The sequence below is a fragment of the Sorex fumeus genome, unplaced genomic scaffold (genome assembly GCF_029834395.1).
Source record: "Sorex fumeus unplaced genomic scaffold, SorFum_2.1 ptg000098l, whole genome shotgun sequence".
NCBI lineage: Eukaryota > Metazoa > Chordata > Mammalia > Eulipotyphla > Soricidae > Sorex > Sorex fumeus.
In genome coordinates this window covers 31807537-31868484 of record NW_026606155.1, presented here as the reverse complement: position 1 = coordinate 31868484, position 60948 = coordinate 31807537, and the positions used below count along the sequence as shown (strand labels likewise).

The following is a 60948-nucleotide window of genomic DNA, read 5'->3' as shown; positions in this document are numbered from 1 at the left end:
TTATATTAAAAAATATTATTTTAAAATACTGAGGCACTAGAGAAATAGAACAGTATATAGGGCACTTGCCTTGCACATTGCCAACCCAGGTGTTATCCCAGCATTCTATACGTTCCCCTGAGCACCACCAAGAGTGATTCCTGAGTGCAGAGGTTGGAGTAACCCCTGAGCATTGCCGGTGTGGCCATAAAATAACAATAAAAACAAAGAGAGAAAGTAATAGTCTGAAGAAGTCATTCTGTATTTATTTTTATATTCAGAGTCAAAATAAATTTTGCAAGGTAACTTCCTTTACAGTGAAACTGTTTAACCAACAAAAAGAATAAAAACATTTTCCTTGAACAGATGCAAATCACTAATTTTATTTTATTAACTCATTAGAATATTTATGCTTAAATAGTCTAATGTAATGTATGTGTACTAAAACAAGGAACTTACCAATGAAGTTATTTTATGATGATTTAAAATAAACTATTTAAATTTAAAAAATTTATCTAAATCATGCTTTTTAGTCACACCAGCCATCTCCTTCATCAAAACTATTTCTTCATATGCAACATCTACTAACTCAACAGATGGGTTTTAAAAATTAGAAATGTAATTTTACTTTCAATTCGCTGACTGTATATTCAATCAGAGATTTTAAAAAACAATTTTAGGTCCAAAGCAATAATTTTAGGATGGTTACCTTGCATGTGGCCGACTCAGATTCAATCCCCAGCACTCCATATGGTCCCCAAAGTCCACCAGGAGTGACCTCTCAGCACAGAGTCAGGAGTAAGCCCTAAGCACCACTGCATGTGGCCACAAAACCAAAAGAATTAAAAACTAAAAATAATTTTTAAAATAAAAATTAACTTTAGAATATATCAAGACCACTGGCTTGTTTTTATGTAAGACCCTGACTGTAGCTACCATAGGTAGTACTCAAAAATCAATTAATTGTAGCTCTAAATCCTATCACATAAACTCCCAGGGTAACATCACTGCTTTTTTTTTCTCTTGTATGTATCATTACTGTGGACTCGAACCCGGTGGTACACAGAGGATGCTACTTTCATACTGTCTTTCTTTGTGAATGTCTTCTCTCTTGCTTCAGGTTTCCAGAGTAACAACTGTGCGTCTTCTCCTCCAGTTAGCAAAGAATCATCTTGCATATTCCAACAGAAAGAACGAATGGTAGCAGCATGCCCTCCTTTAAGACTGGCCACATGGACCAATCCCGACATAGTGCAGTTCATTAAGTGAATCCTTCCTGTGTTTGTTCCTCCAACAATAAACAATTTGTCCATTTTTTCATGATACAGCCCACCAATCAAATAGTCCAAAGAACCTTCTTTCACGTTAATGACTTCCCTAACATCTTGGATATTCAAACATGTAAGAGGCTGATCAGTATCCAGATGATTAAGATCCCACCAATAAAATCCTTCATCATGTGTCATGCAGTAAATCTGTTTATAATCTTTCCCAGACCAACCAATACTACTTACTGATGACACCGAGTTACACGTTGTCACCAGGGCATCTTCTTCATTATCAAGACTAATATCATATATGTTCACCAGGCCATCAGTTGAACCTGAGACTACCATACTGGGGTTTCTGGGATGGAAACACACTTTAGTGATATCATCACTATGTGTCTCTGAGTAGGCACCAAGTGGTTCTTTAGTACTAGATGAATCCTGAGAATTCATTCTGGCATCCCAAAATACCAACAATGCATCATCATCAACTTTTTCCGTGCCAGCACAAACGACATGATCATTACAACTGATATCAAAACTGATAAAAATATTAGAAGGGTAGCCCTTGAACAACTGGACAGGTTTTTCACTGGCTAATCGAGCATCCCAACATTTTACAGTGCCATCAGTACATGATGAATACACACGGTCACAAGAATTTGCAAATTTGACACCATTAAGAAACCCAGGATGTCCACTAAATTCTCGCAGTATATTTAACCTTTCTTTATCATATAGTCTGACTGATCCATTAGAACATAAAACAGCAACCAAGCTTCCTTTCTCTGCCTGCACAGTCTTCGACGTGTCTATGTCAAGCAGATAAGTAGGCTCTTCAGTTCCCGAGGAACGTTTAACTATGTTCAGATTAGCAAACTGTTCCTCAATCATCTCCATACCAGGAATGTCATCCAAGGGTAGTTAAAAATCTGTAATAAAAGTACAGAAATTAAAATTAAAGCCAAAGTTTGTCTATAGTTGTAGTTAAACTAATACTTTCCTGTGATGCTGTCAAAAATAAATTAAAAAAAGAAATCTAGGGCCATGGAGATGGCTCAAAGGACGGAAGTACATGTCTGACATGCAGAGAACTCAGATGATTCCTGGCATCACATGATTCCAAATACCCAGACAACTGTTGTGAGAAACCCCTAAATTACGAGCCAAAAGTACTCCCACCCATCCCCAGTACCACCAGGTGTAACTCCAAAACCAAACTAAATAAAAACACAAAACACAAAACAAAAACAAAAACAGGCAGACTCTTTTGGATCAGCTAGGTAGGCCCAATGCAATCACCAGTGTCCTTAAAAGTGGAAGGGGTTGGAGAGATAACTCAACAGGCTAGAGGATATGCTTTGTACACAGGAAGCCCAAGTTCAATTTTAGGCACCATATGCCCTAAAGCACCACCAGGAGTAATCAACAAACACTGAGCCAGGAAGAAGAAAGAAGTAGCAATTCAAAGCATTAGAGAGGATTTCTGTTGTTGTTATTGTTGTTTTTTAGTTTTGGGGGGTAAGCCATACTTAGTGGTGCTCAAGGTTTACTCCTCCTGGGACTCTGGGACTATACATGGTACTGGAGATTGAACTTGGGCCACATACAAGGCAAGTGGCTTCCCCACTGTAGTATCTCTCCAGTCCATTTTTGATTTTGAGCCATGCCTGAGGTACTTGGGACTTACTCCTGACTCTGTACTCAGAGATCACTCCTGGCAGCACTTGGGGATCACAAGCAGTTCCAGGGATCAAACTGGGATCTGCTCAGGTGCCTGGACTATCTCTGGTTCTCAAGTTGTTAGAGAGTTAACTGATAAATGTGTTCAGCACATTTGGCCCAACAGAGTCATAGTTAACAGATGTTGTGTAAAAAAAATTTAAGAATTACTATTACTACTAAAACCACAGGGGAAGAAGCTGGATCTTATCAGAGCAGCTCCAAATAGCACAATTAAAACAATGGGCAAATACATTTAAAAACCTAGGTTTGGGTTCAAAAAGGAATAAGCATACTTTTCAACTTTTAATTTTGATTTTTAATAAGTTGAAAGACTTGAATGAACATACATACAGCTTTTTCTTTCATAAGTGCACTAATTTGGGGGCTGGAGAGAGACTATAGAATATAAGGTACTTACCTTGCACACACCCAACCTGGGTTCAATTCCCAACACCTCATATGGTGCTCCAAACACCTTCCAGGACTAAGCTCAGACTTAGGAGTAAGCCGGGAGACTTCAAAACAAGACAAACACAAAAAAATACTATTTGTTAACTTGCTTTTCTTTCTCTACACTGAGTTTCTTGGGGGATGGGGGTCACATCTGGAGGTGCTCAGGGGTTACTCCTGGCCCTGCACTCAGGAATTACTCCTGGTGGATTGGTAGTATCAGATATCAAACCCATGTCAGCCGCATGCAAGACAAATGTGTTACCCACTGTTCTACCACTCTAGCCCCTCTGCACTGATTTGTGATGAATCATTTCAAAGTTAATTACAGTCAAAATATTACTTCATTCCTAACTACTTCAACATGGAGCACCTCCTCAATCTTTTGCTCTTGTGGCACTGATTACTTTTTGAAAATCTAGGTTAACTGTCTCTGAAACTATCCCATGCTCTGGATTTTTCACTGCTTCCCCATGATTCTAGTTTACTATTTTTTCTCAGATATTTAGATGCTAGTCATTTCATACTATATCACTACATATAAAAAGGTATGTAACGTCAAGCTGATCACTTGATTAAAGATAGGAGTTGCCAGACTTACTCCTGGCTCCGGGCTTAGAACTCACTCCAGGCAGGGCTTGGGGGACCATACAGGGTGTCAGGGAGGGAACCCAGGTCAACAGCATGCAAAGTAAACACCCTACACGCTGTACCATGGCTCAAGTTCCTTAGTATTCATTCTTGCCTAAACCAATGGCCACACTAAGACTTGTGAACTAAGTCATTTTCAAATCCTATTACTCTTTCTACCTTATCTGCCATTCTTCTATAAAATTTTCCCTTCTCTGAGTATCACTGAAACATTACGATTAAAAAAATTTTGCCACAATCAATCCACAACCTTGTCATAGACTGAGAAACCCTTCCAGGCAGATTTGTACCCTTTTGAAAGTACCCCGATGCCCTAAGTACTATGTGGAAGTTCTGTGCAAGGATAAAGTTAAGTCTAAAAATAGTAAGTTTCCTTGAAATGATTATTTTCCGGATTATTCTGTGGTAGTTACTACCACAATTTAAGTGTTGATTTTCCAACAAGACTAAAACAGTCCTTCCTTAGACTTAACATGCCAGCTGCTCACTCAAGACTGCAGCAATAGCTGTTTTCTGCTGTAATCCTTTCCCTACACTTTTTGCATAACTTCTTCCTGATACTCAGGTCTTGTCACTCTCAGTGGTGCTTAGGGATCAAACCCTAGACTCCAGCCTGCATGGCATGTGCTCTCTCAGCTACATTTTCAGGCCCAACAAATGGTTGCTATCTAATGGATAAATAATTAATTAAACTCTTATGCATTAATAGCTGGAGAATTATAGCGAAAACAAAATACCAAACAGTATATTGTGTATTTCCATGTATTTGAAGGGGGATGCAACTTACGGAAAATTATAAAACAATGGTTGTCCACCCAAAAGGAGAGAGAGAACAAAAGGGAATGCCCTGCCACAAGGCAGGATGGGATGGGGGAGATGGGGGTGGGAGGGATACTGGGATCCATGGTGATGGAAAATGGGCACTGGTGGAAGGATGGGTATTTGATCATTGTATAATCGAAACCCAAGCACAAAAATTTGTAAGTCTACAACTGTACCTCATGGTGTTTCACTAATAAAAATTAAAAAAAAAAAACCAACAATGGTTGTCTATAACGGTACATTAAACAGGAACAGGAATGCAGAGGTTTTATGTTCATTAAGAAAAACACAATTTAACAGTAGATGTTACCAGTTACTCAAATATACTTACAGGGGATACGCTGGGACTAGAGCTATAGTACAGCAGGCAGGACATTTGCCTTGCATGTGGTCGAACCAGGTTCGATTCCCAGCATCCCATATGGTTCCCTGAGTACCACCAGGAGTAATTCCTGAGTGTAAAAACAGGAGTAACCCCAGAGCATAACCAGATGTGACCAAGAAAGAAAGGGGGGTATGGTGTCGCCAGCAGGTCAATCTGTACCTGTGAGGCGGGTGCATCAGCAGCCTGATGGCACCATCAGACTTGCAGATACCCCAAAATTGCTGCTGTGCCTTTGGCCAGACCCCAAAAACATGGGGCAAAGTTTACCAAGAAAGTAAACGGCCAAAAGTTAGGTATGTGGAGACACACCCACAAACCACCTCCTGCTCAGCTATATAATTAGAGGCAAGGCCTCTCTGGTTCCTGATCGAACTGCTTAACAGCCATAATCCCAGAGACTCAGAGACAAATCTTGGAACCCAGCAGCTTTTGGCAGAGATGCGTCTGGTCCCTGCAGTAGGTCACCTGGCCACCCCAGGTGGGAATAGGTTTTGTGCCTTGGCCTGTTCCCCTGGCAGCTCAGTGGCCGCCATCCTCCAGAGGCCACTGGGCAATCAGGTTTGGGCCCACAGTGACGAGACACGCAGGGCCTCACGGAATGGGGGTGGAGCCGGCCCTTTCCTCCCCACCCCAACGAGAACCCGAGTTGCTGTCCACAAATGGCCTCTCTGGCTCCTAATCAAGCTGCTTAACCACCATGATCCCAGAGACTGAGGAACATATCTCGGAACCCAGTAGATTTTGGCAGAAATCCCTCCAGATTTAATTAAAATTTTGGAATTCCAAAATTGCGCTGCCACTACTACAGCCATGCAACATCATATGTTATTCATAACCAGCAATAGAAAACAAACTGTCTACTATTGCCTTTTCGGCAGATCTGAGCGTTGGGGTAAAACCCCAAATAATAATGGTGGGTCTGGTGTCGAAATATTGAATGTAATCAAAGTAGAGAGAGAGTAATGTGGAAATCATCTGCCCCACAGGTAGGGGGAGGGTGTGGGATGGGGTTTATACTGGGGTTTTTGGTGGTGGAAAATGGGCACTGGTGAAGGGACGGGTCTTTAATTGTATAACCGAGATTTAAACCCGAAAGCTCTCACAGTGATTCAATAAATAAAATTATAAAAAGGAAAAATAAAGTAAGGTGGAGTTCATGCCCAATTCAATCAGCCTAATCAATAGCTGAATAAATAGCAATAGTCCTACATAAAAAAAAAGAAAGAAAAGAAAAGAAAAAAGGGGGATACTCCAAGGAATAAGCCCCTCTTTTTCTTCCCATGCTGGAGGATCCCAGATGGAGGGGTAGTCAGGATCATTTCGGAGCATACAGGTGGTACAAGGTTAAAAATTCGTGATCAGTGTGTGTGGGCCAGAGAAATAGTACAGAGGATAGGGTGTTTGCCTTGTACATGGCTTATCTGGGTTCAATTCCCAGCATGTCATATACAAAGAATATTTCTTGAGCAGAGTGGGGAATATGCCCTAAGCACCAGCAGGTATGGCCCCAAAACAAACAAAAAAAAATTTATGACCAGGGCCTGAGAGAGAATACAGTGGTTAAGACACTTGCTTTGCATGCATTCAATTCTCAGCACATCATGGTCTGCAGAGGACCAACAGGAGGAACCGCAGAGCATTTTTGGGTATGGAAAAAAAAAAAAAACCTACCAAAATAAATAAATACATGGACTCATGGTTATCCTGGGTGCTTTTAAGTCACTGAGCCATCTTTTGGACCCCAAGCACTTTTTATTTAATTAAGTTTGTTTTATCTATCTGTACTGGGGAGTAAACCCAGCGCTTTACATGTGCAAGGTAAATGCGCTACCACTGAGCTATAGCCTGGTCCTAATCACCTTTTATTTCATAAACAAACAACTGCCCATTCCTAAAATCCTATTTTAATCTGAGATTATGAAATCATTTTTTGCTGTTTCTCTGACATCTATTGATCTCTGCATATGAAATGTCCAACTGACGAGGTTCCGAATGGTAAGCGCTGAGGCAAGAGAGTACAGTGCTCCTTCTCCATCGTTCTGGGGCGTCTGTTTAACATTAGAACAGTCCTCAAGGTTTGTTTTTTTTTTTCCCCCCCTCAAGGTTTTAAATGAAAGGATTTGGGAATGGATGAGGCAGTGAGCCCCAGATGGAATGCTATAGCCATCTTCTAGCTCAAAACTGTGCTGGGAACAATCACAACACGACATCCACGTGACACACTGTTTAAACGGAGTCCAGGACTGAGGAAGGAGCAGGGCAGGCTGGGGGGAGGGAGAGAGATGCGAAAGATTAGGCACTCTCAAGCTAGAGGTTGTATTCTTCTGGAGATCCAACAGTAAAATAGTTCAATTTCTTGTGGAAAACACCCTGAGAGCCTTCAGCTTATATTTTAACCATTCATATGCATTGAATCATATTTGAAATAGGACTTTTCAACACTAGTGAACTCTCAATTTGATGCACTAACAGACGATTTCAAAATCAACATCTTTTTCCTTTTCTATACATGCTTCATCTGAGTTTCTTCTCTGATCCATTCCCCAGTTCTGAAAAGCAGCTCTTTCCTTCTCAAAGGGCAACCTGCTTTCACAGTCAGAACTTCAAGTGGCAAAATAAGCCAATGATCTCATCTATTTACAGAGCCATATTTCTGACTACCTGTTGATCATTTCTACTTGAATGAGTCCCACTTTACACCAAGATAAAACGAACTATGCTTCCTTCCTGTCCCAACAAGCCTTCCACTTAAAAGAAAAAACAAAACATCACAGGGCTGGATAGTCCCATGGGTTAGGCGCTTGCCTTGCATGCACCCAATCTAGGTTCAATCCACAGCATCCCATATGGTCCCCCCAAGCACCGCCAGGAGTATTTCTGAGTGCGGAGCCAGGAGTGACCCCTGAGCATCACCAGGTCTTTTCAGTTTTGGTCTATGCTATTAGCACTGTAACAACAATTTGATGAACCTGGTTATCTAAGCCAGGACCTCTGGATATCATGAATTCTCCTTTCCAGGCTCTAACCCAACCAGTCTACAAACCCACTTTGGGGTTGCAGCTTCTGGGGGAAGTATCAGACTGAAAACATTTCTTTTTTCTTCCTGACGATGCTTAGGAGTTATTTCTGGCACTGCACTCAGGAATTACTCCTGGCTGTGCTTGGGGTACCATATGGGAAGCCAGGGATTGAACCTGGGTCGGCTGTGTGCAAGACAAACGTCTTTCCTGCTGCACTATTGCTCCAGCCCCTAGACTGAAGATATTTCTGCAGATCAAAACAACATTTACAACTTCATGGTTCACTTTTACAAAAACTAATGAAGAAAGGATAACCACATTTGGGGTGGGGTGGGGTCACACCCAGCAGTATTCAGAGCCAGTATTCTGCATCAGGGATCGTTCTTGGCCAGACTTGAAGGACCATATTATGATATGGGGGTGTTGAATCTAGCCATCTGCATGCAAAGCAAGCGCCTTACCGCCCTATGTGCTGTTCTCTCTGGCCCATAACCATAATTTTATTCTTTGTTTCTATGTTCCTGTACACACACACACACACACACACACACACACACACACACAAAGGCACTTATTGTAAACAAGAGACTTAGTATTCTAAATCTCAACTACTAAGAGCTGAGAACACGAACCTTTCTGCCTTTCTTATATTCCTCATTCCTCCACCCCACCCCCAATACACATACAAGTGAAAAAAGGCACAACAAAGAAAGGAACAGGGAACAGAGGGGTGGTTACATCAGGTATTTGTCTTACAAGCAATAAACAGGTTCAATCCCCCACACCACATCTAGTTCCCCAAGCCTCAGCAGGATTGATCTCTGAGCAGACCCAGGAGAAAGCCCTGAAGTACAGCCAGGCATAGGGAGGAGAAAAGGAACACATAAAGGAATCAAAACAGACCAAGAAAGGGTTGGGTAGAAAGCTCAACGGACAGGAGAGCACATCTGGCATGTGGAGGCTCCTGGTTCTATTCCTGGCACTGGATGGTCTCAGATACTGTGCTAAGGTAGCCCTGGGGCCCCCAGCATTGCTGTACCAGAGTAGTTTCTGGCCCAGTTTTACTGGGAGTGATCCCTGGTCCCTCTAAGCACTGCCTGGAAGTTGACTCTCCCCCTTCAAATAACAGCACAGAAGAAAAAGAAGCATTATTACCAGGACCTTGGTAAAACTTCTTACTTTCCCAACACTAAGAACACAGAAGAAGGAAGAGATTCAGATAAAAGAAGTAAGGCTCTACTGACTCTTTAGTTAAATAAAGTTAAAACGTATTCTTTTTATTTAAAAAAAATATCTTTTTTCTTGAATCAGAGGATATAGGAAGCAATCATAACCATTTTAACTGAGGGCCTGCTCGGAAGAGGAGGCAGAATACTAACCAAGGAAATTACTTGTAGCACCAGAGAGCACAGAGAAGAAAACTACTAGGCACACACAGCAGAGCAGCCAGGACTGCACTTGGCAGCTATGGGGCACCACAGAATAGCCCCTGAGCATTGCCCTTTGTGACCCAAAAAGAAAAAAAAAAAACCTACTAGGGTTTAGGGACTTGTCTGCAATTCAGCCAATTATGCCCAGTACCATACATATATGGTCCCCCAGCATTGCCTGTGGTCACTCCTCAGCAAAGAATCAGAACTAGCCCTCACACACTCACACACCAACAGGTGTAGCCAAGAAAGACCAAGTTGCAATTTAAATTCTGTGAATAAAATCTATTATCAATAGCTTTTGGTCTGTGAACCCATTATGTTGCTATTTTTCCTCTATGTAGCTACTATAGTATTACTGTTGGTATTGGCTTGAATTAAGGAATATGCCTCTTATGTTCTTACTTGAGGAATGCATGTTAATTTTACCCATCAGAGGAGGAAAAAAAGGAAGTTGGATTAAAACATACACACATAGAGACCTAGAATGAGGTTACTAGTAAGTAACAAATACTTATACTTTTTTTGCATGGTGTTTTGGGTCCATGCCAGCTGTGTTCAGGGGTTACTCTTATCTCTGCACTCAGGAATTACTCCTGGTGGTGCTTGGGAACACATATGGGATGCTGGGCATAGAATCTGGGTCTGCCATGTGCAAGGCAAACACGTTGAACCCGTTGCACTATCACTCCGGCCCCTATACTTATTTTTTGTGCATGTGTCCTACTTTTCTTTAAATGTTTTTTAAGGCAAAAGTAGTAGAACAGGGAGGATAACAGACCTTTGCCTTACAAGTGGCTGACCCTGGTTTGATTCCCTTTCTGTTTCACCTAATTCAATCACAGTAATTCTTCCAATTTATAGGCAATTGCCAGTTCACAACTTTATAACTTTCCCAACTATAATTTGGCCAGTTGTGGTACTGACTCTTTTGTTATGTTGGGGCTTTGAGGCCACATCCGGCTGTGCTCAGGGCTTACTCCTGGCTCTGTGCTCAGGGATCACTCGAGGCAGTGTTCAGAGAGTCTATTGAACCGGAATCAGTGACATGCAAGACAAGGGCTATAGCCTCTGGTACCATCTCTCTTGCCCCCAAACTTGGATTATTATATGGATGCAACCTAAAGGATAAAAAGAACTTCTATTTATAGTTTGTGTTTCAGTTTTAGAATCACACTTGGTGGTGCTGAGCTACTCCTGGTTCAATGTTTTGGGGTTTCTTCTAGCAGTATCGGGGGATTATGTAGTGCTATGGATTGGAATCCAGGCCTCCAGGTACTTGCAGGAGCTCAGCCATCTGAGGTTCCTCTGTGGCCCTAGAAAGAATTTTAATTTTAAGCATATGTGATTCAACATTACCTAATTTAACTAAATTTTCTGCAAGTTATTATTAGAGCAGTCAGACCACCCTTATTATTTAGAAACAATCAAGACGTTGGGTCCATATCACCAAGTACTAACTTAAGAGACTCCTATAAAGAAAGATTTCTAGGCGGCATCTTTTAACATCAAAACTAATTCCTATCAGAGAAGAACTCTTGTATTAGTTATATATATATATATATATATATATATGTATGTATGTATGTATATAAGTATACACATGCACGCATGCACACACACACACACACATACACACACACACACACACACCTATATACCAAAGTTAGCATAAAATTTCCTGGACAAAAATGGGTTGCAAGTGGAAAAAAATACAATAATCTCTCATCTTGGAATACAGAAATAGCTAAAAAGGCTGAGCTTTATATGCAGGGACACAGGTTCAATATCTAAGCACCACATGGTCCCCTAAGCAATGCTGGGAGTGACACAGCCCTTTCCTGAGAATACACTGCTCTAGAATACACTGCCTCTTCCTCACTACTTGGGACCTTTTCCTTTTAAATATATATATCACATGCTTATTTATAGCATATTATCATTACAGAAGCAGGGTAAAGGGTAAATATAAACTGTTCTCTTTGTATTCTCCTATAAGCCTAACATGATTCCAAAATAAAAACATTTTTTAATTATTGGGGGAGGGGAAGGGAGCTGGCCTGCATCACTCCAGGTGGTACTCAGGGCTACTCCAGCTCTGTGCTCAGAGATGCTTGGGGGATCTGAGGCAGGGCTGGGGATCAAAAATGCAGGTTAAAGTACAACGTTAAGGTACTTAACCCAAGTACTATTTCTCTAGCCTAAAAATGTCTTTTTAAAAAGATGTACCTCTGGGTCTGGAGAGACTGTACGGGGTGTAAGGTGCTTGTATTCATTCCCTAGCTCCAGATGGTCCCTCAGGAATGATCTCTGAGTGCAGAGCCAGAGCAAGCCCTGAGACCTGTGGGGTGTAGCCACTAAACATACCCCAAAATGTACCCCTTGTTGCATATAATAAATATTCGAACATTCTAGAGGAAAAGGATTCTAGTTATTTACACACTAGGAATGCATATGCCAAAAAGCCCTAAACTTATCTTTTAATTTCAATCTTTCAGACTTAAAACAGAGATGCTTGGACAGGCAACCACTACAACCTTTCCCAAGTTCTGCTCTTGTCCTTGCCTTATTCTAGTTTCATTATAGGCTGGAAGTTACACAGCAGTATTCTACTAGATCTCTCCCCATGTCAACTCATGAAGTAAAATTATTATCTTGAAGATTCTTTAGTGTATGTTGCGGAGTGGTGGAGGCAGGGCATACTCTAGACATACTTAAGGGCTATTCCTGACTTTTGCTCAGGAGTAATTCCTGGCAGTATTCAAGGAACCATATGTGGTGCTGGGGATTTGAACCATGACCGAAGCCACCAGAGCTGTATGCAAAGCCAAGTGCCTTACCTCCTGCACTATCTCTCAAACCTCTGGAGAATTCTTTGTTTTGTTCTATGGCCACACCCAGCAGTGTTCAGGGCTAACTCCAGGCTCTAGGATCACTCTTAGTGGTACTCAGACCATATGAGATTTCAGGTATCAAATTCAAGTCAGCAACATGCAAGACTAGTGCCTTACCCTTGGTACTATTCCCGGCCTGAGTGCAGATTCCATCACTTATTAAATCCAAGTTAAATTAAATGGAATACTGTTTAAAAATATATGTTATCCAAGTTCTATAATTGTGTTTATACATTATTGCCTCTGCCTATACTGTCTGTACATATACAAAGAAAGGTTTCTGGAATATGTTCATAAAAAGCATTTCAAGTATCTGGAAGAGGGTGTGTGTGAATGTTTGCAGGTGTGTCTCCTTTCTAATACTTTCTCTAAACTGCCAAAATCTTCAGAATGATGATAATCTCATAATAACCTTCTAAGTACTATTATTTATGTTCATTAAACAGAGAAAAGCACAGCTAATATGCAGTTAAGCTGGTTTCTGAACTATAGTATTCTTGTTCCAGAGCCCATACTATTAACTCCTACACTGTTACTAACTCTATAGTAAATACATATTTTAAAAATAAAAGCAGTTGTTAACTCTATAATAAGTATATATCATGATTTTTGTTGTTCCTTTGGGCAATACTGGCAGTGCCTGGGGGACGATGTGGTACCAGGGATCGAATCTGGGCCTCCCACATATAAAGTATATGCTAAGTCCTTGAGCACATACTCAGCCTGTTGAACAATCTCTCTGATCCCATACTTTGGGAGTTTAATTGTTTCATGGTGGTACTCAGGGGTCATTCCTGCCAGGGCTCAGGGGACCAAATATAGTGCAGGGGACTGAACTCAGGCCACCTGCATGCAAGCCAAGCTGCCTTACCCTTGGTTCCATGTTTTCAGCCCACAACCCAGCCCACAACCCCCTTTTTTTTTAAAGGGGGATGGTATTAGCAGAATATCTAGAAGTTGTAGCTGCTAATGGCTCATATAATGTGCTAGTGGCAAATCTTAAAAAAAGAATGAATACACAAAAGCTCTATACTGGACATTAAAGAGGTTTGGTATTAATCAATAATACCTAATGTTGGGGCTGGAGCAATAGACGCAGTAGGTAGGGCGTTTGCCTTGCATGTGGCTGACCTGGGTTCGATCCTCAGCATCCCATATGGTCCCCCGAGCACTGCCAGGAGTAATTCCTAAGTGCTTGAGCCAGGATTAATCCCTATGCATCTCCGGGTATGACCCAAAAAAGGATAATAAATAATAATAATACCGTGACGTATTCGATATGCCAAACACAGTAACAAGTGTCACAATGAAGACGTTACTGGGCCCGCTCGAGCAAATTGATGAACAGTGGGAGGACAGGGACAGTGAAAATGACAGTGAATACCTAATGTTGGCTTATCAGAAGCAAAACTTCGTATGTAATGGGGACAGGAGACAGAGTAAGGAGAGGAGACAGGTTAAGGCGCTTGCTTTGTTTGCAGCAGACCCTGGTTCAATCCCTGGCACAACAAATGGTCCCCCAGCAAAGAGCCAGGAATGATCCCTGGCTTGTGTGTGTGACCTCAAAACAAAACAGAAAAACAACTGCACAGGTGAAACTTAGACATCTAGTTATTAATATTCAAAAAAATTGTTACCAGTAAAATAGAAACAGTAGGTCATATGAACATATGAACATACCAGCATTTTCTAGAAGAAACCCCTTGGAATAAAAAGCTTATATTGTTTAACTTCACTGGAAACTCTTTCAGAAAACTTTTCTTTGCAGTGTAGAGGGTTGAATCTAGGGCTTGACACATGATAGGCAACTGCTAATACCACTGAGGTACCTCAGAAAACTTTTATATCAAAAGTTAAAACAATTTTATGTGTATATTTTAAGCACAGAATTTGCTTAAAACAATTAACCAAAGGATCATTTGTTTTAAATTGGGAAGAACTGCACATTTAACGGAAAGTATGCTGAACTGACATCTGTTACAACTTCAATGTATTTTTGAATCTCATATTCATTAATGACTGAGACTTAATTCTGTGTAAATTAATCTTGCTTAGTGAGTTTGAATATGCTTTTCTTATTCACATGAATGTTCACGATACTGGCTACAGTAACATATGGCATCTCATGCATTAAATACAGTAAAATTCTTAGGGAAAGCATCATTTTTAAAGTGCAGGAATCTGTTACCAAGGAAAAAGGGGAGGAGGGTAACGGAATGACACACACATTTTTTCATGCAGTACGAAATTAGCATCAGGTTCTAGATATGATATTCCAACTATCTTTCTTAAAACAAAGACATTTTCCTCAGTATCCTGAAACGCCCAGTCTTTTAAGTAAAGCTTCCACCCGAAAGTGGAAGTGGGAATTAGACCTTTAAGCTAATTCCCGCTTCTTTCAACAAGAACAGCTAACTGCCTTTTCCTTTCCATAACAACCAGCTGGTTAACCAAATACAGAAAGAAACCAAACTTCCCCAGTCACCAGATGTCTTAATTTGGAACAGTCAGTAGCAATGTGGGATAATCCAAATTTTGAACTGGTACTATATATTTACTACTACTTTCTTTTTTTCTGATCTTAGAGCCACACCCAGCGGTGCCAGGGGAACTACGGCTCACTGAATAGGGAGCCCAGACCTCCCAAATGCAAGGCTTACACTCAGTGAGCTATCATTCTGGTCTGGTCCTAATGCCTAAAAAAAAATATTTTTTTTTCTGAGACTGATGGTAAGCAAACTAAGCAATGTTGGGCCAGAGTGATAGTACAGTGGTAGGGCATTTGCCCTGCATACGGCTGACCCAGGTTCCATTCCCACCAACCCCATATAGTCCCATGATCACTGCTAGGAGTGATCTTTGAACACAGAGCCAGAAGTAAGCCCTAAAACAAATTAAAAAAAAAAAAAACTAAGCAAGTGCTCTATTTAAATTCTGCATGGGGCAGGGGTGGAAAGGAGAGATATAGAGATATACAGAGAGAGAGAGAGAGAGAGAGAGAAAGAGAGAGAGAGAGAGAGAGAGAGAGAGAGAACTTATGTGGGAGGCCCAGATTTAATCTCCCAGAAACCACAGTGTCCCTCATGACCTCTTGGGATGACCAAAAGTACTGATCTGGGAGTAGTGCCCAAATTATTTCTAAGTATGGCCTCAACAACCAAAAATAACTACAGGACCTAGAGATAATGGGGGGTGGGGGGGAGTGCTGGAGTCACAGCACAGCAGGTAGGGCATTTGCCTTGCATGCGGCCAACCTGGGTTCGATTCCCAGCATCCCAAATGGTCCCCCAGCACCGCCCAGGAGTAATTCCTGAGTGCAGAGCCAGGAGTAACCCCTGTGCATCGCAGGTGTGACCCAAAAAGAAGAAAAAAAGAGATAGTAGGGGGCTTGCCTTGCACATGGCCAACTTGGATTCAATCCTCAGCATCGTATATGGTCCACATGTTCGACAAGGAGTGATCCCCCAGCCAGAGCCAGGATTAAGTAAAACCCTGAGCACAACCATTGTGGGAGGGAGGCAGGGGGAGGAGTGGAGGGAGCGAGGAAGGGAGGGAGGGAGGGAGGGAGGGAGGAAGGAAGGAAGGTAGGAAGGAAGGAAGGATGCACAGACAGAAAATTAAACATGGCCTAAACTAGAATGATGATAACACTATGAAAGAATCAGTTACCTGAATATTGTATATATATATTTTAGAAACTGGCCATTTGTACTAACATTAACTCTACTTAAGTTATTCAGGGGTCAGAGGTACAGTACAGCAGGTAGGGCATTTGCCTTGCAAGCAGCTGACCCAGGTTTAATCCCTGGCACCCCGTATGGTCCTCTGAGCACCAACAGGAGTAATTCCTGAATGCAAAACCTGGAGTAACCTCTGAGCATTTCTGTGTGTGACCCAAAATATTAAACACACAACACACATACTCAAACAACCTTGTATTCAGTAACTCGCAACAAGGGGCAAAAGAGTTAACGCCAGGCTGGGTACTTGCCTTGCATGTAGCCAACCCTAGATGGATCCCAGGTACCACAGGAGTATGACTGAGCCAGAGCAGGAATAAGCCCCAAGCGCCACCCAAAAAAAAAAAAAAAAAAAAAAAAAAAATTTTTTTTTTTTTTTGCAAAACCAATTCTCAAAGGCTGACAACATGACTCACCAAAATTAAAGTCCACTGGTTAGGTCCCTGCCCTTTTGGAAAGCTGTGCAGAGAGAGGTATATTGATTGGCAAATAACTAGAAAGATACAAATAGGGGCTGGAAGAGCGGTGTCCCCCCCGCCCAAACACACACACATCCACCACTGTGCTAGCAGAGAAACTGCCCAGCATCACATCTCCAAAAGAACACAATACCTTCTAACTACCAAATCTCCCCAGGTACACTAGCCTGGGCTGAGAACTCTGGGGCCTTCTCAGAATGGGGGCTGGCATATTCCCTTTCCTGCCAGAAGGCACAGCGGCAGCCATACCCAACACCCACCATCACAGAAATGACCAGCTCCACAGCTGAACCTCATCAAAGGGCCAAGCCACCAAACTGTTCCTGGACCAAGCAGCCACATAAATTTCAAAGGACCGTCATCCCATAAGGATCACAGCAAATGTGACGGGAAAGTTGCACAGAAGACCACCGAGCTCGAGGAGCCTAAACAATAACCCGGAGGCTTTGCTAGCACCAACCAGCCCAGTAACGACAATGATTTCAGTAACATCATTGTGAGATATAACAATGATCACAAATGGGCATACTGATCTAAGTTCTAATCATTTCATTTGCCTTTGTGTTATAACAAGCAAAATGAAGTAAATTTATTTATGCCTCAAGGGGGTAGGCTAGGGTCATGGTTGAGAAACTGGGCACCCGGGTAAAGGGTAGGGCAGCCTGGTGGCTTGGTGGTAGGATTTAATGCCTGAAACAAGTGTATTATGAGCAACCTGGTAAATCACTGTTATAATAATTTTTTTTTTTTTTTTTTTTTGCTTTTTGGGTCATACCCAGCGATGCACAGGAGTTACTCCTGGTTCATGCACTCAGGAATTACTCGGGGGACCATATGGGATGCTGGGAATCGAACCTAGGTCAGCTGCATGCAAGGCAGACGCCCTACCCACTGTGCTATTGCTCCAGCCCCTAAAAAGAATTAAAAAAAAATAGGGACGGGGAAATAGTTCAACAATTAGGGCATATGTGTAGCCCGTGTCCAAGCCTGGGTTCAGTGCCTTAGCACCAGACGATACCCCAGGTGCAGCCCTGGCTCCCCAGCACCGAAGGGCCTGAATGGCATGGCACCCAACCCCAGGGTTGATGGAGACTGGGAATCACCAGTGGGGAGCCTCTCCACTCTGAACTGATACAAATAATACTAAGCATCTGACCAAGTGATAGTAGGTAAAGCAAGAAAAGCCTTTCAGATTCAGTCATCAAAGGCAAGCCTCTTCTAGTAGGTGACATGTAAGCCAAGCACAGAGTGGAGGGAGGGATCAAGACCTGGACTCTGGAGACCAAGAACCACCTGTGCAGAAACAGCAAGTGCACCAGCACAGCTGAAGATGGGTCAGAGAAAGGAGTGTGAAAAGTAAACTTAAAGTGGGAGCTAGAGGCAAGAGCGAGCTTTGAAGGCCATCGTAAGAACTCTGGATTTTACTGTCAAGTGAGAGGCAGATAAACAGTCAGTGTGAGAGATATCTGTGAAGGATTCCTTAGGCTGCTGCCAGGAACACACTTTATTTAGGTCGAGTGAAAGTGAAGACAGTACTCAAAGGGCTGGAGTGCATGCTTCACAAGTGAGAGGCGCAGGTTGGAACCTCGGTACTAACTGCATGGTGCTTGAGGAAGTGACATCCCCACCACACCAAGCTCCGGAGCCCTAATGAGCCACCCCACCCCTGCCCCCATCCCCACTGGGTGTGGCCTACAAACAAAATTCTGAGCAAGAGATATAGAAATGTGATGTATCTCGATTGAGGCAGCAACTGTGAAGGAAGGAGAAAAGAGATTAACTGATTATTTGGCCCTGGGGTGTTCAAGATGATCCTTAGGTTTCTGAGCAACAGGGCAATATTCTACTGCATGCTGCTTTCTAAGACAGTCACAAGCTTTTAAGATAATTATATGACTAGATAGATAATTAGACAATTAGCCTAGAGTCTAAATAGTCTTTACTGATAAACTGTAGATTATTAATACAGTGGAATGCGATACAAAAAAAAACACACACACAAAACCCCACACTCCACAGGTACATGCAACAGTGTGGATGGATCTCGGCTTAAAAACACAAGTCTCACACAAGAGTCCTTTCGGATGTAATTTATGCAAAGTTTTAGAATAGGAAACACATTTGTTATTAAGGATATCAGACGGTTTCTGATTGTGGTGATGGAGGTCTGCTACTGATGAATTGAGAATAAGAAAACAGTTGGAAAAAACAACATGGAGACGAAGGACTCTGCCCAAGCACAGTTCTCAGACAGAGGAAAAAGCATCGAAGTTCTATCTACTGTTAGAGGAGGAAAATGGTGCCAAGAAATGCATTATTTGACACAGGCAAGAAGGGCATGCTAAAAATTGAGAATGGAGGAAGGACAATTAAAAAAAAAAAACCAGCATTTCAGACCCTACACGAAATACAGGATATTAATAGCCCAGAACTGAGGAATTTGAAGTCTGTAGTATGCTGAAGGTAACCATAGCAACCAAAAAATCCAAACCAGTTCACCTAGTGATTAAACTATTCAACCCAATACTAACAGACAGAAGAAGAGGTGTCCAATTCCAGAAATAAACATTATGTACTTCAATCTCTACTATTCTTCTATACACAATATCCAAAATTGAATTTCAGTTTTATAAAAGGAAGAAAGATGGGGTGGGAGATGGCCCCAAGAGCTGGAATACATGATCTGCATGCAAGAGACCTGGGTTTGAGCTTCAGTCCCCCAGCACCAAGCAAGGTAGACTCCAAGCATGAGTGTGTGTAGCCCCCCCCCCAAAAAAAAACTCCAAATTACCGTGATTTGGTTATTTAAAACACAAAACAGAAAACAGGTGGTGTTGACAACAATGTGAAGAAATTCAAATGTGGAGCCTAGAGAAACTGTGATGGCTCAGAGTGCCTGCCTTGTGGGTGTATGGCCAGGAGTTAAAATCCCCTTGGGGTCCAAGTGTTAAAATGCTTGTCTTGCAAGCTGCCAATTTTGGCTCATTCCCCAGCACTGCTTATGTTCTCCCAAGCCCGGCCAGGAGTCATCACTGGGCACAAAGTACCCCCGGTGTGATCCCAAAGTGGTGGTGGTGGGGGGGGGGGGGGTGGGAAGCAAACAAACAAAACCAAATCCCAGGTGCTCAATATACACTGAGTGTGATCCCAGCAGCTCTGCTGTGATCCCAGGTGCCACAAGTGATTGCTGGTACATCACAACCAGGTGGGCGTGAGCACCACAAAAAGGGATGCAACTTCCCCCGCTCTTTCCCCTCCCTCTCCCACACCCCGACAGCACAACTAAATAATGTGCCAGCCTGAAAATACAACCTCTGGTGAGTACCTGAAAGCCCAGTGCAACAGCAGGCACACACAACAATCTGAGAGTCCCAAGTAAGAGTGCGCCCCCTGGAGAGCACATGCGAGCACTGCAACTAAGGGGAGCAAATCTCAGTGAGCACAGTGGCCAAACACACAAACAAAACCTGAGATGTGAGTCTTGGCAAGATGATAATCAAGGGGGATGGAAGAGGTGTGTGTGTGTGTGTTGTGTGTGTGTGTGTGTGTGTCCCCAACCCAGTGCTACTGTAACAACAAAGGGAAGGGAGACAAGGAAACTGAATAATTTAAATTTAAAAGACTATATTTACAAAAAAAGAAATATCAGAATCCTGGGGGCTGGAGAGTCAATACAGAGGGTAGGGCTCTTGCATTGCTCGCAGATGACCCAGGTTAAGTCCTTGGAACCCTATATGGTCCACCACGAATAATCTGTAAGTATAGAGCCAGGAGTAAACTCTGGGCACTGTCGGGTGATGGCCCCCAAAACCCAAAGACAAAAGTAAGAATACTGATGGGAATATAAAATAGAGATTATGGAAATGTTTGGCAGTTTCTCTTAAGATTAAACACTGTATTCAGGGCCATAGTGATGGTACAGCAGGTAGAGTGTTCATCCCCTGAGCACTGCCAGGAGTAACCCCTGAGCATTGCTGGTGTGAGCCAAAAACTAAAAAAAAAAAAAACACCACACTGTGTTCATACATAACCTTGCACATGAATGCTGTTAGTAGCAATTTTCATAATAGGAAAAAAGAGGGAATAGTCCAAATGTTCAAATTATATAAGGTATATCCACAGAAGGGAATACCCTTCTACTCCAAAAGGGAATAAAGTACCATTACATGTCAGAACATATCCACTGTCCTCCCATTGTTCATCAATTTTCTCCAGTGGGCTCAGTAACATCTCCATTGTGAGCCTTGTTGTTACTGTTTTGGGCATATCAAATACGTCACGGGTAGCTTGCCAGGCTCTGCCTGGCGGGTGGGATACTCTCTATAGCTTGCCAAGCTCTCTGAGAGGGGCAGAGGAATTGCACCCGGGTTGGTTGCATGCAAGGCAAACACCCTACCCGCTGTGCTATCGCTCTGGCCCAGCCACAACATATATACATATAAAATTGTTGAAAATTTTGAAAATATACTAAGTGAAAGATGCCACAAACTTATTCCATTTGATGAAAAGTCTAGAATAGACAAACCCAGAGGAAGAAAGCAGATGCATGGAGCCAGAGCCTGGGAAGAGAGGGTTTGGGAAGGACTATTAACAGGTATATAAAAACACCTGGGTAGGGAGAGAAAGCTCAATGGGCTTCACATAGGCAGAAGGCCCAGGTGTGACCACCACATAAAATGCACTCCTGAGCACCAAGCTAGGAGAAGCCCCTGAGAACTTTAGGGTATGACACTTCCTAAAAAATAAACTAGGGCTGGTGAACTAGTGAGGGGTTAAGGCATTTGCCTTGCAGTAAGCTGACTGGTTCAATCCCGAACACTGTATACAGGCCACTGAGCATAAAAGTGATCTTGAGCACACAGTCAGGAGTAGGCCCGGAGCTCTGCTAGGTGGAACCCAAAACAAACACACATTTTGAAAAAAGGAATAAATATATTCAATCTGAGGACAACAAAATGAAAATTTCAAAGTACTATAAGGGAAAAGGAAGCTTACAGCAACAAAGATCAACATCCAGTACAAAGACCTCTATAAAAGAAGGTAAAACAAAAACAAACAAGCAAAAACTATCAAGAATCACTACCAAAAGATATACTAAACAAATTATTCAGGAAATTTAAGTGGATACCCCTGTTCTGTTTATTATTTATTTTATGGTGCTGGGACATCAAACCCAGGTCTTTTTGTTGGTGGTGTTTTGGGGTCACACCCAGTTTGCTCAGGGTTAACGCAGATGACAGGGATTGAACCTGGATTGGCCATGTACCAGACAAACAATCTCCTTGCTCCAGCGCCCAGAACCCAGGTCTTATGCCTACAATCACTGTGCCACTCAGTAACACTCCCAGCCCAAACTAGTTGTAAGACTGAGGTGGAAGCAGGGTTAGTACTCAGAAACCATGCCAAATCTGGTTTCAAACCCGGGCTCCAAATGCACAGTATGTGCTTTAGGGCCAGAGAGTAGAGTGGGTAAAGGAGCTTGCCTTGCACACAGCCAAGTGGGGTTCAATCCCCAGCACTGAATATTGTTTCCATGAGCCCAGCATGATGTGGTCCCCAAACAAAAACAAACAAAAATATTTGCTCTAGCCTGGATGCCCCTCTTAAAGGAGAATTATACGGGAGACTAAAGAATAGCAGGTCGGGGGGTATGGTGCCGCCAGCAGGTCAATCTGTACCTGTGAGGCGAGTGCATCAGCAGCCTGATGGTGCCTTCTAACTTCCAGATACCCCAAAATTGCTGCTGTGCCATTGGCCAGACCCCAACAACTTGGAGCAAAGTTTACCAAGAAAGTAAACGGCCAAAAGTTAGGTATGTGGGAGACACAACCAAAAATCACCTCCGGCTCAGCTATATAATTGGAGGCATGGCCTCTCTGGTTCCTGATCGAACTGCTTAACAGCCATGATCCCAGAGACTCAGAGACAAATCTCAGAACCCAGCGACTTTTGGAAGAAATGCATCCGGTCCCTGCAGTAGGTTACCAGCACTGGGCCACCCTAGGTGGGAATAGGTTTCGTGCCTTGGCCTGTTCCCCCTGGCGGCTCGCTGGCTGCCATCCTCCAGAGGCCACTGGATGGTCAGGTTTGAGCCCACAGTGGCGAGACATGCAGGGCCTCATGGGGTGGGGGTGGAGCCGGCCCTTTCCTCCCCACCCCAACGAGATCGGAGTTGTCGCCCACGAATGGTCTGTCTGGCTCCTAATCAAGCTGCTTAATGGCCATGATCCCAGAGACTCAGAAACAAATCTCGAAACCCAGCAGCCTTTCACAGAAATGGGTCCGGACCCCACAGCAGGTTACTGCCGCCAGGCTACCCCAGGGGGGAAAGGGTGCTGACCTCCGCCTGCTCCCCCTTGGCGGCTCAGTGGCCTCCATCCTCCAAAGGCCATTGGACAGTCAGGTTTGGGCACACAGTGATGAGACATGGGGGGCCTCACGGGATGGGGGGTGGAGCCGGCCCTTTCCTCCCCACCCCAACGAGATTCTGAGTCGCTGCCCACAAATGGTCTCTCTGGCTCCTGATCAAGCTGCTTAATGGCCATGATCCCAGAGACTCAGAAACAAATCTTGAAACCCAGCGACTTCTGGCAGAAATGCATCCAGTCCCTGCAGTATGTTACTGGCGCTGGGCCACCCCAGGTGGGAATAGGTTTCATGCCTTGGCCTGTTTCCCCTGGCAGCTCAGTGGCCGCCATCCTCCAGAGGTCACTGGATGATCAGGTTTGGGACCACAGTGATGAGACACGCAGGGCCTCACAAGATGGGGGTGGAGCCAGCCCTTTCCTCCCCACCCCAACGAGACCGTGAGTCACCACCCACGAATGGCCTCTCTGGCTCCTGATCAAGCTGCTTAATGGCCATGATCCAAGAGACTCAGGAACAAATCTCGGAACCCAGTGGCTTTTGGCAGAAATTCCTCCAGATTTAGTTGTTAAAATTTCAGAATTCCAAAATCACACTGCCATACTGCGGCCGCACAACATCATATGTTATTCATAACAAGCAATAGAAAACAAATTGTCTACTGTTGCCTTTTTGGCATATCTGAGTGTTGGGGTAAGATCCCAAATAATAATGGTGGGTCTGGTGTCGAAATACTGAATGTAATCAAAGTAGAGAGAGAGAGTAACGTGGAAATCATCTTCCCCACCGGTAGGGGGAGGGTATGGGATGGGGGGTATACTGGGGTTTTTGGTGATGGAGAATGGCACTGAAGGGACAGATGTTTCATTGTATGACCAAGACTTAAACCGAAAGCTTTGTAACTGTTCTCACGGTGATTCAATAAAATTATAAAAAAGGAAGGAAAAAAAAGGAAGGTGGAGTTCATGCCCAATTCAATCAGTCTAATCAATGGCTGGCCCACTTGAGCAAATCAATGAACAACGGGAGGACAGTAATGTAGTGCAGTGCTACTCCTACATTAAGAAAAAAAAAATAGCAGGTCAAGAATGGAACATTCCAGACCTGGGAACGTGGTTCAGTGGTTGAGCACCTATCTCACAAGTATGAAAGTCTTGGATTCCAAGTCAAGCAATACTTCTGCTGTTTGATTCCTATTTGCTTTTCCCATTGTCTGCTTTGTCTTGGGGTTCCATCTGCTTTATTAGGCAGATCTCTAAAAGATCAGCCTATGCCTCAACTCCTAGATTATTCTCTCCCATCCCACATCGTCTTAATTGTTTTGGAGCCATACCCAGAGGTGCCCAGGGACTGTTCCCGGCTGTGTTCAGGAGTAAGCTCTGGCAATGTTTGAGGAACCTTAGGCCATGCTGGGACTGAACCAGGCTTGGAGGGATGCAAGGCAAGTGCCCAAACTCCTGTACTCTCTCTCTCTCTCCAGCCTCATAAACTTTTTTTCAAATTCCCTCCTATTTCCCTTCAATGTTGCCACCCACAGTGATTGGGGAATCGAACACAGGCTGACTGATAGGTTCAGCAGGGGACTGCACATCAGGACAAGGTGCGTGCAAAGGTTTGCATCTCCTTAGTTTGGGGGCTTGTACATGTGCTATGCAGGGGCTCCTATTCTTAGCTGAGGCACAGAGTAATGGCTGTGGTGCTTCCCAAGGGTCACTGAGGTGCTCAGACATGCTTGCCAGTGATCTTCCTGGCAGTGCCACTCACCTATCTTTTTTCTAAGGTGCTGACTGGGGGAAGGGGGGTGTGACAGCCCTTTTCATGGTGCCCACCTATATCTGTCAGTGGCATGAATAGAATTTCTAGGGACTCTAGAAATTGCAGAAAGCAGGGCTGCCAGGCTCAAGAAAAGCAGAGCTTCCAGAATCACAGCTGGTCCATGAGGGACATAGGGACTTGAACTCCTGACCATAGTTAGTAAAGTAAGTGCTCTAAGCCTCTGCACTATTTCTCCAGGCCCACGGCTATCTTTTTATTACTGATTTTTAGATGCGGAAACAGAGAGATTTGGGGCCAGAGAGTACAGCGGTTAAGGTGTTTACCTTGCATGTGACTGACACTGGTTTGATTCCCCAGTATCACATATTGTTCCCTGAGCACTGCCAGGAATAGGTCCTAAGTACAGCTTAGTGTGGACCAAACAATACCTCTTCCACATTTCCCCCCGCAAAAAAACTAAATGCCAAAAGAGGAGGATTCTGTATAACCTTTGAGAGACTGGGTATACAGTCAGGTTGCCAGGGCTCAAATCTTGGCTTGACAACTTCTGTATTTTAGTTTTGTACTTAAACAACAGAAAACAGTTTCAAATCCTGGGCCAGAGAGACAGGACAGTGGGTAAGGTGCTTGCCTGGCACCTGGGTTTGATCCCTGTAAACAGCTAAGTGTAGCCCAACAAACAAGCAAACAAAAATTTCAATACCTTGGTATAACATATTAAATACTACACATCAGATACTCAGAATGATGCCTGGTATGAAAAGGACCAATCCAGGTCAGCATAGAGACTTTTAAAGAAATGAAACAGTATCAAATGATAAACTTGTAAAGTAAGTTATAACATATAACTTCTATCATACACAGCTGTATCTGTATGTCTGTGTATACATAATATACACACATATGAAGCCCATGCTATTAAACATGCTATTTCATAAGCAATAAGGCAGTATTTTTTTAAATACCTATAAACTGACAGCTAAAAAGAGTTTCTCGTACATCCTTAGCTAGATTCACTAAAACTCCAATTTTCAAAAGAAATATTCAGAAACTGAAATGAAAATAGTGGGTAAACACTTAATCAATTAGTTTTATATTTATGCAAAGATACCGTTTGGAGGTTCTAGCAGGGGAGCGCAGCTACTCATATACCCCTGTCTCTATTGGGGAAGGCCATCCTCTTCAACCAAGCGCGCAGCTTCAGGAGGGATGCACATGAAGCGGTGAGGGAGGAAGGGGACACCCGCCTAGCCAGCCACATAAGCCAAATCAAGGAAAGCAATCAATGGGGTGACAGATGTCGCAGTCAGATCGCCTTCATGAGGCTGAAGTGATAGCACAGTGGTAAGGCATTTGCCTTGCGCACCGCCAGCCGGCCAAGCCGGGTTCAATTCCTCCGCCCCTCTTGGAGAGCCCAGCTAGCTACGGAGAGTATCTCACCCACATGGCAGAGCCTGGCAAGCTACCCATGATGTATTCAATATGCCAAAAACAGTAAAAACAATGGAGATGTTACTGGGCCCGCTCGAGAAATCAATAACAACAGGAGGACAGTGCTACAGTTTTACAACGATACCGTAAGACAGACTAGCTTTCTTAACCACTTTGTGCCCTATTGTGAGAAGATCTAAATCTAGTTGAGTTCCAAACTCATTTCCTCTCCTGAACACAGCAAAAGATTGTGATATCAAAGAAATAACCAACAAAAGGCCTAATTCTTGAACCAGTCTGCAAAAGCCGGAAATTAAGAGAAAAAAAACAATCACTCAGTTTTCAAAGCTGATGTGAAATATAGGAAGGACTGAAAATAATTTAATGTTGGCTGTTAACTTTACCAAATATATGAAAATGTTCAGCTTCAATTTAGCTTTCAAATTCTTTAAACTTCTAGGCCTCACACTGACTGCTACTGCCATCTAGCAACAGGTTCAAAAATTTGAGAAACAAGTTTAAATAAAACAAGATGTAGATCCATAGTCTCTAAACAGAGACACTTAATTTAGGAGCCAGGGAGATGACTCAAAGGGCCGGAGCACATGCTTCACATGTGGGGGGCCCCAAGTCCAATCTGCTGGGTGTTTTGCCCCACACATACTGCCCAACTTTTTTTTTTTGCTTTTTGGGTCACACCCAACAATGCTCAGGGGTTACTTCTGGCTCTGCACTCAGGAATTACTCCATATGGGATGCCGGGGATCAAACTCGGGTCAGCCACATGCAAGGCAAACGCCCTACCCGCTGTACTATTGCTCCGGCCCCCCTGCCCAACTTTTCAATTAGCCAATTTCTATAATCAACCAGGGCAACAAGATTGAAACACATTTTTCCTAGTCGTTCCTTCTTTTCCTTTTTTCCTCTGGAGACATAATTTTTTAACCTCTAAATGAACTTCAGGGTTTTATCCTCAACCCTGTCTTCAAAATTCAAAGCTCAGAATTTTAATGTCTGCTGAGACTCCTGGCTCCAAATGTGCTGCCAAAACCTCTAATTAAATATAACACCCCAAATATAATGTAAATACCTGTACTTTTCATCTGTTCTCATGCTCAATATTCTTAGACATCTACTTTCAAAGTCTCAGAACCATTTTTGACTAAAAGAAGACAAAGCAGATTTAACTGCCTAATAAATCCTACTCTAAAAACAAAACAGAACAGAACAGAACAAAACAAAAAAAAAAACCACACCCTTCTCATCCATCTCCTCACTGTCTGCCCTGCCATTCTCCTTCTTCAGGTCTTGATTACACAACTGCAAAAACTTCCCAAGGCAAATGACAGGAAACACCTGATCCCACCAGCCAGCTGATTCCACACAGATGGCAGGAGCAGGATGAATTTCCAAAGGAGAAATATTATGTAAGTTTGGTTTCTAGAAAGGAGTTTCATGTTGTAAAAAAAAAATACAAAGTCAGCAGGACACTAAATAGGAAAGAAAAAGTAAATACATAATTTCACAAGTTTTCTTTTTGTTTTGGGGCCACATTTGCAGCACTCAGTTTTACTCCTGGCTTTGTGCTCAGGGTCATTATGGCGGACTGAGAGGCCATATGGGGTGCCAGGGATTGAGTCTGGGTCAGCCATGTGCAAGGCAAGTGAACTATCTCTTCTGCTCCCATGTATGTTTAAGTACATTTACTAAATCTATTTAAGTGCTGTTTATTTCTAATTCTGCCTTTAGAGTTTTAATTTGTTTTTCTCTAGTGCAGAATATAAATTTCCAAACAATAGAGACCATGCTTTCCTATTTCCACTATCAATCTACCTCCACTCCAATCCTACCTGCTGAGCGAGGAAAAGTAAAAACTCAATAGAGGAAGGCCAGGAGCCAAAGATAAGAAGCAACATGTATCTAAAACAAAGACAGGAAAAGACATACACAAATCAAGTTGTAACCCTATCTTTTTTGGAGAAAGTAAAGCACCTTCCTAGAAATAAGTTGGACAGAAACAATGAAGACAAAACAGTCCATTACCACAACCTTGAGAAGTTCAATTCAATTCCATTTCTAAAAGTCAAAGGTCGCAGAAAGTGTCAGGAAGGCCTAAGTGAGGAAGGAAGCTAAGGACAGCGTTAGTTAAGTGAGGAAATTACCTTACTGTCTCATACCCTACATGTAAACAGCATTTCATAAACACCTGTCCATTTGAATGGAATTTAAAAGCAGTTCTATAAACCCAAAGACCCAAATTAAACAATATATTCAAAATGCTACTCTTTCAAATGATCTCAACTTTCAGAACACTGCAGTAACACTATGTGCTCTCTCTATATGTGGTTTTTATGTCTAAAAAGATACAATCACATTTTAATCATTCAAGACTTTCAAAACTAACTCAATGACACATAAATTGTGTCATTCTATTTTTATAATGGCTGGAGGAATTTGTGTTATTCTCAAACTACTAAGAAAAAAATTTCAATTTTATAATCTCAATGGAAAAAAGAGAAAAAAACTGAGCAAAGAAAACAATTTCATAAAAGTAATTCAGTCTATATTAAAAACGAGTCTATAGAGGGGAGTATACTCTGGTGGAGAACGTGATGTTGAAACACTCTGTGTATGAAACCCCATCATTTACAGTTTCATAAATCATGTGTCTATATTTTTTTAATTAATTCACAAATTTAAAAACAAAAAAAATCCGACCTAATCACTGTGAAAAAATTGGCTTTAGGAGTCAGATAGTGCAATATGTAAGATGTATCTTGTGCCTATCCAAACCCGGTTTTATGCCCAGCGCTGCATATGGTCCCCTAAGCACTGACACGAGTAACCCCAGAGCAAAGAGCCAGAATTAAGTCCTAAGCAGTAACAGGTATGGTGCCACACCCAAAATAAGCTCAGAAAAAAAAATTTAATTAAAAATTGTTTCGGGGCTGGAGAGATAGCACAGCGAGTAGGGCGTTTGCCTTGCACACAGCCAACCCGGGTACGATTCCCAGCATCCTATATGGTCCCCTGAGCACCGCCAGGAGTAACTCCTGAGTGCAGAGCCAGGAGTAACCCCTGTGCATCGCCAGGTGTGACCCAAAAAGCAAAAAAAAAAAAATAAAATAAGAATTCAGTTTCAACACTTTTTTTCATTTCTTGAAAAGAAATGCCTATCATTCATTCCAGCAAATTTAGGTCTAAGAATGAGAATTTGTTAAAAGAAAAAAAAAAAGACTCTGGCAGAATGAAAAAAGGGTAACCTGTCAAGAACTGAGAACATGGGAAATGAAGGAAAAATCTCTGAGATGAATCTACTCAGGATGAGGCATTTAACTATGGGAAAGAAGAGTCAGTGTTTCCTGGGTAAAAGTCTGCACTACTAGTGAGACGCTTTTTTCTTGTTCTGCATGTGCCCTTCAGTATACACATATACTAATAATCAGAATAATCTCTACAAAGAGAATAGCACCGTTGTTTACCTCAATATACAGACTAAACAACACGAACATGGTTTTAATTACACTGCACCAAGCCTATCACTCTTTGGAAGACGAGGTCTCTGAATTTTTCTATGAAACTATAGTTAGCAAAGTAAAATGAAATACAGAGACTAGCGTACCTAATGTTATATATAGGCTGGGGATGCAGAACGTGGGTATGAGGCCCTGGGTCTGATCCACAAAGTCAGGGTTCAGGGAGTCAGCTAAAAAGACATGATCAAGAGGCATAAATGTACAATTTTAGGGTACAGTCAACTTACAAAGAGAAGAAAACTCTGGTAGAGCTTAAAAAAAAATCCATGCGGTGCTAGGGATATGGCCACATACCTCATATGCATAAGATCCAGGATTTGATCCCTGGAACAACAAACACAACCACATGAACTAATAGAGTTTACAACAGAATTGATGCTAAATTCGCACTTCTTCAAGGTCTATAGAAAATTAACAATCTTATATTTTGTTTATAAGAATATTTTACAAAGATTTGTAACATTTGTGATTGCTAGGGATTCTCACAATTCTGAGTTGACATATACTATTATTATTTTACAAATAAGTAAAATAAAGCCCAGAAAAGTTAGCTATTTTGCATAATTTAGATAGAAAGATCTCCTGATTCCAGATGTTCCTTTGATCACACTGTCAACAATTTACACTTTTTACTGTCCAAGTTGTTTCACAATGATGAATGAAAATTTAGAAAATGATGCAGAACACCTAAGAATGTTTTATGATCAGGGCTGGAGCCACAGGACAATGGGTAGGGAGGGTATCTACCTTACACACTGTCAACCCAAGTTCGATCCCCAGCATCCCATATGGTCCCAAGTACCACTGGCCCAGGAGCATCACATTTCTGGACCTGAGATTCTAACAGTACTCTGAGCACTACTTGGGAACTCCTACTACCACCACAAAAAGTGGGGGTAGGTGGGAATCAAAGAGATAATTCAATGAGCTGAGCACATGCTTTCCATGCAGCAGGCCTGGATTCAATCCCCAGCAGCACATAGTCCCACAAGCACCTCCAGAAGCAACCTGCATTAAATCGGGAAAAGTCCTTGAGAACTGTCAAGTGGAGTTCTCATCCCTATCCCCCAAGAAAAATATTGAAACAACAGTCCTTCCTTTTTGTTTTGGGGCCATAGCACAGAGGTACAGGCTGACTCTTAGCTCTGTGCTCAGGGATCACTCCCGGTGGGCTCGAAGAACAATACAAGGTGCAATACAAACCCAGGTCAGTAGCATGCAAGGAAAGCACATTACCTGCTGTTCCATTTCCTCTTGCTCCAGGGATAACTTCTAGACTCATTTGAATCATTAGAATTTATCCTAAACCAAACACAATAACTTACACAATCAATTCTACTCGATTGTGAAGCTAAGAATTGTGTTGGGGGCTGGGGACTGAGGGATCACTCCTGGCAGTGCTTGGGGGATCATTATGTGATGCCAGAGATTGAACCCAGGTCTGCTGTGGGCAAGGCAGGCATCCCACCTGCTGTATTATCACTCTGGTCTCTAAAAGCTAAGCAATTTTTAGAGACCAAAATGGTACCAGACATTATAAACGTCAATGATAAGTATTCTTTCTTCAGTTTTGACCATACCTAGCAGTTCTCAGGACTTATTCCTGTTGTGCTCCTGGGTCAGCCTCATGCAAGGCAAGCACATTAACCCTTGCACTCGCTCCAGCGTCAAGAATAGTTTGTAGGGGTTTTTTTTTTTTGTTTGTTTGTTTGTTTGCTTTTGGGTCACACCCATTGACGCTGGGATATGGAAAACCAGGGCTGGAACCCCCACGTGCAAAGTAAATGCCCTACCTGCTGTACTATCACTCCAGCCCCCCAAATAGTTTTTGACCTAGAGGTCACAGATGGCTATGCTTAGGGCTTACTCCAGGCTAGCGCACTCAGGGGTCACTGCTTGCGGGCTTGAGGGACTTTTATGGTGTGCTGGGAATTGAAGCCACATCAGCTGCATGCAGAGCAAATGCCTTACCCACTGCATTATCACTCCAACTTCAAAGATAGCTTTCGAGAAAAATGTTTATTACTCTATATTTCAGTTAACCAAAGATAAGAGAGCTTATGAACTGAAACAGAAGGAGTTAACAAGTAAAATAGCACTGAGAGAATTGTAATAATCACTTATGTAGATAATATCTCAAAAATGCCTCACAATCTACTTTTAAATGTACAAAATGAATACTTGGTTGTCTGTAAACTGTGTACTACAATCTCAAATACCAAAATTTAGGCAGTACACTGCCTACATGGTGCATGCAAATATGGACTAAAACTAGTTTTACAATCTTTATGCTGTCAATTACATACCGACAGAATAAAAGCACCAATGAAGCTCAAAAAATAATTTGTTAAATTATTTGTGAAGGGGCTGGATCAATAGCACAGTGGGTAGGGCGTTGCCTTGCAGGCAGCCGACCTGGGTTCGATTCCCAGCATCCCATTTGCTCCCCTGAACACCACCAGGAGTAATTCCTGAGTGCATGTGCCAGCAGTAAACCCTGTGCATCGCTGGGTAAGACCCAAAAAGAAAAAAAAAAAAAGTTATATGTGAAAAAGCATTATGGTATTTAAGTTCCAATCCCCCTTTATCATGCATGTGAATAACTCAAACTCAGGAGGTCCCAGATCTGGTACCATTTCCCTCTGACATGGGATCTATACCTCAAAAGGTCCAACAGGCTGTGGCTGTCCACCTGCCTTTTTTTGACAGCACTCCCATAACCATCAGACCAGAGTGTGAGAATTTTTCCTATAGACCTGTTGACAGCACAGGTAGGGGCCATTAAAAAATAAAATAAAATAAAAAACTTATGTCCAATGCAATTGTTTAGAGAGGTATTTGAATGCAAATAGTTCACAGGGTGAAAAAAACAAAAATCTGGGAAAAACAAAGGGTTGAAGGTTAGAATCAAGCAGCTGTACTTCCCACTGTAACAAAGACATTCATTAGTTCACAAGGCACACCCCCAGAGTATTTTAGGTATGGTTATGTGAACATTTCCAGTCAAAGGAATGTGAGAATGTTATGTTGATCACTGCCAGACCCAGCCAATAGGAATGTACTACAGGTGGTACTCCTTGGCTTTCCGCCTTCCATCTCCAGGCAAAAAGCAGAGATATTTTACTAATTATTAAATACTGAAAGTCTACCCAAAGCTGCGTTCTTTACCATACATTATCTTATCCCAACATCTCAAAATTCTGTGCTAGCAAACCTAATTCACTGGAACCCAATCCTGAAAATTAGTTATTTCTGGTAGACCAACAGCTATGAAGATATGGCAAAAATCTTCAAAAGTTATTAGAGCTAACTACCTTTTTGTTAAGGGAATTGCAGGGTTATAATGATGAGGGACTTTCAGTTCAGTTTTTCCTGAAGCCTATCACACTTTTAGTCTTATAAACAAGGCCCAGAGCTGCTAAATTGCTTAAAGCTTTAATTTCTTTTTATTGGGGGGGGAGGGGGTCTATACCTGGCGATGCTCTAGGGTTACTCCTGACTTTGCACTCAGGAATTACTCCTGGCGATGCTCAGGGGACCATATGGGATGCTGGAGATTGGACCAGGGTCAGTTACATGCAAGGCAAGTGCCCTATCTGGTGCACTATCACTCCAGCCCCTTAAATGCTTTTCTTATGGGTTCCTATAATCAATGTTATGATGTAACAAATAAGTAAAATCTTATTAAACATGCTATGAAATTATGAAACTGACTGCAAAATTCACCTGCATTTAGAAGAAAATTAAAATTTAAAATTTCACTCTAGACTTTATATCTAGATAGCACAGGGATGTTCATTACCTTTGCTATTTTTCAGTTTTAAAAAAAATGCTCCCAAGGGCTCTTTTCATAGCAATCCAGAAGTCACTTGATATGTCCTTTTTTTCTCTCTGACAGCATATCCTACTATGCTTTCAAACACACAAGGTCTGTTTTATTTTTATATCTTTCATAGTAGGTTGAATAACATCTGAATATAAGTGATAGTTCCTAGAATTAATGAATGTTTCCTAATATGACCTAAGGAATTTTGTAATTAAAAATCTTGATATTAGGCCTGAGAGCTAATACAGGAGGTAAGGCATGCAACCAACTTTGACCCTGGTAAGATCCCAAGCACTGCATATGGTGCCCCAGCATCACCAGGGGTCACTCCTGAGCACAGATCCAGTGAAGTCCCTGAGCACTGCTGGGTGTGAATCTGCCCCAAAACCTTAGCACCCGGGCCAGAGATGAACAAGGTTAAAACATGAGCCATGCACAGCTGATCCTTGTTCAATCCCCTGCACCACATGGTTTCCCACAGCATGCCTTGTGAGACCAGGTCTCCCACACACACACACACACAAAAGAGAAATTTGATATGAAGAGATTACTGTTGCATTGTCTAAAGGAACCCTAAGCATCAACAACAAGACCTCAGAGAAAAGCAGAGGGAGATGTGACTATGGAGGGAATTCTAGAATGAGAGCAGAGATTGCAGTCAAGTTCTTTAAAGATGGAGGAAGGGGTCACCAGCTAAGAAATATTTGCATCCACTGGAAACCAAAACAAACAAGAAGTGGAGTTTATCCCTCTTCCTCACCAGAGCCACTGACATCTTTACTTTAGTGCTGTGAAACAGGTATCAGACTTCTGACTTCTAGAACTGCTGAATAAACTTGCACTAAATTTGAGGTAATTTGTTACTGCAGCCATAGAAAATGAATAAACTCAATATCTCAGCACTATTGAGTCCAGTTCAGAAGCAAAGAAACTGATTTTCACCTAAGTTTGTTTTATACTTAAAAAAAGTTTGTTTTCTATCAAAAAAGTGTATTTTTAAAAAATATGACAAAACATTTATTGTAAAGCATCTTAATAAGTTAAAGACAAAGAAAAATATCACTATATACAGTTCTCTTGGTAATTAGTAGACGTTAAAAAAAATAACCATGAGTTCAGTTTAAAACCTTACAATTTACAGGGCTAAGGGCTGGAATGTGTGCTGTGCATGTAGGAGCCCTGGGTTCAATCTCTGGGACCACCAGGTGTGGCCCCAAAATAGAAGCATATCTAGGTAGATAACTGAGCCACCACTGAATAACAATACCAGGGGAAAAGAAGAGAGCTCTGAAGAGCCATGAAGTGGACTCATCTGCTTTAGCTTTATGCTGAGCACACCAACCTTGTACAACACTTGCGTGCTAACAAGAATGCTGTCCCAAACTCTGGGTAAGCCAACGAACTAGGTCACCTTAGGTTTAAATCAAGGCAATCTGCGCTGAAAGTCACTGCAGTTAAAATCTGTGCATTAGGTAAGCATTTGAAAGGCAAACACAGTAAGTCAACATAAGTAATTTCTACTTTATGACTTTGACCCTCACAGCTGTAGGAAGCAGAGGGCTCTGGTATATTGATTCCAGTCACACACTGGTGGAGGGATGGGTATTTGATCATTGCATAATTGAAACCCAAGCACAAAAATTTGTAAGTCTACAACTGTACCTCATGCTGTCTCACTAATAAAAATTAAAAAATAAATAAAATATAAAAAAAAGAAGCTGCCTGTGGCTCCCGCCCGGACCTGAGTACTACTGAGTGGGATCCAGCACTGCAGAGGGCCACCCCACTCCCCTCCTCCCTATCCCCAGCAGTACAAAACAAAAAACCTGAGGGAGGCCAAGGGTGATTCAGCCAAAGACTAATAGCTCCTACTTGATCAGTCTCTACTAAATCATTTCACATTCATTTCACATAAACAACTAACTAGGTATGCAGGATTAACTCCTAAAATAACTTGGGGAGGGGGGTGGAAAGAAGGGCACAAGGCTAAGAGGTAACCTTCTGCAAGTATGGTCATTTTTAACACATATTTGTCGCAGAAGTTGGAGGAAACACATGGATGAGTAATCCAACACGTTTTGTTTTTGGGCTTTTTGGGTCACACTCCACTATGCACTCAGGAATCACTCCAGGCGGTGCTCAGGGACCAAGTGACAGGACGCCGGGAACCGAACCTTGGTCGGACAGCGTGCAAATCAAACGCCCTCCACGCTGTGCTATCGCTCCAGCGCCTCATCACGTTTCTTAGCTTTAACAGAAAGGTAAATGCCCTTCTCTTCATAGAGGGCTGCCTCAACTCAGAACACAAGGCAAGTGCCTAACACAGAAACTGCCCCGCATGTGATGCTAACGACCCCATTTGCAGCAACCTAGCTGGTGGCAAAGAATAAGGCGGGAGGGAAGAGGGGGAGGAGGCAAATTATTCTTTTCCCGGAAATGTGGCTAAAAGTGCTTCTCTCTTTTATTTTTTTTTCTTCGTTTCGGACCAAACCCGGCGGTGATCGACGGGGGAGAGCTTAATCCCTGGCTCTGTACTATTTAGGGATCACCCCCGGCAGGGCTCGGGGGACCATCTATGGTTCCGAGGATCGAACCCGGTAACGCCACGTGAAAGGCAAAGCGCCCTTCCCGCTGTGCTAACGCTCCGGCCCTGCGCCTCGCTTTAAAATCGATGCCCCTCAGAGAATGCTGGAGACCAAACACCGCAGGAGCACTCACAAGCAGTGACACCCACTTAACGCAGAATGGCTATGTATGGGGGCTCTCCGGCACCGGACACCCCATTCCCACTCCCACCACGTGGTTCCGTTCCCGAATCCTTCCTATTTCCCTTAGCGACTGTCGTGCTAGAGGTCCAGCGACTCCCCCACCCAGATTCCAGCAGCAAGGTGGCCAGCCCTGGAGATGGACGCCCAAACTGTATCCGCGCCTACAACTCTCCCAAAATGTACCTCTACTTAACGCGGGAAGAAAGCGAGCGAGCTGCAGGCCGACAGAAAACCGGAAGTTCGCCCTCCGCCTCTCTGATTGGGCAAAGGCGCGGAGAAACACGCAAAGGATTGGTCGGCAGCACGAAGGGCGGGGCGAGGAAATGTCCATTTCCCGTCGTCGTCCCCCCCCACCCCCCCCCCCCGGGGCAGGCTATCTGCGCCTGCGCACACCGAGTCCTATGGTTAACCGCAGCCCTGGCGGCACGTTACGTTCCGACGATCGCATTGGTTGCGATGGTTTCAGCCTCTTGGGTTCGTGACCACTATAGAGCAGAAGTAGAGCAGGTTCCTCCCCCTCCTGGGCAGGCAGCGTGGAAATGTGGCTAAAAGCGCTTCTCTCTTTCATTCTTTTTTCTTCGTTTCGGACCAAACCCGGCGGTGATCAAGGGGGAAGAGCTTAATCCTCCAATAGTAGGCAGCGTGGCTTCATTTCAGCCAATAGTAGGCAGCGTGGCTTCATTTCAGCGCTTTCTTCCACACTTGTTATTCCACTGAGCCGTCAGGTGGAGAAGTTACTAAAGGCTGGGAAGCTGCTGCTGTGAGTGAGACGTTAGTTAGGGTCCGTCACTGACATACTCAGAAAAATTCAGAACATCTGGTAGGACTTCAGTAATAGAGCCCGAGGAACACATCTTTCGCGCACTCTGCCACGGACTAAAAAAGTTAGCAATTTAAGGGTAGCTCCGCCTGCCTCTGGTTGCTCTGGAATTTGTTACTGAGATGGCTCAAGTCGTAATATAAGTTAAATGCTGCTGCTACCGAGTTCTTACTATTAACGCCCGCTGAACTTTACTGCGATTTTGATTTGTTCACCCTTGTGCTATTTTACCCTTTCATTCGTCAGCTTCTTAAATTTCTTAAAAGCCAAAGATCAAAGAAAACTGGGAAGATTATGTGAAAAGCAAATATTAGTGTTAGAGAATTTTAACTGTTGTTTGTGGCGTTCTAGATATTTGGACTAGGTGGATAGTAAAATAGTTCGTAAAAATGATGTTATGATGAAACTGTTTAGTTTTCACCTTAGTGTTTATCTTTCTGGGAAAGATCCCAGATTTATTATTTGTACATTAACTGTGATGGCATAGTTATCTATGCTACATAAATTGATATGACAGAGCAAATCTGTCAGCTTTCTTCGCAGAACAGCTGTAGTCAAGTGTGACCAAGATTCTGTTTTGAAACCCAGTTCAGTCTTTATGACATTATGTTGAACATAGAAGGCAGGCATTTAATTGGATTGTGAGCTTCTTTTTCTAAAGTGAGCCCAGTTAGTAATATTTTTTCTGGTTTTCTTTCTAGTAAAAGAAAAAGGTAACTCAAACAGCAAATGACATTTCATAAATGCAGGGTTTTTTCCCCCTATTTTAACAAAAATTTGTTTAGGGGGTTAAGACACTTGCCTTGCATGCCTTGGACCTTGGTTCCGGTCACAGTACAACTGAGTGTGACAAAAAAACCCCAAAAATTTAGTTTGTATAAGAAAAAAACATAGTTTGTGATGTAGAATTAGCTCTACACTTCCAAATTACAGGATAAAGCTAAGCAAAAACTATGGCTGATTATTTTTAATATCTTTTGTTTGTTTGGTTTGGGCCACACCAGCAGTGCTGAAGGGTTACTAACTGGCTCTGTGCTCAGGGATTACTTCTGGCAGTGCTCAGGGAACCATATGGGAATCCGGGATGGAGGCCGGGTCAGCTACATGCAAGACATGTACTATCTTTCTGGTCCCAAACTTTATGATTTTTGTGTCTTGATGTCAAGTTTTAGGTTGTTATTTACAAAAGATCCATGGAAGATGTAGTTTCTTCTTTTTATCAATTAATGAAGAGCCCAAATTGGGTGTAGTTACCACTGTTTCTCCTTTTGACCTTCTATATAATGTATTAAGTCAAATATGGATATGAAGATCACCTTGAGGGAAAAACACAAAACTACCCATTTTTATTATTTTAATTATAAAACTCTTTCCTCCCTCCCCCCCTTCTTCCCTTTCTCCCTTCCTCCCTTTCTTTCTTCCTCCCTTCCCCTTCAGACAAAGTATGGTCCCTAGCACTGAGCTACATCTCAGGCCCATTAATGGTATTTTCCTTTGCCCTCATATTTTAAATCAATGGCCCATTCAAGATATAAATGAAATTTTATATTACTAAGAGTAAAAAACCACTAAAAAGGACAGGTATCAAGACCATTGTCATTAGCAATGTACAACAGAGTGATAAGTCAATCAAACACATATTGCTGATTTATACTAACAATTCAAATGCTCACCAAATAGTCACTTTTAATTGATGTTTGGGCCACACCTTGTGATGCTCAAAGGACCGTGTGGTGCCAGGGATTGAACCTGGGCCTTTGCATGCAAAGCTTAGTGATCTATCTATCTCTCCAGTCCCAAAACATCCTTTTGGAAGCTCCCAAGATGTTCTGTTTAGGGGGAGTGAGGGGCAGTGCTCGGGAACTACTGCCAGCAGTTCTTAAGAGGCTCTGCAGTGCCAGAGAGCAGCATGGGCCTCCCGTTGCTCAGGGGCTCTGCACTCAGGAACCATTCCTGACGGTGCTCAGGGGACCATATGGGATGCTGGGGATTCAACCCGGGTCGGCCACATATAAGGCAAACACCCTATCTGCTGTGCTATTGCTCCAACCCCCCAAATGTTCCATTTTAAAGAGAAAAAAATGTTTTCTTTTGTTTTGGGTAATGCCAAGAATCAAGCCACATGTAACACATGTGTTCTACCACAGCTGTATCCCACTCCCCACCCCCCAAACTTGGTTATTTCATTTGTTGTGAATTTGAAAATAGAAATCAAAACCATCTACTGTCTTTTCAAATGTGAAGCTTGGAATCATTTCTGTACCCCATATTGGGAAATAGTTTAAGGCATGGCCTCAAAATGAAACAAATACAGGATGACTCTTGAGATGCAAGTGGAGAATTTCTCAACTCTTATGTGTATTTACTTTTTTGATAACAGCATTTTCTTTTTCTTTTTGTGTTAAAGTTCTCTACAAGCCTGTTGAGAGCTCAGCCAGGCGAGCACATCCTTATGTGGAGGCTGAGGTTCAATCCCCAGTATCACATGGCCCCCTGAGCACTGCCAGTTGGGATCCCAAAACTAAGGAACAAAGGGAGGGAGGGAGGGAAAAATCTATATGATTTAACAGAATAAAGTTTTCAAAATCTGGCATAAATAAATGGTTAAAAAAATGATATGGGGGCTGGGGTCATAGCACAGTGGGTAGGGTGTTTGCCTTGTATATGGCCAATCCGGGTTCTATTTCCAGCATCCCATATGGTCCCCCCAACACCACCAGGAGTCACTCCTGAGTGCAGAGCTAGGCGTAACCCCTGTGCATCACCAGGTGTGACCCAAAAAGAAAAAGAAATGATAGGATTTTTAAAATAGGGAGGTATTTTATATACATATATATATTATATTTCTTAAAAATGGTAAGACAAACTTTATTCAAGGGAAGCTACCTTGACTTTTTTCAATTTGGGAGGCCACTCAGTCATGGAGGGTGGGGTGAGATGGGGTATAGAAGTATAGAGGATAGAACCCCAACTTCTGCATGCAGAGCATGTGTTTGAGTCCTTTGAGTCAGCTGCACTGGCCAGAGGGTGGAATTTTATAATGGGGAAGCAAAAATGGGCTCAACTGAGCAACAGGAAAAGCGAGAGTTTATAGCCAAGGAACAGAGAACAGGCTTTAGAGTATGAAAAATGACTATTAGGAAACATCAAGATTGTAAAGGTACTTAGTGCTTGGTGGATCATGCAATGGTAGAGTTTGTACCTAGACGCCCTGTCTGTTGTAAAGCATGCACTCAGCCTGTTAAACTATCTCTCTGGTCCCCCCAAAATTGTATTTCTATGATTCCAGGGATTGAATCCAGGCACTCCAGTGGGTGCTTTGCTGCTGAACTATACCTACAGCTCAATAGGATTCTTCTTACTGAGAGTACATTGCTTAGTGTATAGTGAAGGCCAAGGATCTTCATTAGATATCTAGGGAGAGGGGGTTTTAGTTAAAATGATTTACCAAGATTCTTTCTAGAATTAGATCTTATATTGAAGGATACATAAATCCACTCAAAAAGACGATCTAAGAGCAAGACTGCTGAACGGGCTGAATGCATGTTTTGTACACAGAAGGACCAGATTTGAACCCTGACATTGCATATAGTCCCACAACCTCCACCAGGAATGACCAACCCCGAGCACCAAGCCAATAATAGCTTCTGAGCACTGCTGGGTGTGGTTCAATAAGCAGGGGTTTATAGCTCCCCACATTATACACACACTTTCACTGCTACTCATATACACAAATATTTGCTATTAAAATATTTTAGTTCCAGATTTTATATAATACTTGGAAATATTTGTATTTCCAAATTTTATATATTACTCAGAAATATATTGGGCTGGAAGGATAGCACAGTGGGTAGGGCATTTGCCTTGCACACGGCCAATCCGAGTTTGATTCCTCTGCCCCTCTCGAATAGCCCGGCAAGCTACTGAGAGTATCTAGCCCATACGGGAAAGCCTGGCATGCTCCCCGTGATGTATTCAATATGCCAAAAACAGTAACAACAAGTCTCACAATTTGTTGTGAGACGTTACTGGTGCCCACTCAAGCAAATTGATGAAAAACGGGAGGACAGTGCTACAGTGCTACTCAGAAATCACTTGGGAGTCATCAGGCAGTCTTTTGCAAGGAATTGACTTACACAGTTAACGAAGACTAGCTTTGAGCAAGTGCAAAATCTGTGACACAGCTTGTCAGGAGAAAAGGGATGGAACTCCCAAGGCATGAGTAAAAGTCACAGTTCATAGGCAGAATTTCTTCTGGGATCCTCAGATCATGTAGCTCTAAGGACCTTTCAACTGATTGAATCAAGTTCAACCATAACAGATAATGTAGGAAATCTTTTTTTAATTTTAATTAAAGCCCACTGATTGTGAACAATAATCATAACTGATTAAAATGTCTATAAGAGCCTGAGCAATGGTACAATAGGTAGGGAACTTGCCTTGCATGTGGCCGACCTGGGTTGAATCCCCCAGCACTACCAGAGCATTCAGTGGAGAGAAGTTTAGGCTTGGAAGTTGTCCCAAAGAACCATGTTTGACATTGTGTCACATATTTGTGGGAGTGATTAATATAACATATAGCCCATATTTTTGAATGCAACTTAATCACTTAATCACTTAGCTTCCCGTTAGTCGTCGAGTTGCTCGAGCGGGCGCCAGTAACGTCTCCATTTGTCCCTGTCGCGTGCTAGTGTAGCCCAATGGCATCTGTTCACTCTGGGAACATGAAGAGCCTCAAACCGATGGTTCATGATCTTGACGAAGAAGTCTGACCATCTGGTAGGTGGGCGGCCATGCGGTCTTTTGACATCCCGTGGAATCCAGTCAGTAACAGCTCTAGTCCAGCGGTCGTCTTTAAATCTCATTACATGACCAGCCCATCTGATTTTTGACACCTTGGCAAATGAGACAGCGTCCCTGATTCTTGATCGTCGACGGATGTCAGAACTCCGGATTCTTTCTCTCATTTGAGTGAAACGTGATATTCCAAGCATAGCTCTTTCTATTCTTCTTTGGGAGACCTGAATGGCGTTCTCATCTTGTTTGCGTAGGACCCAGGTCTCTGAGGCATATGTTAATGCAGGAAGAACAGTGGAATCAAAGAGATGTGCCCGGAGCCGGAGGTTCTTCGTCCTCTTAGCTATTTCTTCGACGTTCTTGAAGGCGTTCCAAGCCGCTCTCTTCCTCCTGCGCAGCTCGGGTGCCAGGTCATTTGTCATGTTAACTTCTCGACCTAGGTATACATAGCTGTTTGAATACAACATGTTTCTTTTTATTATTTTTGAAACTCATAATTTTTTTTTGATCTTTTCGGGTCACACTCAGCAATGCTCAGGGGTTGCTCCTGGCATTGCACTCAAGGGATCATTCCTGGTTGAGCTCGGGGGACCATATGGGATGCTGGGGATCAAACCTGGGTTGACTGTGTGCAAGGCAAGTGCCCTCCCTGCTGTACTATTGCTCCGGCCCCATCTCTCATAATTTTTAAAATTTTTTATCTTTGGTTTTGGGAACCACATATGGTATACTCATGTTGTGTTTCTGGTTCTGGATCCAACCCTTTAGCCATCTTCTTGGTCCTTCCATAATTCTTTGGCAAAATTTAGGCTTGCTCTTCAAGCCCATGTTCTCCCTTAAACATGTATCTTGCTTTCTTGTTTCTTTGTTTTCTTGCTGCCTATGTTCTCTCTTGAGAACATTTTCCCTCTTTCTCTTTAAGCACTGTATCACTGTCCTGTAGCACTGTCCTCCTGTTGTCCATCGATTTGCTCAAGCAGACACCAGTAACGTCTCCATTGTGAGACTTGTTACTGTTTTTGGCATATCGAATATGCTACGGGAAACTTGCCAGGCTCTGCCATGTGGGCCGGATACTCTTGGTAGCTTGCCGGGCTCTCCGAGAGGGATGGAGGAATTAAACCCGGGTCAGCCGCGTGCAAGGCAACACCCTACCTGCTGTGCTCTCGCTCCAGCCCTTTCTCTTTAAATGTCAATTAAAAAAACTACCTTGAGTGCAATGATTGTGGGATTTGTGTTGGAGTATTGAATGTCTGTAACTAAACTAATGACTCAATAAAGTTATTTAAAAAATAGTGAAAAACTACCTTGATTCACACCACACACACACACAAAAAAATTATTTTTAAAAAATAAAACATGGTTCATCTGTCTTGACCCGAGTGTTAGATCCCCAGATTTAATTGTATGTATTAGTTATAATATATAATTATATCATACATTTATATTAATATAATTAACACTGATCATTAATTATTGTAATAGTATGTTAATTCAATATTAATGTCACTCTCACTGTCACTGTCCTCCCTGTCACTGTCACTGTTCATCGATTTGCTCGAGTGGGCCCAGTAACATTGTGAGACATGTTACTGTGTTTGGCATATCAAATACATCACGGGTAGCTTTCCAGGCTTTGCCCTGCGGGTGAGATACTCTCGATAGCTTGCTGGGCTCTCCAAGAGGGGCAGAGGAAATAGTAATAATATTTAATATTATATAACTAAATATTAATATTAATCCCCCTCTCTGAAAGGGTAACATTAAAGAAACTATCTTCAAACTCTATTCCAGTCTGTCTCGAACTACACCCCTCTTTTGACTACTAAAAGATCTTAAGATCTTGGCTTATCAGCCTAAATTTGAAATGTCTGGCTCTAGTCCTAAGTACTGCATATATTTCTTTGCCCAGCTCTTGAATCCCAGAGCCTCTTGAAGGTGTCCCAATACCTTCCCACAATCTGCTTAAGGCCCATACCTAAGCATGCTTCCTTCTGCTGCATAGATTAGTTCCTGACAGGTTATGTCAACAAGACCGCCCTTGAAACCAAAGGGTGGTGTGAGAGTGAGAAATTCTGTGACAGGTACCAGCTGGTTTATGCCAGTGCCCATACCAAATTTTTTTTGGTATTTTTCTTGGGAGGGGAGGGAGAGGAGGGTTCACACCTAGCAGTGCCTAGAGTTACTCTTGGCCTTGGAGGGTCAATCCCAGAAGTTTCCAAGGAACCATTTGGTGCCAGGGTCAAACCCTTGTCTCCCACATGCAAACCATGCACTCAGCCCACTGAGCCCTCTCTAACCCCAACTTCCAATTCTTTTCTTTGAGATAGTGCTGTTACATGAATTCCCATCAATTTAAAGATAGAATTTGCTATTACCCTTAGTTTAGAGTAAAATATAAGCAGGATTATAGGCAGTACTAATACTGAAACTGATTATTATGTTATTTAAAAATACCACCTAGGATGACAAGATAGTACAAGGTAAGGTACTTACCTTGAGTGTGACAAACCCTGGTTTGATCCCTGGCACCAAAAGATCCCTCACTGGAGTAACCCCCAAGTACAGAGGTGGGAGTAGCTAGCACCACACTAGATGTGACCTTTAAATAATAATAGATATTAAATAATATCACCTGCTGGTCACTGAAGTGAGCCTGAGAACACAGCTGGATCATAGGATCCTTCTAAAGGGGATCACGAGGACTCTTCTGGGAAATTATGAGTGCATTTGTAGCAGTGCAGGGGAAAATTCCCAAAGCAGCTCCCAAAGAAAAGACCTATTCAACAAGACACAAGGGGCAGATCTGAAGAATCCATACCTTCCCCCAACCTTCAGAGAGGAGAGGTCTCCAAAGGGGAACTAAATTCAGTAGTGCTGCAGATGAGCAAAACTCACAAAGGTCAAACGCATAATGGGCAAAAACAAGGAGAAACGCAGCCCTAGTGCTGCTCCCGGAACTCAGAGGCCACTTTGGGCAATTCTCAGCTGAATGAGGGTAAGACTACTTCTCACAGGAGAAATAGGGGTTTATCTCTCAGACACCACAGAGAATTCTACCTTACACCTCCTGTTTATACAGATCTCCCAACCAGCTTTTTCTCTCTAAAAGGCCTGGTGAATATGTCAGAATAGTCCACTTTGGCCGATGGAAAGGTCCTAACATTGACTTCCACCACCCCATTTTGGAATCCAAGTTCTTGTCACAAACTTAATTTTGAGGCATTTTTTGTTTGTTTGTTTGTTTGTGGACCATACCTGGCAATGCTCAGGGTTTACTCCTACAATGCTCAGGGGTTATGTCTGGTTCTGCAATCAGGAATCTCTCCTGGCAGTACTGAGGTTCCATATGGGATATTGCAGATTGAACCCAGGTCTACCATATGTAAGGCAAGCACCTTGCCCACTATATTACCGCTTTGGTCCCTCATTTTATTTTTTTATTTTTTTGCTTTTTGGGCCACACCTGGCTATGCACAGGGGTTACTCCTGGTTCATGCACTCAGGAATTACTCCTGGTGGTGCTCAACTCCTGGTTCATGCACTCAGGAATTACTCCTGGTGGTGCTCAAGGGACCATATGGGATGCTGGGGATCAAACCCAGGTTGACCGCGTGCAAGGCAAACGCCCTACCCACTGTGCTATTGCTCCAGCTCCAGTCCTCTTTTAATTTTTTTTAACTTCCAGCAGTGCTCAGGGCTTACTCCTGGCTCTGCACTTATGGATCGCTCCTGGCAGACTTGGGGGACCATAGTGGTGCTAGGGATAAACCTAGGTGGGCTGCATGCAAAGCAAGCACCCTGCCCACTGTACTATTGCTCTGGCCCCAATTCTTTGACTCTTTGTGACCACAAAAAAACTCGTCAGTGAGAGAAGCTGTGTACAGAATATCACCCAATATAATAATTCCTATATTATATATAATATATAATAATTCCTATGCAAGGAAACACTTCTCAGCAACAAGGAACATTATTATAATGTTATAATGTATTATTATAGGCTATAAATAATAATATTGCTGGTCAAGAACACTTGAAATCTACATAGAGCTGCAATCAATATTACTACAATACAATTTTATTTTGGTTTTGGGAGACCACACCCAGGGGTTGTTTCTGGCTCTGTGCTCAGGGGTGACCCCTGGTGGTGCTTGGGTAACTACTCGCATGCAAAGGGATACCTTACCTCCTATACTATCTCTCTGGCCCTTGCAATACAATTTTTGGAAAACAAACAAAATAGGGGAACAAATTGGGGTGCACTCAGGAAGGAAAGGACACTGGTGGAAGACGTGATGTTGGAATGTTGTCTGCACGGACCCTTATTATTAACAGTAAAATAAATCACAGTGCCTCTAAAAAAAAGTGCATCTTAACACACACACACACACACACACACACACATACACACCCCAAAAAAGTGGTCTTAGCACACATACAAGAGAAGTTGTGTTTATTGGTTTTGTCTTGTTTTGTGTTTGTGGTAATACTCAACAGTGCTTAGAGGTTACTCCTGGCAGTGTGCAGGGAACCATGTGGTGCCAACGATTTAACCTGATATCCTGCATGGGAAGCATGTGCTCCAGCCCTTGAGTTATCTAGCCTCCCAAAATAGTGACTAATGGATGGAGGGTTAGCTAATCTTATAGTAATCATCTTGAGATATACAAACATTTCAATTCAGTATTATGCACCTTAACCTTACAGTGTTATATGTCAATTTTATCTCAATAAAACTGAAGAAAACACTTCAAAGATTAAAAAACAAAACAAAACAAAAAACAAAAACATACCTCCACAGCGGCTCAAAAGTAGTGCATTAATAGATTTAAACTTATATGGTCTACTCCTTTCACTTTGAAATTAGAAAGATTATGCTCAAATAACAAAATAATTACACTAAAATGGGAGTTGAGAGGAGAAGCAAGCCAAAGTTGGACAAACTAGTCTCTTAAGTTTGTATTTAAGAATTAGAATAGGTATTTTTAAAAAATTCTTATTGTTTTATTTTCTTTCCTGCTTTCTTTTTTTAAAATTTTTTTTAGGGCTAGAGCGATAGCACAACGGGTAGGGCGTTTGCCTTGCAAGTGACCAACATGGCCGACCCGAGTTCAATTCCTCCGCCCCTCTTGGAGAGCCCGGCAAGCTACCGAGAGCATCTCGCCCGCACGGCAAAAGCCTGGCAAGCTACCCGTGACGTATTTGATATGCCAAACACAATAACAAGTTTCACAATGTTATTGGGCCTGCTCGAGCAAATCGATGAACAGCGGGAGGACAGTGACAGTGAATTTTTTTTTTTAATGAATCACCATGAGATTCAGTTACAGACTTACAAACTTTCGTGATTATACTTCAGTCATACAATGATCGAGTACCCATCCCTCCACCAGCGCCCATTCTCCACCACCAATGTTTCCAGTATCCCTCTTGCCACCCCCCACCTACCCCCTGCCTCTGTAGCAGGCTCATTCCCTTTTACTCTCTCTCTTTCCTTTTGGGTGTTATGGTTTGCAATACGGATACTAGGCATTTTAAACAGAGAAGTAAGGTTAGATCTGAAAGGAGCAGCTTTAGATCTCAATAAGTTGCTGTGGAAATAAACTAGTTTCTTTGGAAGGTGATAAGTGCAGCCACATCTTGCTGTGATCAGGGCTTACTCCTGGCTCTGTGCTCAGGGTCAGTTCTAGTGGGGCTTGGGGGATTGGGGGACTATAAGTGGTACAGGGACAAAACCTGTGTTGGCTATGTGAATGGCAAGCACCTTACCCACTTAAAACCTCTCTGGCCCCTCATTTTCTTCTTAGGTCAGATATAAAGGTGCTTATTTTTGTCAATGCATGTGTGGTTGTTTCAGGGCATTACTCTAAGACTGGCGGGAAATGGACAGATCTATTATTGCTAAGGTGACTATCACTACATATTCCTCTTTTTTTTTAAAAACTTCTTTCTCCTTGCACCCATTCTGCTGTCTAAGTTACTTATTTTAAAAGTTCTTCTGAGAATGGGAAGACGGCTCAACAGACTGGAGCACATTCTTTGCATGTGGGAGCCCCAGGTTCAATCCCCAACCACATGGTCCCTGGACATGGCTGGAAGTGACCCACAAGCACTAAACTGGGCATAGCCCTCGAGTATAATACTCCTGATTATACCTCAAAGCTGAACAAAAAAAGCTGATTTAAGACCACCAGATATGCACCTCTCCTCCCATCCAAATTTTCAGCAAGTAAAATTCCATCATGTGAAAAATATGGAAAATTATATTATGAATCCTAATGTATGTGACCCTGTTCCCCAATTTAAGCTGTTGCTTAACCTTATTTATGCCTATAGCCATACGCATATTTCTAATATACTGCCTACCAGATGATTTTATTAGCAATCTCAGACTCCTACGCTGATATCATTTCAAGTGATAAGGATCCCACCCCAATAGCCACAATAGGCAGATAATTTACTGAGGACTATTATTCAAAACTAGGCATGTGATTTTAAGCAAATTGTTTAATCTCTCTAGATCAGGTGACAATATTTCCCTTTCATCTGATTTGATCAACAATGCAAATAAAACACCCAGCACATTTATTGCCACACTATTGGCATTCAGGAGTTATCAGAGCCTTGGTACACTAAAAGTCCTAGCTCTCAGAGATTATAGAAAAAAGGACAAAAAACGATTTGCCAATCCCTTTAGTTATTGAAAATGAATCTTGAAAAACAGGTAAATTTTCAAGGAAGAAAATTAACAAAATCATCAAAGAAGACATAGTGAACCAATTTCACACAAAGTAGAATAGAACATGATATTAAAGAGAGAGTTAATGTAGTTGGAAATTTTCATAAAATACAGACTAACCTTAATGGCCTTGGGGTTTTTCTTTCGTTTTTAAAATGTGACCTCAGAAGTCAAAGCCATAGGACAATGGGTAGGGCGTATACCTTGCATGCAGCTGACCCAGTTTCCAACTCTAGCATCCGGAAAGTCCCCTCAGCACCACCAGGTGTAATTCCTGAGTGGAGAGCCAGGAGTAACCCCTGAGTATTACCAGGTGTGACCCCCCCCAAAAAAAAGCGACCTCAAATTGATATATTTGTGATGATATTTGTGTTTTTGTTCCCCCACTTCAGCAATGCCAAGAGTCACAACCAAACACTGAGCTGGGAGTAGCCTCCAGCACAGCACAACATGAACCCCAGCCTCCCCCCAAATTAATAAATAAGATAAAAAATACATTATATTGGGCCATATGTCAACAGGCTGGAGGGAATGCTTTGTATGCAGAAGACCTGGATTTGATCTCCAAAACTTCATGGTCCCCTGCACACCACCAAGAATGACCCCAGAGCACCAAGGGGTAGCCTCAAGCTGGGAATAACTCCTGAGCACTGTGAGGTGTGGCCCGAACTCCCTCCCATTGCCTCAAAAATAAATATGTTGTTGTAGGTACCTAAAGTAAGCGGTGAAAGGACGTTGATGAACTGGTGGTGGGTGTGGTGCAATACAACTGCATTCCTGAAACATTAATATAAACATTATTATAAATCATGATGTCTGTATTTACAAAATAATTTTTTTAAAAAAGGAAAGAAATAAAATAGAGATTGAGAGCATTCTAAATTAGACTCCCCTCCCCACAAAAAAGTTGTGATGATGGAGCTAAAAAGTGAGACCTGGCAGTCTGAGTAAGTTTGCAATCAGATGATTACAAATGATTACAGATGATTGCTCTCAGGTTGATGAAGTGAAAGTTTAGAAGATTAAAGGAACATTAAGTAAATTACTGTCTCAGTCATGAATATATTAATCTGATCAGTATTTCATTCTTAAACTAATTAAAAATTAATTTTTTAAAGGAAAGGAAACTACTCTGTAAATATAATGCCAAGCACCCTGATTATTAGTGCTAGGAATTTACATGAAATGCTTTATTTAGAACACATTCTTCCAGGAGCTGAAGAGATAGTACAGTGGGTAAATCTTTTGCTTTGCACATGATCAACCCAGGTTTGATCACCAACACTCAATATTGTCCCTTGAACACTGCTAGGAGTGATCCCTGAGTGATCTCAGAGGCAGGAACAAGCCCTGGGCATCGCTGATTATGGCCCCAAAACTAAAACCAAAATCAAGCAGAAAAATCAACATTCTTCCTTAAAATGAATTGATTCATTAGCACAACAAATACAATGGATTACTCAGTATATTTTAGGTCCTGGACATACAAACTTGAACAAAATAAAGTCTTCCCTCATGTAGCTAGTACTGAATACTGAAGAGTTCTAAGCTAAAACCACAAAACTTTGAAATGCGCCTGTCAAGATGGGAGATAGGGGTGGGAGAGAGAGAGAGCGAGCGAGCGAGAGAGAGAGAGAGAGAGAGAGAGAGAGAAAGAGAGAGATTGACACTGGTCATGGGATTGGTACATAAATAGTTGAAAATACAACTATCAATATCTTTGTCAATCACCGATGTCGCTGTTGTCCCAAAATTCCAAAAAGGATCAAACCACAATCTCCTTCGTGCAAAATTCTACTTCATGGAGTGGGGAGAAAGGGCTGCAAAGAGAACTCCCAGAACGACCACCAACTGGGAGCTCTTTGGCACTATTGCAGTAACATGGGAAAATGCCATGTTGTTGTTGATAACATAAAATGCCAAAATGTTGTTGATAACATTGTCAAAGAATACAATCGACTGGTTCAGCACCTCCATGATTATAGCCATAAAAAGACGCCTGTCTTAAAAAACTCTCAAGCTCATTCACCAACGTGGCTTGGCGCAAAGCCTCAGGCAACCGCAAGCAAACGTCTGAGCGTCTGAGCTCTGAGCGTCTGAGCTCGCAAAGCAGTGCAGAGAAGCGATCAAGGAGGATCTCAAAGAGAGAAGAGCAGCAATGCTGGCAGATGCCACAGAAGCCAGGAAAAGCATTCGCAACGCCCGCCTGTCTTTCGCCAACTACAAGACCAAGATGACTGCCCTCTGACATCCTGATGGATCTATCACATCTGCCAGAAGGGCAATGGAGAAGATTATCCATGACTTCTACTCGGATTTCTTTGATAGCCACGTCCACCTGCCCACATACCAAATTCCGCAGGACGGATATGTCGTTCCCATTGTTCTCCCTTATGAAATCCAACACACTATTTTGTTGGTAAAGAAGCGAACAGCACCCAAACACCTGAAGAATCTGCCATCAGTTCTCATCACTACCCTGGCTCGGCTCTTGACACATTACCTGTCTGAATGCAAGTTTGCGTCCCGATGGAGAACCAGCAGGACTGTACTACTGTACAAGAAGGGAGACATCCACGACATAAAAAGACAACCACGACATTGGCAACAGTCGCCCTATCTGCCTGTTGTCTGTTGTCTACAAGCTGTTCACTCGAGTCATCCTGAATAGGATTGGCAGAACACTAGATGAAGGACAACCATGCGAGCAAGTCGGGTTGCGAAAAGGATTCAGCACGATTGACCATATCCACATGATAACCAAGCTTATTGAGGTTTCTCAGGAGTTCAAGATGCTGCTCTGTTTAACATTCATTGATTTAAAGAAGGCCTTTGATTCTGTTGAGACAGAGGTGGTCATCAAAGCCCTAGCCAATCAGGGCACTCAAACTCAATACATCAGGATTCTTCGTGAACTATATTATGGATTCACTACCAGGATCTCACCATTCTACAAGGAAGTGATCATCCATGTCAAGAGAGGGGTTCGGCAGGGTGACACCATTTCACCAAAACTTTTCAGTGTCATCCTCAAGAACGTCATGCAACAACTGGAATGGGAAGGAATGGGAGTGAAGATAGATGGTTGGCAACTACATCACCTCTGCTTTGTTGATGACATCGTTCTAACAACACCAAACATTAACTAAGCGGCACAAATGCTGGCTGACTTCGACCATGAGTGTGGTACGGTCAGACTACAGCTGAATCTCACGAAGATTTATGAGAAACGGTGTCATTCCTGACGTTCCATTTGCTCTCAACAGAATGAACATCTCCGAATGCAATATTTATGTATACCGGGGGGGGGATGAGGGTGGGGGAGGGGGATGCTGGGACCAATGGGGATGGATGACGGGCACTGGTGGAGGGATGGGCACTTGATCATTGTATAACTGAAACCCAAGCACAAAATTTGTAAGCCTATAACTGTACCTCATGGTTTTTCACTAATAAAAAAAGAAAAAAAATATTTATGTATACCTAGGTCAAGAAGTCAACATGATGAATGACCTGGTGCCTGAGTTGCGCAGGAGGAAGAGAGTGGCTTGGAATGCCTTCAAGAGTGTCAAAGAAATAGCTAAGAGGATGTAGAACCTCCGGCTCTGGGCACATCTCTTCGATTCCACTGTTCTTCCTGCACTAACATATGCCTCAGAGACCTGGGCCCTATGGAAACAGGATGAGAATGCTATTCTGGTCTCCAAAAGAGAAATTGAAAGAGCTATGCTTGGAGTATCACGCTTCACTCAAGTGAAAGAAAGAATCCAGAATCTCTGTCGACAATCAAGAATCAGGGATGCTGTCTTGTTTGCCAAGGTGTCAAAAATCAGATGGGCTGGACACATAATGCGATTTGCAGATGACCGCTGGACTAGAGCCATTAATGACTGGATTCCATGGGACGGCAAAAGATCGCGTGGCCGCCCAACTACGAGATAATCAGACTTCTTCGTCAAGACCCTGAACAATCGTTTTGAGGCTCTTCATGTTCCTGGAGCGAGCAGATGCCATTGGGCTACACTAGCACGCTGACAGGGATGAATGGAGACATTATTGGCGCCCGCTCGGGCAAATCCATGAGTAAGGGGATGTCAAGTGATCAAGTGATCAATTAAAAAGAAAGAAATGTGATTGACAAAGTTACTGATAGTTGTATTTTAAACTACTTCTGTACCAATCCCACCACCAGTGTCAATTTCCCTCCACCTGTGGTCTTGCTCTCTCTCTCTCTTCACCCCCACCCCTATCTTCCAACTTGACAGGCACATTTCAAAGTTTTGTGGTTGTAGTTTAGAATTCTTCAATGTTGTTGAGCCTGTGTGAGGGATATATAGTTATATTACTCTCCCACATCACTGTTATAGCCTTTCTCACCTTCTTCCTTCCCACCTTAGTTTCTTTTTTTGTTTTTTTGTCTTCCTTCTTATACTCTGGGGTGAAGGGTGATTTAGGCATCCCCCTTCACACATTACATTTTACCATCCAGTTATTCTATGTACCACAGATAAGTGAGATCATCCTGTGTTTGTCCTTCTAGTTGCCCATCTGAAAAAAGGTTTAACATGCAAACATATCATAAACAAAAAGTAAGTCATGGTCCTCCCGTTGTTCATCGATTTGCTTGGCAGGCCCAGTAACATCTCCATCATGAGACTTGTTGTTACTGTGTTTGCCTTACAAGCAGCCAACATGGCCGACCTGAGTTCGATTCCTCTGCCCCTCTCGGAGAGCCCAGCAAGCTACCGAGAGTATCTCACCCGCAGGACAGAGCCTGGCAAGCTACCCATGACGTATTCGATATGCCAAACACAGTAACAAAAACAAAAAGTAAAGTTACTAAATTATGTCGGAGAGCCCGGCAAGCTACCGAGAGTATTCGATATGCCAGACACAGTAACAACAAAGTCTCCAATGGAGACGTTACTGGGCCCGCTCGAGCAAATCGATGATCAACGGGAGGGCCTTTTTACTAAATTATATATAAATTATATAAATATATAAAAATATTTAAATTATATATACTTTGCTTTCCCCACCCCCTTACTTCACACCCAGCAGTGCTCAGGGATTATTCATCATGGCCCTGTGCTCAGGAATCACTCCTGGTAGGGCTAAGGGCACCATTTGTAGTGCGGGATAGAACCCAAGTTAGCAATATGGAAGGCAAGTGCCCTACCCACTGTACTATCTGATCCCAAAATGAATTTTTTGTTTGGTTGTTTTTTGGGTCACACTGGGCAATTCTCAAGGGGTTACTCCTGGCCCTGAACTCAGGGATAACTCCTGGCAGTGCTCAGGAGATCAAATCGGATGCTGGGGATCCAATTGCAGCATGCAAAGCAAGCACCTTGCCCACTGTACTATCTCTCTGGCTCCCAAATGAAATATTTTTAAAATAAATAGAAACAGTAGTAACTTAGGTATCACATCTTTGTGCCTTTGTGCCTCATTGTATCTCTTCTTTTCCTGCTTCACTTCCCTTTCCTGTTCCCCTTATTTCTTTAATATTAAGCTTTCCAAGACATTTTGGTAGGCAGAATGTCCTGACCCCGAGCCAGGCTGTCCTCACTGGGGAACCTTGGAGGGGAGCGGATCAAGTTTCCCTTCTGCCTCAAGCAGAACCCAGCAGTTGAAAGCCTCCAGAACCTGCTGCCGCCATGCTCAAGGCCACTCGCTCAAGGCTGTGTGACCTCTTACACTCTATCTCACTTAATTATCAAAAGTAGCACACATTCGTTTGTTTTTAACATACTTGCTTGTGTTCTCTTATATTCGGGCTTAAAAGGCTCCAGAATGAAATACGACCTTCCACACTTCCCTCTTATTGTGGTGGGAAGGTACTCGGTGGTGGGATTGGTGTTTGAATATTATCTGATTGGTGTTTGAATATTATCTGTAATGAACTATTGTGAACTACTTTTATGAAAATAATATATATATATTTTAAAGGGATAGTATTTATATATAAGTTTCAACTTGTAAAGAGCTGTTCTCACAAGTTAAAATTCTTGAGTCTCCTCTCCCCACAAATTTTAAGTGAGAACATGGCCAGCTATAGCCTTGCTATAACTGGTGTTCAGTTTTTTTAGTTGCTGAATCAGGGAAACGTCTAGAAAATGCTGGGATCGCAAGAACAATGGCTGCACTCAGAATCTGGGGCAGCAACTATTTACTTACCAGCCCCGAGATAGAGTATTTTGATATTGCAGCCATTGATGTACAGTGACTGAAAATCAGCCATGGTGTTCTGAAATGATTGAGTAACTGAACCACAATGTTCTTGGTGACGGGGGGTTGGGACGGGGCTTAGAGGGTGTTTGTGCATCTGAATGTCTGAATGTACTAGCACATGGTTGGGTGATGTAGCAGAGCAGGGTAGACATCTGCAGGGGAGACATTTGCTCATGCCTTGCTGATGGAGACGCAGTCAATGATGATAAGAGTGCCAAGGCCAACTTTGGCCTTTACTGGTGAAGCCACTGTAGCATTTGTTTGTCTGTTTTTGCTTTTTGGTCACACCCAGCGATGCTCAAGGGTTACTCCTAGCTCTGCATTCAGGAATTATTCCCTCCTGGTGGTGCTTGGGGGACCATATGGGATGTCGGGGATTGAACCCCGGTTGGTCAAGTGCTAGGCAAACAACCTACCCACTGCAGGTCTATCACTCCAGCCCCACTCTAGCATTTAAAATCAGGCTTCTCTCCACCTTCTAATTTCTTTCCCATTCAGCATGCTGACCACTACCTCTAGGAACATGGATTAAGCACTGACAGTAAGCTTCTGGCTTTTGAAAGATGAGTAAGATTATTTCCGTTCTCACTGACAACTGAGGGTAGAAACAGATATGTGATTTCATACATTAATTCCAGTGAAATCAATGTATAGATAAAACTATGGACCATACACTATAGGAATTCAGAAGGAAGTGGCCATGTTGCCTAAATTTGTCTCTCACGCCAGCTCCATGCCCTTGACAATGCTAATCTGTCTGTTTGTATTTGTGTGTGTGTGGTAGTGGTACAGAAGGACAAAATGAAACTTTGTCTTTCCAGTCCTGCCTTCTCCTCCTCCTCCCAGAAACAAAGGCTTTTTCTTTCCTACTCCCCAATTACTTTGCACATTATGCTGCGGTTCTATTTCAGTCGGGAAGACAAAATAATTAAGGGCTCCAGCTCAGAAATCAAGAAGACTCTGAAACTTTCAGACATGTGATAGGACAGGCTACGAATTCACCAACATACAGTTGCTTCATTTCTTAGTTGGGCAGCTGGACAACTGATATAATAGGGTTGTTTGGGGAGTTATGTGAGACAATCAATGCTTGTGAAGTGCTTGGAACATCCTAGGGTAAATTTAATCAATTAATTTATTAGTTTGTTTGGGGGGGCCAAACATGGCAATGCACAAGGGTTACTCTTGGCTTTGCACTCAGGAATTACTCCTGGGGATGCTCAGGGGACCAGACAAGGTTCCGGGCATCAAAACCAGGTCTACAACATACATGCAAGGCAAATTCCCTTCCCACTGTGCTACTATTCAGGCCCATATGGTCTATTTATTATGCTATTTTATTATTAATTATAATATAGTCATATGGGCCGGACACGTAATGCAATTTAGAGATGACCACTGGACTAGAGCTGTTACCGACTGGATTCCATGGGATGTCAAAAGGACATGTGGCTGCCCACCTACGAGACGGTCAGACTTCTTTATCAAAACCCTGAACAATCAGTTTGAGGCTCTTGGTGTTCCTGGAGCGAGCAGATGCCATTGGGCTACACTAGCATGCAACAGGGATGAATGGAGGTGTTACTGGCACCCACTTGAGCAAATCAAAGATCAACAGGATGACAAATGATACAAGTGATTAATTATAATTGTCATCAATCTTCTCTATTGTTAGAGATCTAACAGTGAAGAAATTTTGATTCTACTTTTGTGTGTTTGTTTTGGGCCACATTGGCTATGCTTCAGAATTACTCCTCATTCTGTGCTCAGGAACTCCTGGAAGTGCTCGGGGTCCACATGGGATGCTAGGGATTGAACCTGGGTTGGCTGTGTGCGAAGCAAGCTGTTTCTCTGGGTGAAACACAGGGGTGATTCTATGTTTAAAAAATTTTTTTTCTCAATGCCTCTTTTGCAGACCACAATACCCAAAAGGAGAGAGAGAACACAAGGGATTGCCCTGCCACAGAGGCAGGGGGGATGGGGGTGATGGGGGTGGGAGGGATATTATCCATGGTGGTGGAAAATGGGCACTGGTGGAGGGATGGGTATTTGATCATTGTATAATCGAAACCCAAGCACAAAAAATTGTAAATCTACAACTGTACCTCATGGTGTTTCACTAATAAACACACACACACACACACACACACACACACACACACAATTTTCCCCCTTTCCTTCCATTTTGTTTATTGCCTTTTTTCCTGCAACGGCAGGGGTACCACACACTTAGTTTCAGTGTGTCAGAGATCACACATTTCATTCTGGCACTGGATATTTCCCAATAGTAGAGGCACTGGTGTCACACTCAGGCACGTAGGGAGGAGTCAGGGATCAAGAATGAAGTCAGCCTCACCGACCTCATTCTTGCAGAGTACGTGCTCAACTATGGAGTTTTGATTCCACTCTGAAATTTTTTTTTAGTGATTAATATCTAGCCCCAGACCTTGATACCTACCTGGCTCACATTTGCTATGATGGCATGAGAAGAAACAAAGAATCGTCTAGGAATAAGGACTCTGAGAACTGAATTGGGGTTGAAAAGATGATAACATCTAGGATGGCAGTGGGAGTGACCAGAGTAAAATGATATCATTGAGAAAGAGCATGTGGGAGCCAGTGAGGCAATCAGCTGGAAAGATAGGGAGTGTTGGATAATGTGAGATAAGGTTGGTAGGTGGGATGAAGTTATGAGCACAAATACAGACATGAGCAGAGATGTTCATACCTGAGGTGGTATACAAGGTGAAAGCAATTGAGCAAGAATAATAAGGCAGCACTGGCACTGGAGAGACAACTCAACAGGCTGGAGCACATGCTTGCATGGAGGAGGCAAGATCCCTGGCATCACTTGGTCCCTTGGTCATTGCCAGGAGTCACCTCCTAGCACAGTGCCACCTCCTAGCCTCTGAGCACCGTTGGGTGTGGGCCTTAAACTCCTCTCCCCTCCACACATGTGCCAAAATTAAGAAAGTATCAATATGTGAGCAAGGTCATTATATATCTTGTAGTATGCAAGATTGAATTCTTGGTCTACTTCCTTCAAGTATTCTCCACCCAGTGGAATGTGTTACCATATTTGGCAGAGAGTTCAGTGAAGACCAGGCAGCTGAGAAATTTTAGTGGTGAAAGCAAAAGGATGAGTCAATGTTACATAATGAGCAGCAAAGTCAAGCAAAGATAAATTTGAAAAAAAAAACATTTAAGGGGATTGAGAGTGTTATTTTCTTTCTCAGCGTGGTGGCCACACCCAGCTAAACTCGAGACTTACTCCTAGCTCTGTGCTCAGGGATCACTGCTCACCACTTGGGGGACCATACAGGATCCCAGCAATCAAACTTGGAATTGCGTGCAAGACAAGCGTACTATACTATCACTCTGGTCCCAAAAGCCTTTTTTTTTTTTTTTTGGTTACATGCAGTGATGCTTAGGTCTGAGTCCTGGATCTGAGCTTAGGGATCACTCCTGGCAAGACTCAAGAGATCATATGGGATGGTAGGGATTGAACCCCGGTCATTCAAATGCAAGGTAAATTCCTTACCTGCTATACTATCACTCAGGCCCCTAAGAGACATTTTAAAAAATTAGGCCAATATGTATATATAAAAATACTCAGAGTATTTCCAACATGCAAAGCACTGCTGAATACTTTAGAAATAGTCTTCTCTCTTCATGTAGAGGAAGTATTACAGGTATGTAAACTCTGTGTACAAGAAGCAAAACGATAGTGTGAGAGAAAGAAGAAAGAAAAGTGAAAGGAGAGAAATATGCTACTCTAGTGCTTCTCAAAGTTTTGGACCTAAAGACCCCTATACACTCTGAAAAGTTATCAAGACATTTGGGGATGTGGTTTAGTGGTAGAAAGCATGACAAGGTGTTGAGGTCCTGGGTTCCATCCCTAGCATGAACACCAAAAAATGAGGACCCTCAAGTGTAGAAAGATGCCCCAATTTTGTTTGTATGCATTTATTTAAACATTTTAGGTCCTGGATATGGCAGAAAGGGATGAAGTAAATGCTTTGCCCATGGCATCCTGGGTTCGATCACTGGTACCACATGGACCCCCAAACATCCACAGGTGCAACCAGACAATAAGAGAAGAAAAACTTTGACCTGGAAGATAGCTCAGAGGTAGTGCTCTTACCTTGCCCATGTGAGGCTGGATACATTTCCTAGCTCTGGAAGGAAAAAAAGAGAGAAAAAGTTAAATGAAGGATTTGAAGAAAAATCTGTCCTCTCTCAGAGATGGTTCCAATCGCCACTCTTGAATGAGTCTTGGGGAGCCCCCAGGAGCCTGTTCCACATTTTCAGAATTCTTTTTCTAGATGGTAGTCAGTTATGTAACTCTCTTTTTAGGATCCATTTGCTAGTTAACTATCCTTAATTCCTAATAAGGAGACTACCCTTATTATAGAAAACTAAATGAAAAGGAAATGGAACCCTTATCACTATTCTATTTTATTCTTATTTATTTGAGGGGCGTGGATTAAAATATAGGGACTATAAACACATAGTTCAAAAAATATGTAGGACATTAAAATATTCCTTTTGGGGCTGGAGAGATAGCACAGCGGGTAGGGCGTTTGCCATGCACGCGGCTGACCCGGGTTCGATTCCCAGCATCCCATATGTTCCCCTGAGCACTGCCAGGAGTAACTCCTGAGTGTAGAGCCAGGAGTAACCCCTGTGCATCGCCCGGTGTGACCCAAAAAGAAAAAAAAATATTCCTTTCAACTCTGTCCCTCAACCACTCAGATTTCCGTACAGGGGATAACTATTATCACTAGTTTTCTTTGCTGGCAGAAATATTCTCTATACCATCTCTGTACCATTATCTTGCATACAACAGTGCATTAACAAAGTACCTTATATATTTAGGGAAAGTACATATAAGATGTGTGCATTATTTTATGATGCACTTTATCACAGTCATAGATATGGCTCAGCAGTAGAGCACTTGTCTTGCCAAAAAAAAATTTTTTTAAATGCTATTTATGTGAGTAGAGCATAATTGCTTAATTTTCTGTTAATACAAACAATGCTGAGGTAAGTACACTTAATCATGCATTTTTATGCACATACACAAGTATATCTTTTGCATAAATTATTAAAAACAGAATTGTGGAATCAAAGGAAAGTGCCTTTTACATTTTGATAGCTATTGTCCAACTTGACCTCCATAATGCGCCTATCTCTCCACCTCTATTAGCACAATGTATTATAAAAATTATTTTTTGTCATTTGATAAATGAAAAGGTACAACTGCATTACAGTTTTGATTTGCATTTTTATTATTACAAGTGTTTTTTCACTTCAAGGAGATACTTCATTTCCATATTAGATAATTGGTTTTACTGATGTGCCCAAATTTGTTATGCATGAAAGCCGTGCCAGAAGCAGTATTCTGGCAAGTTTGAGGATGTATATAATGAAGGCACTGGGCAAGTGTGGGGCAGGGTCCACAAAAAAGAACAGGATACTAAAAGAGAAGGTTGAAAGAACACAGATACGTTTTCATATTGCAAATGTTTTATAGACTGTGCTGCCCAGGTTTTAATAACAGTGATGTCCAAAATGAAACTTGCAATGCGACTCGCTTAGTTTCAGAAAGAAAATATTAGAAATTTTATTAAATTTCAACTAACTTTCTCCCTTCCTCTGTCCCTTTCCCCTCCCCTTCCCTCTCTCCTTCCTTCCTTCCTTCCTTCCTTCCTTCCTTCCTTCCTTCCTTCCTTCCTTCCTTCCTTCCTTTTCTTGGTTTCTTCCTTCTTTATACCTGGCAGTGCTCAAAGCTTATTCTTTTTTTTTT

The 60948-nt window shown here is 42.5% G+C and overlaps 1 protein-coding gene across 1 annotated transcript; it reads right to left on the bottom strand.

Annotated features, from left to right (window-relative positions):
• Positions 1-250: 250 nt before the first annotated feature.
• Positions 251-36768, bottom strand: WDR89 (WD repeat domain 89). The gene is made up of 3 exons (XM_056134020.1): positions 36730-36768; positions 3391-3487; positions 251-2179 (listed from the first exon to the last, which is right to left on the bottom strand). The coding sequence occupies exon 3, from the start codon at positions 2145-2147 to the stop codon at positions 984-986; it is 1164 nt and encodes a 387-aa protein (XP_055989995.1). The 5' UTR covers positions 2148-2179; positions 3391-3487; positions 36730-36768; the 3' UTR covers positions 251-983.
• Between the last annotated feature and the right edge of the window lie 24180 nt (positions 36769-60948).

Excerpts from the sequence above, each read along its gene's own strand:
- WDR89 (XM_056134020.1), bottom strand. The coding sequence starts at position 2,147 with ATGGAGATGATTGAGGAACAGTTTGCTAATCTGAACATAGTTAAACGT.